The 68,412-nt window shown below is 62.9% G+C and overlaps 2 protein-coding genes across 2 annotated transcripts; one reads left to right on the forward strand and one right to left on the reverse strand.

Moving 5' to 3' along the window:
- Positions 1-11,015: 11,015 nt before the first annotated feature.
- On the reverse strand, positions 11,016-21,070 carry Pofut2 (protein O-fucosyltransferase 2). The gene is made up of 9 exons (XM_042671702.1): positions 20,921-21,070; positions 18,588-18,838; positions 17,510-17,654; positions 15,732-15,842; positions 14,865-14,931; positions 14,604-14,729; positions 13,817-13,997; positions 13,238-13,361; positions 11,016-11,813 (listed from the first exon to the last, which is right to left on the reverse strand). The coding sequence occupies exons 1-9, from the start codon at positions 21,049-21,051 to the stop codon at positions 11,660-11,662; spliced, it is 1,290 nt and encodes a 429-aa protein (XP_042527636.1). The 5' UTR covers positions 21,052-21,070; the 3' UTR covers positions 11,016-11,659.
- Positions 21,050-22,888, forward strand: LOC122101325 (spidroin-2-like). Its single transcript, XM_042671714.1, has 2 exons — positions 21,050-21,225; positions 21,655-22,888. The coding sequence occupies exons 1-2, from the start codon at positions 21,050-21,052 to the stop codon at positions 22,886-22,888; spliced, it is 1,410 nt and encodes a 469-aa protein (XP_042527648.1).
- The last annotated feature ends 45,524 nt before the right edge of the window (positions 22,889-68,412 follow it).

A 68,412-nucleotide genomic window follows, 5' to 3' on the forward strand; every position in this document is an offset into this window, starting at 1 on the left:
CAGCCCCACCGCCAACCCAGCCCGCCAGACCCTCAGTCCCCAGCCCCACCGCCAACCTAGCCCGCCAGACCCTCAGTCCACAGCCCCACCGCCAACCTAGCACCTGAGACCCTCAGTCCACAGCCCCACCGCCAACCTAGCAACTGAGACCCTCAGTCCACAGCCCCACCGCCAACCTAGCCCATCAGACCCTCAGTCCACAGCCCCACCGCCAGCCTAGCCCACCAGACCCTCAGTCCACAGCCCCACCGCCAACCCAGCCCACCAGACCCTCAGTCCACAGCCCCACCGCCAGCCTAGCCCACCAGACCCTCAGTCCACAGCCCCACCGCCAACCTAGCCCACCAGACCCTCAGTTCACAGCCCCACCGCCAACCCAGCCCACCAGACCCTCAGCCCACAGCCCCACCGCCAACCTAGCACCTGAGACCCTAAGTCCACAGCCCCACCGCCAACCTAGCACCTAAGACCCTCAGTCCACAGCCCCACCGCCAACCTAGCCCACCAGACCCTCAGTCCACAGCCCCACAGCCAACCTAGCCCACCAGACCCTCAGCCCACAGCCCCACCGCCAACCCAGCACCTGAGACCCTCAGTCCACAGCCCCACCGCCAACCAAGCCCACCAGACCCTCAGTCCACAGCCCCACCGCCAACCCAGCCCACCAGACCCTCAGTCCACAGCCCCACCGCCAACCCAGCCCACCAGACCCTCAGTCCACAGCCCCACCGCCAACCCAGCCCACCAGACCCTCAGTCCACAGCCCCACCGCCAACCCAGCCCACCAGACCCTCAGTCCACAGCCCCACCGCCAACCCAGCCCACCAGACCCTCAGTCCACAGCCCCACCGCCAACCCAGCCCACCAGACCCTCAGTCCACAGCCCCACCGCCAAACCAGCCCACCAGACCCTCAGCCCACAGCCCCACCGCCAACCCAGCACCTGAGACCCTCAGTCCACAGCCCGACCGCCAACCCAGCCCACCAGACCCTCAGTCCACAGCCCCACCGCCAACCCAGCCCACCAGACCCTCAGCCCACAGCCCCACCGCCAACCCAGCCCACCAGACCCTCAGTCCACAGCCCCACCGCCAACCCAGCACCTCAGACCCTCAGTCCACAGCCCCACCGCCAACCCAGCACCTGAGACCCTCAGTCCACAGCCCCACCGCCAACCCAGCCCACCAGACCCTCAGTCCACAGCCCCACCGCCAACCTAGCACCTGAGACCCTCAGTCCACAGCCCCACCGCCAACCCAGCCCGCCAGACCCTCAGTCCACAGCCCCACCGCCAACCCAGCCCGCCAGACCCTCAGTCCACAGCCCCACCGCCAACCCAGCCCGCCAGACCCTCAGTCCACAGCCCCACCGCCAACCCAGCCCGCCAGACCCTCAGTCCACAGCCCCACCGCCAACCCAGCCCGCCAGACCCTCAGTCCACAGCCCCACCGCCAACCCAGCCCGCCAGACCCTCAGTCCACAGCCCCACCGCCAACCCAGCCCGCCAGACCCTCAGTCCACAGCCCCACCGCCAACCCAGCCCGCCAGACCCTCAGTCCACAGCCCCACCGCCAACCCAGCCCGCCAGACCCTCAGTCCACAGCCCCACCGCCAACCTAGCACCTGAGACCCTCAGTCCACAGCCCCACCGCCAACCCAGCCCACCAGACCCTCAGTCCACAGCCCCACCGCCAACCCAGCCCGCCAGACCCTCAGTCCACAGCCCCACCGCCAACCCAGCCCGCCAGACCCTCAGTCCACAGCCCCACCGCCAGCCCAGCCCGCCAGACCCTCAGTCCACAGCCCCACCGCCAACCCAGCCCGCCAGACCCTCAGTCCACAGCCCCACCGCCAACCTAGCACCTGAGACCCTCAGTCCACAGCCCCACCGCCAACCCAGCCCACCAGACCCTCAGTCCACAGCCCCACCGCCAACCCAGCCCACCAGACCCTCAGTCCACAGCCCCACCGCCAACCTAGCACCTGAGACCCTCAGTCCACAGCCCCACCGCCAACCCAGCCCACCAGACCCTCAGTCCACAGCCCCACCGCCAACCCAGCCCACCAGACCCTCAGCCCACAGCCCCACCGCCAACCCAGCCCACCAGACCCTCAGTCCACAGCCCCACCGCCAACCCAGCACCTGAGACCCTCAGTCCACAGCCCCACCGCCAACCCAGCCCACCAGACCCTCAGTCCACAGCCCCACCGCCAACCCAGCCCACCAGACCCTCAGTCCACAGCCCCACCGCCAACCCAGCACCTGAGACCCTCAGTCCACAGCCCCACCGCCAACCCAGCCCACCAGACCCTCAGTCCACAGCCCCACCGCCAACCCAGCCCACCAGACCCTCAGTCCACAGCCCCACCGCCAACCCAGCCCGCCAGACCCTCAGTCCACAGCCCCACCGCCAACCCAGCCCGCCAGACCCTCAGTCCACAGCCCCACCGACAACCTAGCACCTGAGACCCTCAGTCCACAGCCCCACCGCCAACCCAGCCCACCAGACCCTCAGTCCACAGCCCCACCGCCAACCCAGCCCACCAGACCCTCAGTCCACAGCCCCACCGCCAACCTAGCACCTGAGACCCTCAGTCCACAGCCCCACCGCCAACCCAGCCCACCAGACCCTCAGTCCACAGCCCCACCGCCAACCCAGCCCGCCAGACCCTCAGTCCCCAGCCCCACCGCCAACCTAGCCCGCCAGACCCTCAGTCCACAGCCCCACCGCCAACCCAGCCCACCAGACCCTCAGCCCACAGCCCCACCGCCAACCTAGCACCTGAGACCCTAAGTCCACAGCCCCACCGCCAACCTAGCAACTGAGACCCTCAGACCACAGCCCCACCGCCAACCTAGCCCATCAGACCCTCAGTCCACAGCCCCACCGCCAGCCTAGCCCACCAGACCCTCAGTCCACAGCCCCACCGCCAACCCAGCCCACCAGACCCTCAGTCCATAGCCCCACCGCCAGCCTAGCCCACCAGACCCTCAGTCCACAGCCCCACCGCCAACCTAGCCCACCAGACCCTCAGTTCACAGCCCCACCGCCAACCCAGCCCACCAGACCCTCAGCCCACAGCCCCACCGCCAACCTAGCACCTGAGACCCTAAGTCCACAGCCCCACCGCCAACCTAGCACCTAAGACCCTCAGTCCACAGCCCCACCGCCAACCTAGCCCACCAGACCCTCAGTCCACAGCCCCACCGCCAACCTAGCCCACCAGACCCTCAGCCCACAGCCCCACCGCCAACCCAGCACCTGAGACCCTCAGTCCACAGCCCCACCGCCAACCCAGCCCACCAGACCCTCAGTCCACAGCCCCACCGCCAACCCAGCCCACCAGACCCTCAGTCCACAGCCCCACCGCCAACCCAGCCCACCAGACCCTCAGTCCACAGCCCCACCGCCAACCCAGCCCACCAGACCCTCAGTCCACAGCCCCACCGCCAACCCAGCCCACCAGACCCTCAGTCCACAGCCCCACCGCCAACCCAGCCCACCAGACCCTCAGTCCACAGCCCCACCGCCAACCCAGCCCACCAGACCCTCAGTCCACAGCCCCACCGCCAAACCAGCCCACCAGACCCTCAGCCCACAGCCCCACCGCCAACCCAGCACCTGAGACCCTCAGTCCACAGCCCCACCGCCAACCCAGCCCACCAGACCCTCAGTCCACAGCCCCACCGCCAACCCAGCCCACCAGACCCTCAGCCCACAGCCCCACCGCCAACCCAGCCCACCAGACCCTCAGTCCACAGCCCCACCGCCAACCCAGCACCTGAGACCCTCAGTCCACAGCCCCACCGCCAACCCAGCACCTGAGACCCTCAGTCCACAGCCCCACCGCCAACCCAGCCCACCAGACCCTCAGTCCACAGCCCCACCGCCAACCTAGCACCTGAGACCCTCAGTCCACAGCCCCACCGCCAACCCAGCCCGCCAGACCCTCAGTCCACAGCCCCACCGCCAACCCAGCCCGCCAGACCCTCAGTCCACAGCCCCACCGCCAACCCAGCCCGCCAGACCCTCAGTCCACAGCCCCACCGCCAACCCAGCCCGCCAGACCCTCAGTCCACAGCCCCACCGCCAACCCAGCCCGCCAGACCCTCAGTCCACAGCCCCACCGCCAACCCAGCCCGCCAGACCCTCAGTCCACAGCCCCACCGCCAACCCAGCCCGCCAGACCCTCAGTCCACAGCCCCACCGCCAACCCAGCCCGCCAGACCCTCAGTCCACAGCCCCACCGCCAACCCAGCCCGCCAGACCCTCAGTCCACAGCCCCACCGCCAACCTAGCACCTGAGACCCTCAGTCCACAGCCCCACCGCCAACCCAGCCCACCAGACCCTCAGTCCACAGCCCCACCGCCAACCCAGCCCGCCAGACCCTCAGTCCACAGCCCCACCGCCAACCCAGCCCGCCAGACCCTCAGTCCACAGCCCCACCGCCAACCCAGCCCGCCAGACCCTCAGTCCACAGCCCCACCGCCAACCCAGCCCGCCAGACCCTCAGTCCACAGCCCCACCGCCAACCTAGCACCTGAGACCCTCAGTCCACAGCCCCACCGCCAACCCAGCCCACCAGACCCTCAGTCCACAGCCCCACCGCCAACCCAGCCCACCAGACCCTCAGTCCACAGCCCCACCGCCAACCTAGCACCTGAGACCCTCAGTCCACAGCCCCACCGCCAACCCAGCCCACCAGACCCTCAGTCCACAGCCCCACCGCCAACCCAGCCCACCAGACCCTCAGCCCACAGCCCCACCGCCAACCCAGCCCACCAGACCCTCAGTCCACAGCCCCACCGCCAACCCAGCACCTGAGACCCTCAGTCCACAGCCCCACCGCCAACCCAGCCCACCAGACCCTCAGTCCACAGCCCCACCGCCAACCCAGCCCACCAGACCCTCAGTCCACAGCCCCACCGCCAACCCAGCACCTGAGACCCTCAGTCCACAGCCCCACCGCCAACCTAGCCCACCAGACCCTCAGTCCACAGCCCCACCGCCAACCTAGCACCTGAGACCCTCAGTCCACAGCCCCACCGCCAACCCAGCACCTGAGACCCTCAGTCCACAGCCCCACCGCCAACCTAGCCCACCAGACCCTCAGTCCACAGCCCCACCGCCAACCTAGCACCTGAGACCCTCAGTCCACAGCCCCACCGCCAACCCAGCACCTGAGACCCTCAGTCCACAGCCCCACCGCCAACCTAGCCCACCAGACCCTCAGTCCACAACCCCACCGCCAACCCAGCCCACCAGACCTTCAGTCCACAGCCCCACCGCCAACCCAGCCCACCAGACCCTCAGTCCACAGCCCCACCGCCAACCTAGCACCTGAGACCCTCAGTCCACAGCCCCACCGCCAACCTAGCACCTGAGACCCTCAGTCCACAGCCCCACCGCCAACCTAGCACCTGAGACCCTCAGTCCACAGCCCCACCGCCAACCTAGCCCACCAGACCCTCAGTCCACAGCCCCACCGCCAACCCAGCCCACCAGACCCTCAGTCCACAGCCCCACCGCCAACCCAGCACCTGAGACCCTCAGTCCACAGCCCCACCGCCAACCCAGCCCGCCAGACCCTCAGTCCACAGCCCCACCGCCAACCCAGCCCGCCAGACCCTCAGTCCACAGCCCCACCGCCAACCTAGCACCTGAGACCCTCAGTCCACAGCCCCACCGCCAACCTAGCCCACCAGACCCTCAGTCCACAGCCCCACCGCCAACCTAGCACCTGAGACCCTCAGTCCACAGCCCCACCGCCAACCCAGCACCTGAGACCCTCAGTCCACAGCCCCACCGCCAACCCAGCCCACCAGACCCTCAGTCCACAGCCCCACCGCCAACCCAGCACCTGAGACCCTCAGTCCACAGCCCCACCGCCAACCCAGCACCTGAGACCCTCAGTCCACAGCCCCACCGCCAACCCAGCCCACCAGACCCTCAGTCCACAGCCCCACCGCCAACCTAGCACCTGAGACCCTCAGTCCACAGCCCCACCGCCAACCCAGCCCGCCAGACCCTCAGTCCACAGCCCCACCGCCAACCCAGCCCGCCAGACCCTCAGTCCACAGCCCCACCGCCAACCCAGCCCGCCAGACCCTCAGTCCACAGCCCCACCGCCAACCCAGCCCGCCAGACCCTCAGTCCACAGCCCCACCGCCAACCCAGCCCGCCAGACCCTCAGTCCACAGCCCCACCGCCAACCCAGCCCGCCAGACCCTCAGTCCACAGCCCCACCGCCAACCCAGCCCGCCAGACCCTCAGTCCACAGCCCCACCGCCAACCCAGCCCGCCAGACCCTCAGTCCACAGCCCCACCGCCAACCCAGCCCGCCAGACCCTCAGTCCACAGCCCCACCGCCAACCTAGCACCTGAGACCCTCAGTCCACAGCCCCACCGCCAACCCAGCCCACCAGACCCTCAGTCCACAGCCCCACCGCCAACCCAGCCCGCCAGACCCTCAGTCCACAGCCCCACCGCCAACCCAGCCCGCCAGACCCTCAGTCCACAGCCCCACCGCCAACCTAGCACCTGAGACCCTCAGTCCACAGCCCCACCGCCAACCCAGCCCGCCAGACCCTCAGTCCACAGCCCCACCGCCAACCCAGCCCGCCAGACCCTCAGTCCACAGCCCCACCGCCAACCTAGCACCTGAGACCCTCAGTCCACAGCCCCACCGCCAACCCAGCCCACCAGACCCTCAGTCCACAGCCCCACCGCCAACCCAGCCCGCCAGACCCTCAGTCCACAGCCCCACCGCCAACCCAGCCCGCCAGACCCTCAGTCCACAGCCCCACCGCCAACCTAGCACCTGAGACCCTCAGTCCACAGCCCCACCGCCAACCCAGCCCACCAGACCCTCAGTCCACAGCCCCACCGCCAACCCAGCCCGCCAGACCCTCAGTCCACAGCCCCACCGCCAACCCAGCCCACCAGACCCTCAGTCCACAGCCTCACCGCCAACCTAGCCCACCAGACCCTCAGTCCACAGCCCCTCCGCCAACCTAGCACCTGAGACCCTCAGTCCACAGCCCCACCGCCACCCTAGCCCACCAGACCCTCAGCCCACAGCCCCACCGCCAACCTAGCACCTGAGACCCTCAGTCCACAGCCCCACCGCCAACCTAGCACCTGAGACCCTCAGTCCACAGCCCCACCGCCAACCCAGCCCACCAGACCCTCAGTCCACAGCCCCACCGCCAACCCAGCCCACCAGACCCTCAGCCCACAGCCCCACCGCCAACCCAGCCCACCAGACCCTCAGTCCACAGGCCCACCGCCAACCCAGCACCTGAGACCCTCAGTCCACAGCCCCACCGCCAACCTAGCACCTGAGACCCTCAGTCCACAGCCCCACCGCCAACCTAGCCCACCAGACCCTCAGTCCACAGCCCCACCGCCAACCTAGCACCTGAGACCCTCAGTCCACAGCCCCACCGCCAACCTAGCCCACCAGACCCTCAGTCCACAGCCCCACCGCCAACCTAGCCCACCAGACCCTCAGTCCACAGCCCCACCGCCAACCTAGCACCTGAGACCCTCAGTCCACAGCCCCACCGCCAACCTAGCCCACCAGACCCTCAGTCCACAGCCCCACCGCCAACCCAGCACCTGAGACCCTCAGTCCACAGCCCCACCGCCAACCCAGCCCACCAGACCCTCAGTCCACAGCCCCACCGCCAACCCAGCCCACCAGACCCTCAGTCCACAGCCCCACCGCCAACCCAGCCCACCAGATCCTCAGTCCACAGCCCCACCGCCAACCCAGCCCACCAGACCCTCAGTCCACAGCCCCACCGCCAAGCTAGCCCACCAGACCCTCAGTCCACAGCCCCACTGCCAACCTAGCACCTGAGACCCTCAGTCCACAGCCCCACCGCCAACCTAGCCCACCAGACCCTCAGTCCACAGCCCCACCGCCAGCCCAGCCCACCAGACCCTCAGTCCACAGCCCCACCGCCAACCCAGCCCACCAGACCCTCAGTCCACAGCCCCACCCCCAACCTAGCCCACCAGACCCTCAGTCCACAGCCCCACCGCCAGCCTAGCCCACCAGACCCTCAGTCCACAGCCCCACCGCCAACCTAGCCCACCAGACCCTCAGTCCACAGCCCCACTGCCAACCTAGCACCTGAGACCCTCAGTCCACAGCCCCACCGCCAACCTAGCCCACCAGACCCTCAGTCCACAGCCCCACCACCAACCTAGCCCACCAGACCCTCAGTCCACAGCCCCACCGCCAACCCAGCCCACCAGACCCTCAGTCCACAGCCTCACCGCCATCCTAGCCCACCAGACCCTCAGTCCACAGCCCCACCGCCAACCCAGCCCACCAGACCCTCAGTCCACAGCCCCACCGCCAACCTAGCACCTGAGACCCTCAGTCCACAGCCCCACCGCCAACCCAGCCCACCAGACCCTCAGTCCACAGCCCCACCGCCAACCCAGCCCACCAGACCCTCAGTCCACAGCCCCACCGCCAACCCAGCCCACCAGACCCTCAGTCCACAGCCCCACCGCCAACCCAGCCCACCAGACCCTCAGTCCACAGCCCCACCGCCAACCTAGCCCACCAGACCCTCAGTCCACAGCCCCACCGCCAACCTAGCACCTGAGACCCTCAGTCCACAGCCCCACCGCCAACCTAGCACCTGAGACCCTCAGTCCAGAGCCCCACCGCCAACCTAGCCCACCAAGCCCTCAGTCCACAGCCCCACCGCCAACCTAGCCCACCAGACCCTCAGTCCACAGCCCCACCGCCAACCTAGCCCACCAGACCCTCAGTCCACAGCCCCACCGCCAACCCAGCCCACCAGACCCTCAGTCCACAGCCCCACCGCCAACCTAGCCCACCAGACCCTCAGTCCACAGCCCCACCGCCAACCTAGCCCACCAGAGCCTCAGTCCACAGTCCCAGTGTCTCCCCACAAAAGACCTCACACTCAAGCCATGCTCCGGTGCCTTCTATAGGGCTTTTCAGTCTTGATGCTTTTACCCCGTGTCTCTGGGTTGGCTTTTTCTATGGACATCAGTTGAAATTTGTTTTAGTTCCTTCTGGAAGGGAGATGCTGTGGTCAGCCGGTTCTACATGGGAAAAGCAGGGCAAAGAAGAGTTCATTTTTGGCCAAAATTGAGCAACAAAAGCAGCTTAGAAGGGAAGTGGATTTTAGCAGGGCATCGCTACAGAGCTGAAACAAATTTGTGAAACAAGCCAGGTTCTGCCCGAAGGTGACATTTAAGAGTAATGTGCTAGCTGGGAGCTGGTGGGCCTCTCTGTAGTCCCAGCTGCTCAGGGCTGAGATCTCAGTTATTATCTGGGTTGTTCTCTGATAGGGATGAATCAGGCAGACTGCCCCTTACTGGCCGGGACACCTGGCTCCTGTTGTCTGAAATGGCTGTAGCCAGGTGTTAGCTGTAGGGGTCACGGTACCAATGACATCTCTTCCCAGGGGTCACGGTACCAATGGCCTGTCCTGTCCCAGGGGTCACAGTACCAAGGGCCTGTTGCTTCCTGGAGCCAGATCTCCAGGCTGCTGGCTGGAGGAGGTGGTCCCCCGGGATCCATCTCTGCTCTTTTGGGAGTTGCTCTCTCTCTCCCCTTCAGCCTTGCTTTGTGGCGGTTTCTGTAGCAGCTCAGCAGGGAGTGTCTGGGCCTTGGGGTCGGTTGTTGGGAGGCCGCCTCCGTGCTTCAGTCCTGTTCTAAGGCCGGCTATGGACACGTCCCCTCGCGCCTGTGAGCCAGGCCAGGATCGTGGCTCAGCTCAGCTCCACGGGACAGCCACGGTCCTAGGCTGCCAGCATCTCCCCGCCTCTCCAGCACGGTGCCCACACAGCGGGTCCTCCCGCCCCCTCCAGGCTGTCTTGGCTGACCCCCCTTGTCCTTCCCGAGGAAACGCCCCTGGGGTTGTCCCGCTCCTGGGCTGACACGAGCCCGCGGCTCCTGCTGCTTCCTCTAGAAACCACTGGCAGCGGCCAGTCGGGGCCGGCAGGAGCCGGCACGGGTGTGCAGCGCCGGGCAAGGTGGCTGCTGCCTGTCCTGAGCCACCCGCGGGGCTGCCTGCATCCCACTCTGAGCTGACGCCGAGCAGCCTGCTCTCCCGAGACGCCCTTGTCACAGAAGCCAGTGCTTCAGCTGCCGCAGACCATTTCCACGGTGCCGGCCGCCCACCCGCCCGCAGCGGGCAGCCAGTGATGGGCTGGATGCCTGGAGCCAGCACGAGGTGCCGGCGGCCTCTGAACGCCGCCGACCCCTCTGCTTCCCTGCTTAGCAGCCAGGCCGCGAGTTCACCACCTTGGCTGGCTTTGAAGAGCTGAGCTCTGGTTCAATCACCACGTCCTCCCGACTCCTCCACAGGCTCAAGGACCGGGCCAGGGCGGCAGCCCGGTACTACGGCCCAGCCCCGAAACAGCCAAGGCCTGGCTGCACTGCACGTCCTAGCCCTCCAGGTGCCCCAACCCCACCCGCACCCCTTGGCATAGCGCCACTGTGCGCGTGCCAGCCCCTCCCACGCGCAGCCCCCACGGTGACCGGCTGCCCGCACACACCAGCTCCGTGCACGGATGCGGTGCAGTCCGCCATCAGCCCCCACCTCCTCCCTCCCACTGTAGCCCCTGCCACTGGCACCAGGTGAGCCCAAGACGCTCTGCCACGCCCTTGGTGCTGCTCAGGTGCCCCACCACCTCCATCCAGCCCCCGGCCTCAGCCCGTAGCAGAGCAGGTGAGCGGGGGAACGAGGCTGGGGGAGGCGCAGGTGCAGCGCATGCCCTGTCCAGAAGCCTGGCTGGCGGCGGGCCGCGGTCAGCGCAAGCGCCGCCCTGCGGCCGACCTGGCTGGAGACAAGGCCACGGTGGCCAGCCCTGGCCTCCAACTTCAAGGTACGACACAGGCGCATCCTGGGACTCGTTTTCTAGAAAATGTACTTTATTGGCGGGATGGGGACGTAATCAATGGAAAAGAATAAATACACCGCCCGCCCGCCCCGCTGGCTCCGCTCGGCGCCGCCACGCGGCACCCCAGCCAGCCCGGAGGCGTCCCGCCCCACGGCGTCCCCCTCCCCACGCCTGGGCCACCCACGGGGGCCTGGAAGAGGCTGCTCCGTGCCTGGTGCTGGAGGAGTCCGAGGAGGGATGTGGCCAAGGGGCACGGCGGGGCGCGCGGGCCACACCAGCCAGGGGCAGGCCGCCCTGCCCCGCGGCACTGCTCAGACCTGCAGTCTCCGCAGAGCAGGCGTGAGTCAGTTCCTTCTCAGTGCACTCGATCCACGCAGAGGCCCAGGCTCCATCGGGGGTCACAGGAAACCACCGGCTGGGCCCACAGGCCTTCCCACCTGAACAGAGCCCACCGCCACAGGCCTGCGGTGGCGTCCCCGGACGGCAGAGCAGAGGGCTCAGCCCTGCGGCTCCGGGCAGGCGGACTCGTGGCCCTCTGGTCACCCCAGCACCTCGGGGCCTCCCGCTGCGGTCGCGGTCCGCGGGCCCTGGCTGCAGCTCCTCACGGCCGCTCCCCGCATCTAGGCCTGGGCCTGAGCCTCCACTCGAGGGGCGCTACGCAGGCCTGAGGGAGGCAGCCTCCGCCCGGGACACGCCACGGGTGGCCCCAGACGGGCCCCCGGGCCGGCAAGGCCCGCGGTGCAGACGTGCCGGCGGCTCAGTACGCAATCTTCCAGTGGGTGGGCTGTTCACAGGCTTTTTCTTGGTCTCCACAAAATCGGTTGTATGTTGTTTTGGGGTCCAACCCCAGGATTTCTCTCTCCTCGTGAATCCGAAAAGAAAACGTGGAGACAGAGGTGCCGATAAAAAACCTGCAAAGTAGCGAATGGCATGTTTGCCAGGAGCAGCCACGTGGGGCGTAGCCAGGGCTCGGCCTCCGCAGGGAGCGCTGGCCGGGGCCGGATTCCCACGCTCTGGGGTCCTGACGCCGCTGGGCGACCGTGGGAGCGACCATGGCATCCAGCTGACAGGGAGCGGGGCCTGCGTGGCGCTGGGGCAGTGCTGGTGCCACCTGCGGCCAGGCTGCCCGAGGCGGGGCTGCTCCCACCGCAGCCGGGACCACCCGAGCGGGAAACCGCCGCGCGGCCGAGGGGCCGGCCCTCAGAGCACCCCGCCCCCCCCAGGAGGCCCTCAGAGCACCCCGACCCCCCAGGAGGCCCTCAGAGCACCCCGCCCCCCCAGGAAGCCCTCAGAGCACCCCCGACCCCCCAGGAGGCCCTCAGAGCACCCCCGCCCCCCCAGGAGGCCCCCTCAGAGCACCCCCGCCCCCCCAGGGGCCCCCTCAGAGCACCCCGCCCTCTGAGGAGCCAGCTTTCAGAGCACCCCGCCCCCCCAGGAAGCCCTCAGAGCACCCCGCCCCCCCAGGAAGCCCTCAGAGCACCCCGCCCCCCCCAGGAGGCCCCCTCAGATCACTCCCGACCCCCCAGGAGGCCCTCAGATCACCCCCGCCCCCCCAGGAGGCCCTCAGATCACCCCGCCCCCCCAGGAGGCCCTCAGAGCACCCCCGACCCCCCAGGGGCCCCCTCAGAGCACCCCGCCCTCTGAGGAGCCGGCCCTCAGATCACCCCCGACTCCCCAGGAGGCCCTCAGAGCACCCCCGACCCCCCAGGAGGCCCTCAGATCACCCCCGCCCCCCCAGGAGGCCCTCAGAGCACCCCGCCCCCCCAGGAGGCCCTCAGAGCACCCCCGCACCCCCCAGGGGCCCCCTCAGAGCACCCCGCCCCCCCATTCCCCTGGAGGCCCTCAGAGCACCCTGCCCCCCGAGGAGCCAGCCCTTAGGGCACCCCCGCCACCCCAGGAGGCCCTCAGAGCACCCCCGCCACCCCAGGAGGCCCTCAGAGCACCCCCGCCACCCCCAGGGGGCCCTCTCAGAGCACCCAGCCCCCCAGGAGGCCCTCAGAGCACCCCCCCAGGCCCTCAGGGCACCCCCGCCCCCCGAGGAGCCAGCCCTCAGGGCACCCCGCCCCCCCAGGAGGCCCTCAGCACCCCTGCCCCCCCAGAGCACCCCCGCCCCCCCAGGGGGCCCCCTCAGAGCAGCCCCGTGGGCGCAGGCCTGGCCTGGCAGTGGCTTCCCCTGGAGCAGCATCAGTGCACGCCCTGCACAACCATGAGAACTGGCGCCGGCCGGGCATCGCCAGCGGCGGGAGGAGGGCGGTGACGGGGATGGCCACGGTGAGGCGCCACGCTGTGGCGTGTGGCTGGGAGGAGAACCTTCCGGCAGGGCGGACGCAGGTACCTGGCGTGGGCACAGATCCACTGGTCGATGATGGCCACGCCGCCGTCCTTGTACAGCTCCAGCTCCTCCCAGGTGGGCTCAAACCGCACCATTTCCGGCAACAGCTTCTTCAGCTCTTCCTGCTCTGCAAGGCAGAGGGCAGGCGGCGGGCCGGCGTTGGCCGTGAGCAGCATGTGCACGCGCACGCCGCCCGCAGCCCCTCAGGTCCCTCAGCCGGGCCTCCCGTGCCCAGGCTGCCCGGCATTTCATCAAGCTACAGAGAAATAAGGCCAGGTGCTGGTGGTCATATGCATAATCCTAACTACTCCGGAGGCTGCGATAGCGGTTCAAAGCCAGCCCAGGCAGGGAAGTCCGTGAGGCCCTTACCTCTAACTAACTACCAGAAAACCAGACGTGGCGCTGTGGCTAAGCGGTAGAACTCACCCAGGTGAGCCAAAGAGCTGCCTTGCCCTGAGCACTGGCCCTGAGAGCACTGGCCCCGAGTTCAAGACCCAAGACCACCAAAAACTAAGATAAAGAGAAATGAGGTTGGGGCTCAGCGCTGTGTACCCTTCCTGAGGGCGTCTGTGGGTCGCCTACCCTTCCTGATGGCGTCGGTGGCCACAAACACCCTGTCCAGCCCGTGTGTCTGCATGAGGCTCCGGATCTTCCTCACGGCCCCCTCCAGGCTGGGCACGTCCTCCCTGTGTCCCCAGATGAAGTCCTTCCTCCTCAGGTGGACGCCCAGGTACGGGCCCCCCAGCGAGGAGCCCAGCCTGACCTGTGGGGACACAGCGGTCGGGCAGGGACGCCGGCATGGGGCCTGGCACGCTCTGCAGCTCTGGTTCCGAGTGGGGAACTGGTCTTCAATCGCGGGGGACACTTTTACCGCGCGAATCAGTAAAAGAACCGTCAGCTTCCTATTTTCTTTTCACTCAGGACTGACGACCCAAGTAACTTAACCAGGGGAGCTCGAGCGCCTGCCCAGCACAGCGCCAGGCCAGTGACGGCTGTGTGGAGAGGCCTGAGCGCCCGGCACAGCGCCAGGCCCGGTGGGTCCCGGGACGGGGCGCTCACAAGGCCGAGGCCTGCTTCCTGGGAGCCAGCGTGGCGCTGTTAACATGCCTGCGACGGTGGGTCAGGAAGTGGGTGGTCTCAGGACGGCACAGCTTCTCTCTCCCTTTGCTATGAGCGGTGAAACCACGTGGGGCGCTCTTGCACCCCGCCCCCCCCCAGAAGAAACCTCACGGCGAGGTCCCTCCGCCGCTCAGGGAAGAGGCCCGAGCCGCGTCCTCCAGCCTCCTTCGCGCTGAAGCAGTGTCCACAGGAGGCCGACACGAGCCCTGAGCTGACCTGAGTGTAGAGACGACCTGGCGACCCCTCCTACCTTCATCTGCAGCCAGTCCTCCTGGAACGGGATGCGGTCCGCCGCATCTGTGGAGTTGAGGTGCTTGCTCCTGAACTCGTCCCCCACCGCCCGCAAGTGCCTGGCGAACACCATGCTCCGCCGCGTCTGCGGGAACGGGGCGGGGCTGAGCGGAGGCTGCGCCACCAGCCCCCCGTGGGCCGCACAGCAGGGCAGGGCCCGCACAGCAGGCGGTGGGCGCCACCAGCCTGAACCGTGGAGGACAGCCCCGCAAGTACTCACGTCCCAGTACTCCTTCCCCCCGTAGTGGTCGTGAAGCAGGTTTTCCGCTCGGTCCAGCATCACAGACCTGTTTTTAACCACAGAGAAGTGAGAAGGGATCTGGACCACCCAGCCCCCCGCACGACACCCCGTGCCCCCACCAAACACCAGGCTCTTCTGTGCCTTGCAGACAACAGAAAGAGATCAGATCAGGCTTAGGACCTAGATGTTCCCTTCAGAGGCCGCATGGACCCACGCCGGCCCCTCCAGGCTGGGCTCAGGCCGGTAGCCACACGGTGCTACACTCTCCAATCACCACACCCACGAGGCAGAGGCGGGACAGGGAGGGCGGCTTCTCCACCATCACGGGACCCGCCGCGCTAGACCAGGACACATCTCCAGCCCACACAGGCCGAGCCAGCCCAGCTCCCGCCACGTGCAGCAGGCTCTTCCCAGCCTCGCCCCGCCCGGCTGGACCCCACCGCACACCTGACATCCGGGTGGACAGAGCCAGGAGTGCGCCCGGCGCAGCACCCGCTGCAATCTGGGTACTGTGAGGGTGCTGGAGGATGGGGGCCACGCGCACCCGCAGCGCGGGAGCCCTGGGCTGTCCACACTGGCGGTCCCTGGGCTCCCAGGACACCTGCAACCTCCCCGTCCTCCCGCAAGGCCCACACCGGCGGTCCCTGGGCTCCCAGGACACCTGCAACCTCCCCGTCCTCCCGCAAGGCCCACACCGGCGGTCCCTGGGCTCCCAGGACACCTGCAACCTCCCCGTCCTCCCGCAAGGCCCTTGTCCTGTAAGGGGCCGTGGGCGTCTGATGCCCCCCTCCGTGCCCGGTCCAGGTCCCCTCGCTAGCTGACCTGAGCGGAGTGCCCCACACTCACCGAGCAGAAGTGTTTTCCAGAAGCACAGGCGCTATGACAGAGGCCGACCCCTGGACGGACAGACAGGAGACGTTGAGGCCTCTGGTTTCTTCATAGCCCCAAAACCAGCCCCTGGAAAATAAGGCCACCACGTCAGCGGCCAGCTCCCACCGGGCGAGAGGTCGTGCGCACACGCGAGCTCCCACCGGGCGAGAGGTCGTGCGCACACGCGTGCTCCCACCGGGCGAGAGGTCGTGCGCACACGCGTGCTCCCACCGGGCGAGAGGTCGTGCGCACACGCGTGCTCCCATCCGGACGAGAGGTCGTGCGCACACGCGTGCTCCCACCGGACGAGAGGTCGTGCGCACACGCGTGCTCCCACCGGACGAGAGGTCGTGCGCACACGCGTGCTCCCACCGGGCGAGAGGTCGTGCGCACACGCGTGCTCCCACCGGGCGAGAGGTCGTGCGCACACGCGTGCTCCCACCGGGCGAGAGGTCGTGCGCACACGCGTGCTCCCACCGGGCGAGAGGTCGTGCGCACACGCGTGCTCCCACCGGGCGAGAGGTCGTGCGCACACGCGTGCTCCCACCGGGCGAGAGGTCGTGCGCACACGCGTGCTCCCATCCGGGTGAGAGGTCGTGCGCACACGCGTGTTCCCATCCGGGTGAGAGGTCGTGCGCACACGCGTGCTCCCACCGGACGAGAGGTCGTGCGCACACGCGTGCTCCCACCGGACGAGAGGTCGTGCGCACACGCGTGCTCCCATCCAGGCGAGAGGTCGTGCGCACACGCGTGCTCTATCCGGGTGAGAGGTGTGCACACGTGTGCTCTATCTGGGTGAGAGGTCGTGCGCACACGCGTGCTCCCATCCGGATGAGGTCGTGCGCACACGCGTGCTCTATCCGGGTGAGAGATCGTGCGCACACGCATGCTCCCATCCAGATGAGGTCGTGTGCACACGCATGCTCCCATCCAGATGAGGTCGTGTGCACACGCGTGCTCCCATCCGGATGAGAGGTCATGTGTACACGCGTGCTCCCATGTGGGTGAGAGGTCGTGCGCACACGCGTGCTCCCATCCGGGTGAGAGGTCGTGTGCACACACATGTTCTCATCCGGATGAGAGGTCGTGTGCACACGTGTGTTTCCATCCGGGTGAGAGGTCGTGTGCACACGTGTGTTCCCATCCGGGCGAGAGGTCGTGCGCACACGCGTGTTCCCATCCAGGTGAGAGGTCGTGCGCACACGCGTGCTCCCATCTGGGTGAGAGGTCGTGTGCACACGCGTGCTCCCATCCGGGTGAGAGGTCATGTGCACACGTGCTCCTATCTGGGTAAGAGGCCATCATGGGCATGCACACACGTGCTCTTACCCAGGTAAGAGTTGTGACATTATGTGCACACGTGTGCAAGTATGGTCCTGATAAAAACCAAGTGCTCAGGACCAGGGTGGCAGGCAGTGGCTCCAGTGAGTGGGGGCCTCAAGTAAAAGGAACCACAAGAACCGAGACAGGTCTCTAAGGGAGGAGCGGGCAGACCAGAGGAGGACGGAGCTTTCCACGGCCCTGGTTCAGCGCACAGGCAGCAGCCTGCACTCTATGGTCAGGCTCTTCCTTCCCTCTCGAGGCCAGTCCCGGCTGTGCGCAGGGAGGTGCTCTAGCACCTGAGCCGTCGCTGGCTCGCCCGCCGTCCCCGCACCAGAGGCAGGCAGGGGACCGTGAGGCCACCAGGGCCAGGTGTCTCCAGACAGTGCAGAGTACCAGGGGGCCCTCGCCCTGCTCAGATGGGTCTCCTATACCTGTAGTACTCGTGCTTGTCCTGGGAGTACAGCAGCGGATCAATGCACGGTCGTCCATCCACCTTCTCCTCCCAAGTGCCCTCTTTCCAGCCTTCTGCGTAACCTTGCAGGACGTACACCTGGTCAATGAAGGGCCCACCAGACTCTGAAAAACAAGGAAGCACAGGGAAACCATGGCCCCAGGTACGCTCACAGACATACCCCGGGCCACGGGTGCGGCTGTGACTTTTCCTATTCTCAGAGGCCTGGTGGAAGCAGACAATATAGAAGACAGGCTCGGCGTCATCGGCACAGAGGGCCTGGAGGCAGGCGGGGCCTGGCCTCTCCACGGGCTCCCTGGGCCATCTTCTTGCTCCTGCTGCCCGGACAGGCCAGGAGGCCTGGCTTCACCAGAGGGCGCCTGCGCCTGCACCCCGCCCCGGCTGACCTGCCGGAGCCACTCCTTCCTCTGGCTGGCTCTGCCCCACGAGACTGCCTCACTGCTACCCCGCTCCCCACCACCATCCAAGAGCCTCCTACCACAGAGCGCTCCTGCTGAGGATTTGCCCAAAGGCAGGACACTGTCTTCACATGGCTCACAATCAGGGGCTCAAAGCTCGGGCCTGAGCCCCTCTTCCACCACCGGTGGAGGCGGAGTCACTGCCCACTGAGCGCTGTGCAGCACCAGCAGCGCCCCATCCACGGGAAGGAAGCAAGTCAGCCCACACCTGCCCGGCCAGTGTCTCCAGGAAGCCCAGCGCCCCGCAGGGCTCCCGCGCGCCCGGAACAGCAGAGGGACCCTTTACCAAAGCCAGCCGGAGGTTAAGTCCTCCAAAGAACCCCCTCACAACAAGGCCGGAGAAGGCAGCAGGGTGACCGGGTGCCTTGGGGACCCTGGGAGCCCACGCAGGGGCAGCACCAGCCGCCTACTTCCCCGCAGGAGCTCTGACCGCACCCACCTTCTCAGCAAGCCGTGGGGGAGGAGGGAAGGGGTGTGGCAGGTGGGCGCGCGCGGGCAGCTGGCCGGAGGGAGAGCGGGCAAGGTGGGCGCAGCGGTGAGGAAGGACTGGCCTGATCAGCGCCCTCCCCGCAGCCTCACCTGCGATGAACTGCTCGTACTCGATGACAGGGATGTTCTTGTTCAGACTCGGGAGGTCAAAGAACTCCGCCCAGGGGATGCGGACCTGGTGAATGTCGGGGCTCTGCCAGTGGTAGAGGCGACCCCACGGGGGCAGCACGAGCACCCACTCCTCCGTCTTCAGCAGCGTCTTCAGCAGTGAGGCCACGCGGATGTAGACATCCCTGCGGAGGTTGAAGCCTTCGGGGGGATTGACGTCGTACAGCAGGTAGCTGACAGGCGGGGAGCAGCACGCGGCTCTCGTGAGGCCATGCACACGCGCCTGCCGCCAACACCACGCCTCCCACTACGGCACCCACCCTCCTGGTTCCGGGACAGTCGCCTCCAAAGCCACTGGTATGAGCAGTGGCCATCCCAGGGCACTCAACACCTCGCCTGGCCAGTAGCTGGGCCTGGGAAGCAGTGCACGTTTCTCATGGTGGTCTAACGAGAGCTGGGAGATCTACTGATTGCCAGGAATGCGGAATCTACCCCCGTGTTGGAGCTGAAGCTGGAAGTGCCCGCTAGCTTACTCCAAGTAACAAGCATCTCATTACATGTCAAAACCTTCAAAATAAAACCAGTAAAATGAACAGCCATGCTTTTAATTCCTGCAATCTTACTTGGGGTCTGGCATGGCTATCTCTTGTATCTCTGCTTCCAGCTCATGGCACGGGCCAGGGGAACGCTGGAAAACTCCACAGTGCGTTTATGAGAAGGAAGAAAGGCGAGCAGCATCTGGACTCCATAGGAGAGCCATTCAGAAACCACCGTCCTCTCTGGGCTCCCGACTCCCAGGAGGCTGTCAGGGCTCTCAGTGTCAGTCTCACCTGCTCCACCACTCTCCAGCAGACAGCCCAGAGCAAGGGCGCGGGCTGGTTGGGATCTGCTTGAGCAGGGTGCCCACTGCTGGGCAAGGCAGCCTGCCTCTGGATTCTATCCACCAGTGCCCACCATGGCCCGGGACATTGACCCAGGCTCTGCCCACCCAGCCTTGCCCAGGTCCTTCCTGGCCAAGGTCTCCTTGGGATGCAGATGAATGAGGACAATCAGAGCAAGCCTGAGTGGGGACGACCCTTCAGGGGGCAGCGGACCCCCGAACCCTGGCCTGTCCCGACCCCTCGATCCAAACCTTGACTAGTCTCGGGACCCCTCCCTAGACCCCCTCCCCAGACGAGATCCCAGAGCCCTCCCTGAACCCCAGGTCCCCCCTCACCTCCTCCCCCAGTACTGTGGACACCCCCAAACCAGGTCCCAGAGCCCTCCCTGAACCCTAGGTCCCCCCCTCCCCCAGTCCTGTGCACCCCCCAGACTAGGTCCCAGAGTCCTCCCTGAACCCCAGGCCCCCCTCCTCCCCGAGTCCTGTGGACCCCGCAGACCAGGTCCCAGAGCCCTCCCTGAACCCCAGGTCCCCCTCCTCCCCAAGTCCTGTGGACCCCCCAGACTAGGTCCCAGAGCCCTCCCTGAACCCCAGGCCCCCCTCACCTCCTCCCCCAGTCCTGTGGACCCCCCAGACCAGGTCCCAGAGCCCTCCCTGAACCCCAGGCCCCCCTCCTCCCCGAGTCCTGTGGACCCCCCAGACCAGGTCCCAGAGCCCTCCCTGAACCCCAGGCCCCCCTCCTCCCCGAGTCCTGTGGACCCCCCAGACCAGGTCCCAGAGCCCTCCCTGAACCCCAGGCCCCCCTCCTCCCCGAGTCCTGTGGACGCCCCAGACCAGGTCCCAGAGCCCTCCCTGAACCCCAGGCCCCCCTCCTCCCCGAGTCCTGTGGACCCCCCAGACCAGGTCCCAGAGCCCTCCCTGAACCCCAGGCCCCCCTCCTCCCCGAGTCCTGTGGACCCCCCAGACCAGGTCCCAGAGCCCTCCCTGAACCCCAGGCCCCCCTCCTCCCCGAGTCCTGTGGACCCCCCAGACCAGGTCCCAGAGCCCTCCCTGAACCCCAGGCCCCCCTCCTCCCCGAGTCCTGTGGACCCCCCAGACCAGGTCCCAGAGTAATCCCTGAACCCCAGGCCCCCCTCACCTCCTCCCCGAGTCCTGTGGACCCCCCAGACCAGGTCCCAGAGTAATCCCTGAACCCCAGGCCCCCCTCCTCCCCAAGTCCTGTGGACCCCCCAGACTAGGTCCCAGAGCCCTCCCTGAACCCCAGGCCCCCCCACCCGAGCCCAGCCCGTGCTGACCCGGTCCGTAGGCCCCGCGGCGGCCCCTGGTCTCCACCCCGTCCGCGGGCCCTCTGACCCCTCTGACCCCTCTGACCCCGCCCGCGGCCCCGCCGCCCCGCCCATGCGCCGACCCCGCCGCGGACGCCGGGCGCGCTCACCGCCTGCGGGACGCCGCCGCGGACAGGATGTCGGCCGCCGACTGTCCGGGCCAGAACTCCTCACCCGAGGCCGCGGCCGGCCGCCAGGACGCCAGCCCGAGCAGCAGGCAGACGACGCCGAGAGCCGCCATGGCCCCGGCGGCCACGCACTTCCGGCGCCTCCGCCCCACCCCGGAAGCTCGTTTTCCCGCCCCCGCGGAATGCGTCTCCGTAACCGTGGCAACACGGGGAAGGCCGCCCAGCCTGCGATTTCGTCGCCTAGAGGCGAAGGCGCCTTTTCCCGGGCGGGGCGTGTCCCGAGAGGGGCGTGTCCCGGGGCGGGGCGTGTCACGAGAGGGGCGTGTTCTGGGCGGTGCCTGGTCTGGGGGCGGGGCGTGTCCCGGGGCGGGGCGTGTCCCGGGCGCGGGGCGTGTCCCGGGAGGGGCGTGTTCTGGGCGGTGCCCTGTCTGAGGCGGTGCCTTGTCTGGGGGCGTGCCCTGTTCTGGGGGCGGGGCCTCCCTGGGGCGGGGCGTGTCCCGGGAGGGGCGTGTTCTGGGCGGTGCCTGGTCTGGGGGCGGGGCGTGTCCCGGGCGCGGGGCGTGTCCCGGGAGGGGCGTGTTCTGGGCGGTGCCCTGTCTGAGGCGGTGCCTTGTCTGGGGGCGTGCCCTGTTCTGGGGGCGTGGCTTCCTGGGGCGGGGCGTGTCCGGGGGCGGGGCGAGTCCCGGGCCGGGCGGAGGGCGCCACCCCCGCTTCAGCGCCGGCGGAGCCCTGGGGCTCGTGGCCGGTGCCGGCCTCGGGGAGGCGGCCTCTCCTCCGGCTCTGCGGGGCGCGGCCTCGGGGACCGCGCTCCGCCGGGCAGGCCGGGGACGGCGCCGGCCCCGCGGGAAGCGGAGCGCGGGGTCCGCGCGGTCCGGGGCCGCGAGAGGGCAGCCGAGCGCCGGGCCGGCGCGGTTCCGCCGCTGCTGGGTCCGCCGGCCCGCGCGCTGCGGGGCTCGTGTCGGCGGCCCGGCCCGGCCCTGCCCGCGGCCGAGCGGAGCGGCGCCCGGGCCGCCGGGCTCCTGGGGACGGTCCCGCCGAGCGCGCGGCCCCGCGGCCCGCATCGCGCCCGCGCCCGCCCCGCGTCGGGCCGCCGCTCGCGGCCGGGTCTCCGGCCGGGTCGCAGCCAGGACGAGGGACAGTCACGCGCGCTCTGGTCGTGTTAGCTGCGGTGACCGCGCTTGCGCGCCCCGAGGCCCACGCGCCCCGAGATCCACGCGGCCGGGACCCACGGGGCCCAAGATCCACGGGGCCCGAGATCCACGGGGCCCAAGATCCACGGGGCCCGAGATCCACGGGGCCCGAGATCCACGGGGCCCGGGATCCACGGGGCCCGAGATCCACGGGGCCCGGGATCCACGGGGCCCGGGATCCACGGGGCCCGGGATCCACGCGGCCGGGACCCACGCGGCCCGAGATCCACGGGGCCCGGGATCCACGGGGCCCGGGATCCACGCGGCCCGGGATCCACGGGGCCCGGGATCCACGCGGCCCGAGATCCACGGGGTCCGGGATCTACGCGGCCCGGGATCCACGCGGCCCGAGATCCACGCGGCCCGAGATCCACGCGGCCCGAGATCCACGCGGCCGGGACCCACGCGGCCCGAGATCCACGGGGCCCGCGATCCACGGGGTCCGGGATCTACGCGGCCCGGGACCCACGCGGCCGGAGATCCACGGGGCCCAAGATCCACGGGGCCCGCGATCCACGTGGCCGGGGCCCACGCGGCCCGGGATCCACGCGGCCCGAGATCCACGGGGCCCGGGATCCATGCGGCCGGGACCCATGCGGCCCGGGACCCACGCGGCCAGTACCCACGCGGCCCAAAATCCGCAGGGCCCGGGATCCAAGCAGCCAGGACCCACGGGGTCCAAGATCCACGGGGCCCGGGACCCACGCAGCCCGGACCCACGGGGCCCAGAGCCACGAAGCCTGAGATCCACGCAGCCTGAGATCCACGCGGCCGGGACCCATGGGGCCTGGGATCCACGCGGCCGGGGCCCACCGGGCCCGAGATCCACGTGGCCTGGAGCCAGTGGAGCCCTGCTGGGCTTGAGTAAGGGCCTCAGTGGCGCCCTGGAGCAGAAGACCTGGGAGCTGGTGCTGGGAAGGGGGTGGCAGCCACATGGTCATTGTGTGGTGCTCTGACACGTGGTCAGTGTGTGGTGCTCTGTCCCTGTGGGGACACGCTGTGCTGGCACGCCCCGTGTGTCCCTGTGGCTGTGGGGACACGCTGTGCTGGGACGCCCCGTGTGTCCCTGTCCCTGTGGGGACACGCTGTGCTGGGACGCCCCGTGTGTCCCTGTGGGGACACGCTGTGCTGGCACGCCCCGTGTGTCCCTGTGGCTGTGGGGACACGCTGTGCTGGCACGCCCCGTGTGTCCCTGTGGCTGTGGGGACACGCTGTGCTGGCACGCCCCGTGTGTCCCTGTGGCTGTGGGGACACGCTGTGCTGGGACGCCCCGTGTGTCCCTGTCCCTGTGGGGACACGCTGTGCTGGGACGCCCCGTGTGTCCCTGTGGGGACACGCTGTGCTGGCACGCCCCGTGTGTCCCTGTGGCTGTGGGGACACGCTGTGCTGGCACGCCCCGTGTGTCCCTGTGGCTGTGGGGACACGCTGTGCTGGCACGCCCCGTGTGTCCCTGTGGCTGTGGGGACACGCTGTGCTGGGACGTCCCGTGTGTCCCTGTGGGGACACGCTGTGCTGGCACGCCCCGTGTGTCCCTGTCCCTGTGGGGACACGCTGTGCTGGCACGCCCCGTGTGTCCCTGTCCCTGTGGGGACACGCTGTGCTGGGACACCCCGTGTGTCCCTGTCCCTGTGGGGACACGCTGTGCTGGCACGCCCCGTGTGTCCCTGTGGCTGTGGGGACACGCTGTGCTGGCACGCCCCGTGTGTCCCTGTGGGGACACGCTGTGCTGGCACGCCCCGTGTGTCCCTGTGGGGACACGCTGTGCTGGGACGCCCCGTGTGTCCCTGTCCCTGTGGGGACACGCTGTGCTGGCACGCCCCGTGTGTCCCTGTCCCTGTGGGGACACGCTGTGCTGGGACGTCCCGTGTGTCCCTGTGGCTGTGGGGACACGCTGTGCTGGCACGCCCCGTGTGTCCCTGTGGCTGTGGGGACACGCTGTGCTGGCACGCCCCGTGTGTCCCTGTGGCTGTGGGGACACGCTGTGCTGGCACGTCCCGTGTGTCCCTGTCCCTGTGGGGACACGCTGTGCTGGCACGCCCCGTGTGTCCCTGTGGCTGTGGGGACACGCTGTGCTGGGACGCCCCATGTGTCCCTGTCCCTGTGGGGACACGCTGTGCTGGCACGCCCCGTGTGTCCCTGTGGCTGTGGGGACACGCTGTGCTGGGACGCCCCGTGTGTCCCTGTGGCTGTGGGGACACGCTGTGCTGGGACGTCCCGTGTGTCCCTGTCCCTGTGGGGACACGCTGTGCTGGGACGCCCCGTGTGTCCCTGTCCCTGTGGGGACACGCTGTGCTGGCACGCCCCGTGTGTCCCTGTGGCTGTGGGGACACGCTGTGCTGGGACAGCCCGTGTGTCCCTGTGGGGACACGCTGTGCTGGCACGCCCCGTGTGTCCCTGTGGCTGTGGGGACACGCTGTGCTGGGACGCCCCGTGTGTCCCTGTGGGGACACGCTGTGCTGGGACGCCCCGTGTGTCCCTGTGGGGACACGCTGTGCTGGCACGCCCCGTGTGTCCCTGTGGGGACACGCTGTGCTGGGACGCCCCGTGTGTCCCTGTGGCTGTGGGGACACGCTGTGCTGGCACGCCCCGTGTGTCCCTGTCCCTGTGGGGACACGCTGTGCTGGCACGCCCCGTGTGTCCCTGTGGCTGTGGGGACACGCTGTGCTGGGACGCCCCGTGTGTCCCTGTGGCTGTGGGGACACGCTGTGCTGGGACGCCCCGTGTGTCCCTGTGGCTGTGGGGACACGCTGTGCTGGCACGCCCCGTGTGTCCCTGTGGCTGCAGGCTATTCTCTGTGCCAGTCATGGCGTCCTGCATGCAAAAGCTGTGTTCTCCACGGACCGTGCAGCCGCTGGCCAGCGTGGGGCTCCTGGCCGGTCCTCCATCCCAACCTGCAGGGACACTGCGCGGAGCTACGCCGCCGCCTGCCAAGCCCCCTGTTTATTACTTTTATTTCTGTTGCCTCTAAGTAGCTGTACAAGGAAGTTCCGGGTCTGCAGCAGAGTGCGGGAGGCCAGGGTCTGACAGCGCCGCCCTCCCTCCTCTCCCTGCTTTCTGTCACTGATTAGGTCACAGTAGTGTGGAACAGTGATGTGTCCTTAGCGTCACACGCACAGTTAACCCTCTTAGTCTCTATTTCCTCATTCTCCTCTCAGTCCCAGCAAGCCCAGCCCGCGGTCCCTGCAGGAGGGTTGGAGAATCTGTTGTTTGCAAACCAGTTCCGGTGGGAATCTTTGGGGCCTGCATGAGTTTTGAGGACAGTTTGGAAAGTCGGCCTTGGTGTGCTGTGGCGTTCTAACAGAAGCGGGCTCCACCCCGCCCTCGTTAGCCCTCCGTGAGGTTTTAGGTTTCTTTCACATACCTTGGCCCCTGCATCTCTGTCTAGGAGATGACTCCTAAGAATTGCTTATGTAGAACCACCTGAGCCCGGTAACGATTTTTCTTTTGTTTTTGTTTTTCTGTCCTCCTTGCCATTGGACAGAGTGCCTGTGGACACTTTTATTGTTGTTAGCCTATCAATTTTAAATTTTAAGTTTTTAAATAAGGTTTCGTGGTGACATTTCCACACATGCGTGTACTCTCCCTTACCCCGTCCTCCTTTTGAAAAACAATTCTAATAGGTTTCATGTTCCATTTTCATGCGTGAACATGAACTACTGTGACAATGTTTATCCTCATTCACCCTCTCCCCTCTAGCTAATACCTCCCTCCTCCTCCAACAGAGACTCTTTTACTTTCCTGTCATTTTCTTTTTAGTCTGTAGTAATGGACCAGAGGTTTCCCCACAGCAATTGAGACATGCATATATTGTATTCTGATTAGAATAACCCTGTCTATTGTTTTCTCTTTCCTTCTCCCCTCCTCCCCCCCCCCCCCGCCCCCGCCCCGTGGTTCGGAATCCTTTAGTATCTGCCACAGTGGAGGTTTGTAATGAAGTTGTGTGGTTTTGCTGTATTTGGAAGGTGTGAAGGGTCGTTCAGCTGGTCCACTAGCCTAGGCTGTGACCTTCTAGGCTTGGATCATGTCCTTCCACTCTCTCCTTGCACTTAGCGTTTGTGGTGAGAAGTCTGCTGCTATTCTAATGGCCTGGTGTGGTCAAATATTGAGCAGCAGAGTACCACAGTCCCATCTGTGAGCACGCAGCCGTGCCCGGGCCGGGCAGCCGGTCCTTGCTGCACCATGGTGGCCAGTCCTGGGGAGCTGACCCTGGGCGGGCTCAGAGAAGGCTGGAGTTAGAGGGAACAAGCCAGAGGGGGCAGATGAAATCGGCCAGGGTCCAACCTGGACACTCACTGCTTCTCGGGTCTCTGGCTTTGTCTCTGCTTCTGTCCCCAGTGCACAGTCTCCCCTCCCGCTCCCTCTGGCTTGGTACTTTGTCTGTCTGTCTGTCTGTACCTGTTTGGCTGTCACTGTGCGCATGGGCATTCTTTGGGCAGGGAGGCAGCACGTTCTAGACGTACGCTAGGCACAGTGCAGGTGGGGCTGCATGGACTGCAAGCAGGAGCTGGACAGCCCTGTGGCCTGCTCTTCCCAGCTGCAGAAACATAAAAGGATCAGACACCTGTGTGTGTGTACATGCGTGTGTGCGTATGCACACGTGCATGTGTGTCTGTGTTGATACTGGGTCTTCAACTCAGGGCCTAAACTTTTGCTTAGCTTTTTTAGCTTATAACACGTGCTTCCCCTCCAGCTGGTTAATTGGAGAGGAGCATCTCAAGAATTTACCCGCCAGGGCTGGCTCAGAGCCACGGTCCCTGCGTCTCAGGCCCCCCTGGGGTTTCAGGCATGAGTTACCAGCACCATGAGGCCCTTCTGCCCCAGGCAGTAGCGCGTCCAGGCGGCCGCCGGCTGAGGGCCACGCAGGCCGTGCTGGACCCGGGAGGACTCGCGGGAGAGGGGACACCAGCATCCCCAGAGCAGGGCTGGGGCTCTGTCCACATAGCCACACACTCGCCAGGGATCCTCCCCAGCCCTCAGTGCCCCTGAGTCTCAGAGAGACCCCCCCCTCCCCCCACCGGCTGCGCCCTGAGCTGAGCTCGCTTCCTGGAGCTGGAATGTTGTTCGTCATCTGAACATTTCCACAAACCACAGATTTCCATCTTTATAAGGGCCAGGAGAAAATGACTTGAGTTCGGCAAGCACCAGGGACGAGCTGGCCAGGGCCCGGGCCTCGCTGCCCTGCGCGGTCCCCTCCCTCACCCCAGACCTATTTCTGCCGACCATCTCCCCTCTGCCTTCCTCCTGCTCCGACGCCCCGGAGGCCAGGAGCCCCCCCCCTGCTCTCCCTCCACGATGGTGATAAGCAGGTGGCCACACAGGACCACGCAGGGGTGTGCAAGGCCCCCTCACGGGCCCCTGCCCTGTCCCGCAGTGGCCCCGGGACACTCAGGGGCCAGTAATGGACGCAGGTCACAGCGCCCCGGGTCAGTGCATTTAGCCCGCTCTACTGTTGGAAGCCCTGAGCCAATGGTGCTGTGTGCATTTGTAGAGACGGGGCTCTGGCTCCGGCTGGCGTACAGGCGTCAGGAAGTGCCGGTGGTGCCAGTCTCCATGTGTGGTGGCGACCGGGCTGAATGGACGGCTCAGAGGGTGGCCTTGGGATGAAAGGACCCCGAGCTCAGCTCCACTCTGACACACCATGTCTGCGTGCGCTCCTGGACTTCAAGGCTCATGTGGGGAGAATGGCCCTGATGTCCACATCGGGCGGTGCCACTCCTGCTCAGTTCTGCACACAGTCCGTCACGGGCCGCCTGGCTGGCTGCGCGTCCCTCTTTTCCTTCTCTGGTAATGCTTCTGCGCCTCTCCTCCTGCGGGTGGCAGGGTGGAGGAGCGTGGTCACGTCCAGATGTCCACTCTGAGGGTGGCCGTGGCCTGCGGGTCCCCACAGTGACCATCTGCTCTATGGGGCCACCAGTGGGCACAATGAGCACACATAACTGTGTACACACACATGAACAGTGAGCAGAGCTGAGCACACACAACGGTGCACACACACAACCAGTGAGCAGAGCTGAGCACACATAACTATGTACACACACATGAACAGTGAGCAGAGCTGAGCACACATAACTGTGCACACACATGAACAGTGAGCAGAGCTGAGCACACATAACTGTGTACACACACATGAACAGTGAGCAGAGCTGAGCACACATAACTGTGCATACACACACATGACCAGTGAGCAGAGCTGAGCACACATAACTGTGTACACACACACATGACCCGTGAGCAGAGCTGAGCACACACAACTGTGCACACACACACACATGACCAGTGAGCAGAGCTGAGCACACATAACTGCACACAAACATGACTAGTGAGCAGAGCTGAGCACACATAACTGTGTACACACATGAACAGTGAGCAGAGCTGAGCACACATAACTGTGCACACACACATGAACAGTGAGCAGAGCTGAGCACACATAACTGTGCACACACATGAACAGTGAGCAGAGCTGAGCACACATAGCTGCACACACATGACCAGTGAGCAGAGCTGAGCACACATAACTGTGTATACACACATGACCAGTGAGCAGAGCTGAGCACAGATAACTGTGTACACACACATGAACAGTGAGCAGAGCTGAGCACACACAACGGTGCACACACACACATAACCAGTTAGCAGAGCTGAGCACACATAACTGTGTACACACACATAACCAGTGAGCAGAGCTGAGCACATATAACTGTGTACACACACATGACCAGTGAGCAGAGCTGAGCACACATAACTGCACACACATGAACAGTGAGCAGAGCTGAGCACACATAACTGTGCACACACATGAACAGTGAGCAGAGCTGAGCACACAACTGTGCACACACACACATGACCAGTGAGCAGAGCTTAGCAAACATAACTGTGCACACACACACATGACCCGTGAGCAGAGCTGAGCACACATAACTGTGTACACACATGACCAGTGAGCAGAGCTGAGCACACATAACTGTGTACACACACATGACCAGTGAGCAGAGCTGAGCACACATAACTGTGCACATACATGACCAGTGAGCAGAGCTGAGCACACATAACTGTGCACACACACATGACTAGTGAGCAGAGCTGAGCACACATAACTGTGCACATACATGACCCGTGAGCAGAGCTGAGCACACATAACTGAACACACATGACCAGTGAGCAGAGCTTAGCACACACAACTGTGCACACACATGACCAGTGAGCAGAGCTGAGCACACACAACTGTGCACACACATGACCAGTGAGCAGAGCTGAGCACACAACTGTGCACACACACACATGACCAGTGAGCAGAGCTGAGCACACATAACTGTGCACACACACACATGACCAGTGAGCAGAGCTGAGCACACATAACTGTGCACACACATGACCAGTGAGCAGAGCTGAGCACACATAACTGTGCACACACATGACCAGTGAGCAGAGCTGAGCACACACAACTGTGCACACACACACATGACCAGTGAGCAGAGCTGAGCACACATAACTGTGCACACACACACATGACCAGTGAGCAGAGCTGAGCACACATAACTGTGCACACACATGACCAGTGAGCAGAGCTGAGCACACACAACTGTGCACACACACACATGACCAGTGAGCAGAGCTGAGCACACATAACTGTGCATATACACACATGACCAGTGAGCAGAGCTTAGCACACACAACTGTGCACACACATGACCAGTGAGCAGAGCTTAGCACACATAACTGTGCACACACATGACCAGTGAGCAGAGCTGAGCACACATAACTGTGCACACACACACATGACCAGTGAGCAGAGCTGAGCACACATAACTGTGCACACACATGACCAGTGAGCACAGCTGAACACACATAACTGCACACACACACATGACCAGTGAGCAGAGCTGAGCACACACAACTGTGCACACACACACACATGACCAGTGAGCAGAGCTGAGCACACATAACTGGGCACACACACATGACTAGTGAGCAGAGCTAAGCACACATAACTGTGCACACACAGACCAGTGAGCAGAGCTGAGCACACACAACGGTGCACACACACACATGACCAGTGAGCAGAGCTGAGCACACATAACTGTGCACACACACACATGACCAGTGAGCAGAGCTGAGCACACACAACTGTGCACACACACACATGACCAGTGAGCAGAGCTGAGCACACACAACTGTGTACACACATGACCAGTGAGCAGAGCTTAGCAGACATAACTATGCACACACACACATGACCAGTGAGCAGAGCTGAGCACACACAACTGTGCACACACATGACCAGTGAGCAGAGCTGAGCACACACAACTGTGCACACACATGACCAGTGGGCAGAGCTTAGCACACATAACTGTGCACACACACACATGACCAGTGAGCAGAGCTGAGCACACATAACTGTGCACACACACATGACTAGTGAGCAGAGCTGAGCACACATAACTGCACACACACATGACCAGTGAGCAGAGCTGAGCACACACAACTGTGCACACACACACACACATGATTAGTGAGCAGAGCTTAGCACACATAACTGTGCACGCACACATGACCAGTGAGCAGAGCTGAGCACACACAACTGTGCACACACACACATGACCAGTGAGCAGAGCTGAGCATACACAACTGTGCACACACATGACCAGTGAGCAGAGCTGAGCACACACAACTGTGCACACACACACATGACCAGTGAGCAGAGCTGAGCACACACAACTGTGCACACACACACATGACTAGTGAGCAGAGCTGAGCACACATAACTGTGCACACACATGACCAGTGAGCAGAGCTGAGCACACACAACTGTGCACACACATGACCAGTGAGCAGAGCTGAGCACACACAACTGTGCACACACACATGACTAGTGAGCAGAGCTGAGCACAGATAACTGTGCACACACATGACCAGTGAGCAGAGCTGAGCACACACAACTGTGCACACACACACACATGACTAGTGAGCAGAGCTTAGCACACATAACTCTGCACACACACACGACCAGTGAGCAGAGCTGAGCACACAACTGTGCACACACACACATGACCAGTGAGCAGAGCTTAGCACACATAACTGTGCACACACACATGACCAGTGAGCAGAGCTTAGCACACATAACTGTGCACACACACACATGACCAGTGAGCAGAGCTGGACACACACAACTGTGCACACACACACATGACCAGTGGGCAGAGCTGAGCACACACAACTGTGCACACACACACATGACCAGTGAGCAGAGCTGGACACACACAACTGTGCACACACACACATGACTAGTGGGCAGAGCTGAGCACACATAACTGCACACACACACATGTCCAGTGAGCAGAGCTGAGCACACAACTGTGCACACACATGAACAGTGAGCAGAGCTGAGCACACACAACTGTGCATACACACACATGACCAGTGAGCAGAGCTGAGCACACATAACTGTGCACACACATGACCAGTGAGCAGAGCTGAGCACACACAACTGTGCACACACATGACCAGTGAGCAGAGCTGAGCACACACAACTGTGCACACACACACATGACTAGTGAGCAGAGCTGAGCACACATAACTGTGCACACACACACATGTCCAGTGAGCAGAGCTGAGCACACACAACTATGGGCACACACACACACACACACACACACACACACACACACACACAGGACCAGCTCAGACGTTGCAGGGCTGTGGCAGGAAGAAGGGGGTCGCAGGGCTGTGGTGGGGGTTAGGGGGGCTCGGATGACCTGAAGGCCTGGCTGGGTGGGACTCTGCGGCCCCACTCAGGCCCCGCGGGGTCTCTTGGCCGCTGTTGCTCCTCGGGCTTCAGAGCCCAGAGTCCTCTGCGTGACCCACTTCCCAGGCTGGCTGCGCTGAGCGCTGGTTAGTGTCCTGCAGAGAGAGGGTCGGGCAGCCCGCCCTGCCTCTGCCCCGCACAGCCCAGCTCCAGGCAGGGCCGGGAGGCTGGGGCTGGGGCGCAGAGCGGACGACCGGGCGGCGGCGGCCTGCTCATCAGCCTCAGCCACCAAGCACGCAGAGGCTCTCGCCCGGCAATCTTATGCCCTGGCTGCTGCTCGGCCTCTCAGTCAGGACGAGGTCTGGGAGCCTCCTCGCTTGGCAGCAGCTGGCGTGTGCCTTTATTCAGGAGGAGCCTGCCCCGTCCCCAGCCCAGCCACTGCCTGGGACCCAGCATCGGACAGACAGATCTGTGACCCTCGGGCTGCGTCCACCGTGACCTTTACTGCCCTGGGCACAGGAGGGCCAGAGAAGACCGAAGAAGGACCGTCAGAGCACAGAAATACATGCCGGGCCGGGCGCTGGTGGCTCACACCTGTAATCCTAGCTACTCAGGAGGCTGAGATCTGAGGATCGAGGTTCAAAGCCAGCCCGGGCAGGAGAGACCGTGAGACCCCTATCTCCAATAAACCACCAGAAAACCGGAAGTGGTGCTGTAGCTCAAGTGGTCGAGCGCTCGCCTTGAGCTGAAGAGCTGAGGGACAGCGCCCAGGCCCAGAGTTCAAGCCCCACGACCGACAAAAAAAAAAAAAAAAAGAAATACATGCCGGGGCACACACGAGTCCCCAGCCACCCCAGGAACACACACACACACACTCCAGAAATGCACACACACAGTGTTCTGTAGAGAGCAGAGAGGCTGGCAAAGGCACCCTGGGAACATTTGCACACACCTGCACACCCGCACGAGCACACACACACACATGTCCATGGCCCAGCCAGGCCCTCAGAGCTCCTGTCTTCAGCGTGAGGTGGCGAGGATGAGACCCAGGGCTGCCCTGCCCCGCCAGGCTCCGGCTGCCAGGGTCTGCGGTGATGGCCCGGCAGGGTGGGGCCGCCCGTGCTCTGGAGAGCCGGGTCTGTCTTTCCAAACCGCAGTTACGTAGCGGGGGCCAGGCGGCATGTTTACAGTGCGGGGCGGCGGAAGAGAGCCTGTAAACACTGAAGAATTGCAAAATCGGTGCCTGGCATCCAAGACATCAGAGCACCCCGAGTTCTGGAGGGCCGAGTCTCTGCGCAGAACGCCACCCCCCCCGCCCGCACCCTGGGGCCAGGAGCCAGGCAGAGTGGACGGGGCCAGAGGGCCACTCTCCCTGGGAGTTCCCTGATGTCCAGGAGCCCTGCACAGATGGCAGCCCCACCCTCCTGCCAGGCCCTCCTCGAGTCCCCGGCCTGCAGCCTGGCCTTGCTTCCTCACATGGCTGTGCTCCTGGGGACAGAGGGAGCTCTCTGCCCAGGGTCCCGGGAGGACTTGCCATGTGGTGGCCCTGGGTGGCATGGGGGGCAGGGAGCCCCAGGCCCCGCACCTGGTAGTGGGGACGGAGGTGAGGCCCTATGACTCCCGAGGCAGAGACTGCAAGGGCCCTGTGGCCGCCTGCTGTGGGGAGAGGCAGGACTCCCACGCCTTGGGCAGAGGGCGGCTCTGCGGCCCCGAGTGAGGCCCGGTATCCAATTCCTTTTGTGGTGTTATACTGCCAGAGGATGGCGCTCTGTCTCGTGGTCAGTGTGTGGTGCTGTCATGTGGTCAGTGTGTGATGCTCTGTCATGTGGTCAGTGTGTGGTGGTCTGTCATGTGGTTAGTGTGTGGTGCTGTCATGTGGTTACTGTGTGGTGCTCTGTCATGTGGTCAGTGTGTGGTCTGTCATGTGGTCAGTGTGTGGTGCTCTGTCTCGTGGTCAGTGTGTGGTGCTGTCATGTGGTCAGTGTGTGATGCTCTGTCATGTGGTCAGTGTGTGGTGGTCTGTCATGTGGTTAGTGTGTGGTGCTGTCATGTGGTTACTGTGTGGTGCTCTGTCATGTGGTCAGTGTGTGGTCTGTCATGTGGTCAGTGTGTGGTGCTCTGTCATGTGGTCAGTGTGTGGTCTGTCATGTGGTTAGTGTGTGGTGCTGTCATGTGGTCAGTGTGTGGTGGTCTGTCATGTGGTCAGTGTGTGGTGCTCTGTCATGTGGTCAGTGTGTGGTGCTCTGTCATGTGGTCAGTGTGTGGTGGTCTGTCATGTGGTCAGTGTGTGGTGCTGTCATGTGGTCAGTGTGTGATGCTCTGTCATGTGGTCAGTGTGTGGTGCTCTGTCATGTGGTCAGTGTGTGGTGCTGTCATGTGGTCAGTGTGTGGTGCTGTCATGTGGTCAGTGTGTGGTGGTCTGTCATGTGGTTAGTGTGTGGTGCTCTGTCATGTGGTCAGTGTGTGGTGCTGTCATGTGGTCAGTGTGTGGTGCTGTCATGTGGTCAGTGTGTGGTGCTGTCATGTGGTCAGTGTGTGGTGCTGTCATGTGGTCAGTGTGTGGTGCTCTGTCATGTGGTCAGCGTGTGGTACTCTGTCATGTGGTCAGCGTGTGGTACTCTGTCATGTGGTCAGTGTGTGGTGCTGTCATGTGGTCAGTGTGTGATGCTGTCATGTGGTCAGTGTGTGGTGCTCTGTCATGTGGTCAGTGTGTGGTGGTCTGTCATGTGGTCAGTGTGTGGTGGTCTGTCATGTGGTCAGTGTGTGGTGCTCTGTCATGTGGTCAGTGTGTGGTGCTCTGTCATGTGGTCAGTGTGTGGTGCTGTCATGTGGTCAGTGTGTGGTCTGTCATGTGGTCAGTGTGTGGTGCTCTGTCATGTGGTCAGTGTGTGGTGCTGTCATGTGGTCAGTGTGTGGTGCTCTGTCATGTGGTCAGTGTGTGGTCTGTCATGTGGTCAGTGTGTGGTGCTCTGTCATGTGGTTAGTGTGTGGTGGTCTGTCATGTGGTCAGTGTGTGGTGGTCTGTCATGTGGTCAATGTGTGGTGCTGTCATGTGGTCAGTGTGTGGTGCTCTGTCATGTGGTCAGTGTGTGGTGCTCTGTCATGTGGTCAGTGTGTGATGCTCTGTCTCGTGGTCAGTGTGTGGTGCTCTGTCATGTGGTCAGTGTGTGGTGCTGTCATGTGGTCAGTGTGTGGTGCTCTGTCATGTGGTCAGTGTGTGGTGCTCTGTCATGTGGTCAGTGTGTGGTGCTCTGTCATGTGGTTAGTGTGTGGTGCTGTCATGTGGTCAGTGTGTGGTGCTCTGTCATGTGGTCAGTGTGTGGTCTGTCATGTGGTCAGTGTGTGGTGCTGTCATGTGGTCAGTGTGTGGTGGTCTGTCATGTGGTCAGTGTGTGGTGCTGTCTTGTGGTCAGTGTGTGATGCTCTGTCATGTGGTCAGTGTGTGGCGCTGTCATGTGGTCAGTGTATGGTGCTGTCATGTGGTCAGTGTTTGATGCTCTGTCATGTGGTCAGTGTGTGGTGGTCTGTCATGTGGTTAGTGTGTGGTGGTCTGTCATGTGGTCAGTGTGTGGTGCTCTGTCTCGTGGTCAGTGTGTGATGCTCTGTCATGTGGTCAGTGTGTGGTGGTCTGTCATGTGGTCAGTGTGTGGTGCTCTGTCATGTGGTCAGTGTGTGGTGCTGTGATGTGGTCAGTGTTGGTGCTGTCATGTGGTCAGTGTGTGGTGCTGTCATGTGATCAGTGTGTGGTGCTCTGTCATGTGGTCAGTGTGTGGTGCTGTCATGTGGTCAGTGTGTGGTGCTGTCATGTGGTCAGTGTGTGGTGGTCTGTCACATGGTCAGTGTGTGATGCTCTGTCATGTGGTCAGTGTGTGGTGCTCTGTCATGTGGTTAGTGTGTGGTGGTCTGTCATGTGGTCAGTGTGTGGTGATCTGTCATGTGGTTAGTGTGTGGTACTCTGTCATGTGGTCAGTGTGTGGTGCTCTGTCATGTGGTCAGTGTGTGGTGCTCTGTCATGTGGTCAGTGTGTGATGCTCTGTCTCGTGGTCAGTGTGTGGTGCTCTGTCATGTGGTCAGTGTGTGGTGCTGTCATGTGGTCAGTGTGTGGTGCTCTGTCATGTGGTCAGTGTGTGGTGCTCTGTCATGTGGTCAGTGTGTGGTGCTCTGTCATGTGGTTAGTGTGTGGTGCTGTCATGTGGTCAGTGTGTGGTGCTCTGTCATGTGGTCAGTGTGTGGTCTGTCATGTGGTCAGTGTGTGGTGCTGTCATGTGGTCAGTGTGTGGTGGTCTGTCATGTGGTCAGTGTGTGGTGCTGTCATGTGGTCAGTGTGTGATGCTCTGTCATGTGGTCAGTGTGTGGCGCTGTCATGTGGTCAGTGTGTGGTGCTGTCATGTGGTCAGTGTTTGATGCTCTGTCATGTGGTCAGTGTGTGGTGGTCTGTCATGTGGTTAGTGTGTGGTGGTCTGTCATGTGGTCAGTGTGTGGTGCTCTGTCTCGTGGTCAGTGTGTGATGCTCTGTCATGTGGTCAGTGTGTGGTGGTCTGTCATGTGGTCAGTGTGTGGTGCTGTGTTATGTGGTCAGTGTGTGGTGCTCTGTCATGTGGTTAGTGTGTGGTGCTGTCATGTGGTTAGTGTGTGGTGCTGTCATGTGGTCAGTGTGTGGTGCTGTCATGTGGTCAGTGTGTGGTGCTCTGTCATGTGGTCAGTGTGTGGTGATCTGTCATGTGGTCAGTGTGTGGTGCTGTGTTATGTGGTCAGTGTGTGGTGCTCTGTCATGTGGTCAGTGTGTGGTGCTGTCATGTGGTCAGTGTTGGTGCTGTCATGTGGTCAGTGTGTGGTGCTGTCATGTGGTCAGTGTGTGGTGCTCTGTCATGTGGTTAGTGTGTGGTGGTCTGTCTCGTGGTCAGTGTGTGGTGCTCTGTCATGTGGTCAGTGTGTGGTGCTGTCATGTGGTCAGTGTGTGGTGCTGTCATGTGGTCAGTGTGTGGTGCTCTGTCATGTGGTCAGTGTGTGGTGCTGTCATGTGGTCAGTGTGTGGTGCTCTGTCATGTGGTCAGTGTGTGGTGCTGTCATGTGGTCAGTGTGTGGTCTGTTATGTGGTCAGTGTGTGGTGCTCTGTCATGTGGTTAGTGTGTGGTGGTGTGTCATGTGGTCAGTGTGTGGTGGTCTGTCATGTGGTCAGTGTGTGGTGCTGTCATGTGGTCAGTGTGTGGTGCTGTCATGTGGTTAGTGTGTGGTGGTCTGTCATGTGGTCAGTGTGTGGTGCTGTCATGTGGTCAGTGTGTGGTGCTGTCATGTGGTCAGTGTGTGGTGCTGTCATGTGGTCAGTGTATGGTGCTCTGTCATGTGGTTAGTGTGTGCTCTGTCATGTGGTCAGTGTGTGGTGCTGTCATGTGGTCAGTGTGTGGTCTGTCATGTGGTCAGTGTGTGGTGCTCTGTCATGTGGTCAGTGTGTGGTGGTCTGTCATGTGGTCAGTGTGTGGTGCTCTGTCATGTGGTCAGTGTGTGGTGCTCTGTCATGTGGTCAGTGTGTGGTGCTCTGTCATGTGGTCAGTGTGTGATGCTCTGTCATGTGGTCAGTGTGTGGTGGTCTGTTATGTGGTCAGTGTGTGGTGCTGTCATGTGGTCAGTGTGTGGTGGTCTGTCATGTGGTCAGTGTGTGGTGCTCTGTCTCGTGGTCAGTGTGTGGTGGTCTGTCATGTGGTCAGTGTGTGATGCTCTGTCATGTGGTCAGTGTGTGGTGGTCTGTTATGTGGTCAGTGTGTGGTGCTGTCATGTGGTCAGTGTGTGGTGCTGTCATGTGGTCAGTGTGTGGTGCTCTGTCATGTGGTCAGTGTGTGGTCTGTCATGTGGTCAGTGTGTGGTGCTCTGTCATGTGGTCAGTGTGTGGTGCTCTGTCATGTGGTCAGTGTGTGGTGGTCTGTCATGTGGTCAGTGTGTGGTGCTCTGTCATGTGGTCAGTGTGTGATGCTGTCATGTGGTCAGTGTGTGGTGCTCTGTCATGTGGTTAGTGTGTGGTGCTGTCATGTGGTCAGTGTTTGATGCTTTCATGTGGTCAGTGTGTGGTGCTCTGTCATGTGGTTAGTGTGTGGTGGTCTGTCATGTGGTCAGTGTGTGGTGCTCTGTCATGTGGTTAGTGTGTGGTGCTGTCATGTGGTCAGTGTGTGGTGATCTGTCATGTGGTTAGTGTGTGGTGCTCTGTCATGTGGTCAGTGTGTGGTGCTGTCATGTGGTCAGTGTGTGGTGCTGTCATGTGGTCAGTGTGTGGTGCTGTCATGTGGTCAGTGTGTGGTGCTCTGTCATGTGGTCAGTGTGTGGTGCTGTCATGTGGTCAGTGTGTGGTCTGTCATGTGGTCAGTGTGTGGTGGTCTGTCATGTGGTCAGTGTGTGGTGGTCTGTCATGTGGTTAGTGTGTGGTGCTCTGTCATGTGGTCAGTGTGTGGTGCTCTGTCATGTGGTGAGTGTGTGGTGCTGTCATGTGGTCAGTGTGTGATGCTCTGTCATGTGGTCAGTGTGTGATGCTCTGTTTCGTGGTCAGTGTGTGATGCTGTCATGTGGTCAGTGTGTGGTGCTGTCATGTGGTCAGTGTGTGGTGCTCTGTCATGTGGTCAGTGTGTGATGCTCTGTTTCGTGGTCAGTGTGTGGTGCTGTCATGTGGTCAGTGTGTGGTGCTCTGTCATGTGGTCAGTGTGTGCTCTGTCATGTGGTCAGTGTGTGGTCTGTCATGTGGTCAGTGTGTGGTGGTCTGTCATGTGGTCAGTGTGTGGTGCTCTGTCATGTGGTCAGTGTGTGGTGCTGTCATGTGGTCAGTGTGTGGTGCTCTGTCATGTGGTCAGTGTGTGGTGCTCTGTCATGTGGTTAGTGTGTGGTGCTCTATCATGTGGTCAGTGTGTGGTGCTCTGTCATGTGGTTAGTGTGTGGTGCTCTATCATGTGGTTAGTGTGTGGTGCTCTGTCATGTGGTCAGTGTGTGATGCTCTGTTTCGTGATCAGTGTGTGATGCTGTCATGTGGTCAGTGTGTGGTGCTGTCATGTGGTCAGTGTGTGGTGCTCTGTCATGTGGTCAGTGTGTGGTGCTCTGTCATGTGGTCAGTGTGTGGTGGTCTGTCATGTGGTCAGTGTGTGGTGCTGTCATGTGGTTAGTGTGTGGTGCTCTGTCATGTGGTCAGTGTGTGGTGCTCTGTCATGTGGTCAGTGTGTGGTGCTGTCATGTGGTCAGTGTGTGGTGATCTGTCATGTGGTCAGTGTGTGGTGCTCTGTCATGTGGTCAGTGTGTGGTGCTCTGTCATGTGGTCAGTGTGTGGTGATCTGTCATGTGGTCAGTGTGTGGTGCTCTGTCATGTGGTCAGTGTGTGGTGCTCTGTCATGTGGTCAGTGTGTGGTGCTGTCATGTGGTTAGTGTGTGGTGCTGTCATGTGGTCAGTGTGTGGTGCTCTGTCATGTGGTCAGTGTGTGGTGCTGTCATGTGGTCAGTGTGTGGTGGTCTGTCATGTGGTCAGTGTGTGGTGGTCTGTCATGTGGTCAGTGTGTGGTCTGTCATGTGGTCAGTGTGTGGTGCTGTCATGTGGTCAGTGTGTGGTGGTCTGTCACGTGGTCAGTGTGTGGTGCTCTCTTTGCTGAAAAACAAAGCAACCTCGCTGCTGTGAGTCTGCCTTGTGCTGGGCTGTTTCCACTGGGCCAGAGCCCACCTGGGAGCTCCCTCCCTGCGGGACGCTGCGGGCAGCACCAGGAGGGCCTGGCTTTGCTGCCCAGTGTGATTGCACTGAGCTGAGTGTGGGGTCTGCCTGTGAGCCAAATGTGTGAGCCCTGTGTGTCACGCCATGCGTCCTTGAGGCGGGGACCCGGCAGGGCCCGAACGTGGACCCAAGCTGCTCCTTCTCCCCTTGGCCACCCTGCTTGGAGTGTTCAGGAGCCCAGACACCTGCAGGAGAGGCTGAGGGCCTGCAAAGCAAGTCAGCGTCCAGAAGAGCTGCCCGGCTCAGGACGGGGCCGGATGCCCACCAGGAGCCTTCCTGAGGGTGCTGGATGCTCCAGCGCACACGTGCATGCCCACACTGCAACCCAGGTCTGTGCTACATGAGTGCACACAAGGCACACCTCGTGAGTTTGCAGTCCCACACACTTTCATGTCCACAGGCAGGCCGGAGCGCGTCCAGGCCAGGAGACGGCCCGGGGGCGCCGTGCCGGGGGCGCTGGCCAGGAGCCCCGGGAGAGGACCGAAGGTCCAGACGCAGGGCTCCTGCAGACGCCGACCCAGCTCATGGCTCAGCACCCTGGCCTCTCCCAGAGCCAACAGACGGATGGAAGACTAAACAATTTCGTCCACTTCTCATTTCCCGAAAAATCCTCTCTGCCCAAATAAATAGATGCGTTCCGCTGCCTGGAGGACTGGTCATGCTGGCCTCGCTCGGGGGGCTGGGGAGCCCGGGAGCAGCCGCGCTCCGCCCCGCCCCACACACAGCCGGCGTGCCCCTGCTCTGAGAATTGTCCTTCCTGGGGCCCAGGCACCCCTGAGACCGAGTCCCCTGGAAGTGGAGGGGATACGGGCAGGGCTGAGGCTCACGGTCCTCATGCCGCTGAGGCCCCAGATGGGCGGCCGTGCGTGCGTGGTGGAAGCGTGGCGGAGGCCCGCTTCATCTGCTTCCCAGAGGCTTTTGGTGGAACCAACGATGCAGCGAGTGCGTGAAGTAGAGCAAGGCAGGTGTGCACGCAGCCGAGCCCAGCATGCTCCGAGACCTCGGAGGGCAGCACTGCACTGTGGCTGACCTCCACTGGCCCGGTCAGTGCTACTACACACAGAGAGGAGAAGCGGACGAGGATAGGAAACCCAGAAAGCGGCACCTGCCCGCCCCCACTGAGCCCCGAGGCTCCAGAGAATGGGTCAGTTATGGTTTCTAGCTGTTTCTAGAAGACACCATGTTTGAATCACTGGTCCTTGCCAACCATGGGCTCCGTAAGCATGGCAGGATCATTATCTCAAGTGGCAGGCAGACGTTCATGTGCAGGAAATGCAGGGAAAGCAAAGCAACCAAACTCCTCGGAGGTAATTCGGGAGAAAAGCATAGATGGCCTGGAGTATGGAGACCGGAGGACACGGAGCAGGTCATGTGGACCTCATGGGTATGGAGAATGGAGGACCCAGTGATGGTCATGTGGACCTCATGGTGTTGGAGACCGTAGGACACGGAGCAGGTCATGCAGTCTGTGTGGGGGTGGAGACCGGAGGACCCAGAGCAGGAAGTGGCAATAAATCCACAGGATGGACAGAGGGCAGTACCGGCTGGTCCCCCAGGGGCTAGGCGGGGTCTCCGGATAGCATGAGGAAAGGAAACGCCCCTGAGTTTCCTTTGTAACAGATTCGGAGATGGTGAGCCGTGAGCTGAGCAGAGAGCCCCCTCTGCAGCAGCTCAGTAGAGAGCCAGAGCCCCTGCTCTGCCCTGGGTGTGGGTCACAAACTCCGCCCCAGCTGGAGAGAGGCGATGGAGCCTCTGCAGCGCGTGGGCCCTGGGGACGGCCGTGTGCAAAAGCACCCAACACGTGCAAGAATCACAATGGCCTCATTTGTGGGTTTGAGGTCGCCCCACTGGAGGGAACAGAGGGGGCGGGGCTCAAAAGTGGCCCAAGGCTGGGCTCAGGGCAGTCTCGTGAAATGTCACACGTGGGTCCGGCGTGCAAGCCTGGGCCACAGCCCCTCTGCTCTGCCTCCTCCCGCTGGGAAACGCGGCCGCTCCTGGGGGCTCCAAACCTCTTGTCGGGGAGCCAGCAGCAAGTCTGCATGGCATTGCCTGGTGGGTGCCGGTCTCCCCGTCCTGGACCGCTCCTGTCCGTGTCCATGGCTGGCCCTGGGCCTGCCCCTGGAGGGCGTGCAGGGTGCTCTGTGGGCTCTGATCCCCTGCCTCTCGGCCCGGGCACTGGGGGCTGCGGACTGGCGTGCTCTCCAGGCCCCGGCAGCAAGACCTGACTGAGGTAGAGTCCCTGCCCGTGGTCTCCAGTGGCCACCCAGATGGAAAGTAGCCAGCAGTCTGCAGACTCCGGTCTCTGGAGACCCCAAGGCCATCGTCTAGCCAGTGCAGTGTCCACTGCTTACTGTGGAGCTGGGCCGGGGTCATGGGGGACAGATGCCTGCCCTTTCTGGGCATAAGAGGGACAGGAAGGGGGTGGCGTGAGCGGGCGAGGGGGCAGGGGGAGGGCGCCTCCCGGGACCGGGAGGGAGCAGCGGGGCAGTGGGTGATGAGGGGAGAGTGTGCACATGGGTCAGTGGCTGGCATGGCTCTGCCCCGTGGCCATCTCCAGCCTCGGGACACACACTGGCGCTGGGCAGCAAGGGCCAGGTCGGACCTAGCCCGGCAGTCCCAGCCGTCTCCTCCAAGCCCTGGTGCGTCCAAGGTGGAGCCCTGGCCGTTCTTGGCATTGGTGCCACAGCCCAGGAGCCCCTTATAAGGCCGAGCTGCCCGGGTGCCTGGTGGCCTTGGGACCAGGGACGAGGGCAGCCGGTCCCGTGGGCGCCCCTCCCCTGCTCTTCCCACAGGTCCCTCGGAGCCCAGTGAGTCCCCAACTACCTTCATGCCACAGCCCCGCTGTGACCCCACAGCCAGGGTCTGGGCTGGTGTGTGCACACTCTGACCCCAGCACCCGGGTAGAGCCAGATCACGCTGTGTGTGCATACTCACAAATACAGCTCTAATGTGCCTCAGCCAGTGGCCAGCAAGCGTGGGGCGGCCAGCTGCTCCGGCTCTTCCTCCCTGCCCCAGGGTCTCAGTACTCCCGCCTCACCCAGTACTTCCTCTCTGGTCTAGGTCCTCCCGCCTACGGCTCTGGCTTTGGGTAGCTGTTGAGTGACCCCCAGGCCCTGCCATGCAGACCTGCTGCTCCCTCAGGAGGGCCGGCCGCTGCTGCCCTCCCCCACTCCCTAAGGCCAGCCTGCTCCTTGGGGGTCACCGGTCCCTCCCTCCCACCTGCCCTCTGCATTCCACACATTTTTCCCAGGCCTGGGCAGGCCTCTGGGCTGGGGGAGGGAGTGGCGGGCCACCTCCTCCCACCCCTGGGGAGGCCCGCCGGCCTCACCTACTCCTGCCCAGAATGGCTGCTCCAGAGCAGGCCTGGGGCAGGCCTGCGCCCGCTCGCCAGGGCACAGTCCACACACGGCCCGCCCCCAGACCCAGGCAACACCTGCCAGGCGGCAGGGGCGGCAGCAGGCGCCGGCTGCGGGGAGCGGCCATGCAGGAGCAGACAGGGGGCCAAGGAGCAGCTCGCTGGACAGGCCGGCAGGACAGGGCCTGCCCGGGCAGCTGGGCCTCCGCTCAGCTCCGTGCTCCCCCAGGCGTCCTCCTGTACCCAGCCTACGTCCTAACCCCCCTCCCCCGGCCTCTGCTCAGCTCCGTGCTCCCCCAGGCGTCCTGTTCCCAGCCTGCGTCCTAACCCCCCCTGGGCCGCAGCTCCAGCCGCCCTGAGCCCACACGGTCCTGTTAGCCTGCTGGACTGTGGCACCGCTGGCCGAGGGGTGGACGGTGGTGCTCACAGGCCTTCCAAATCTGCACGAGGCAGAAGCCTGCCATCCTGAGATGCACTATTGGTCTCAATACATGGATACTTGGTGGAGACCCACAGGGAACTGTGTGAGGTGCCACGCGACTGACACTGTGTGGAGAGCTGTCACGCGACAGCGCGTGTAGGGAGTCACGTGAGAGCGTGTGCAGGGTGTCACGTGACAGCGCGTGCAGGGAGTCAGATGACAGCGTGTGCAGGGAGTCAGATGACAGCGCGTGCAGGGAGTCACGTGAGAGCGCGTGCAGGGAGTCACGTGAGAGCGCGTGCAGGGTGTCAGGTGACAGTGTGTGCAGGGAGTCACGTGAGAGCGTGTGCAGGGAGTCACGTGAGAGCGTGTGCAGGGCGTCACGTGAGAGCGCGTGCAGGGAGTCACGTGAGAGCGTGTGCAGGGAGTCACGTGAGAGCGTGTGCAGGGTGTCACGTGAGAGCGCGTGCAGGGTGTCAGGTGACAGTGTGTGCAGGGTGTCAGATGACAGCGTGTGCAGGGAGTCACGTGAGAGCGTGTGCAGGGAGTCACGTGAGAGCGTGTGCAGGGTGTCACGTGAGAGCGTGTGCAGGGAGTCACGTGAGAGCGTGTGCAGGGAGTCACGTGAGAGCGTGTGCAGGGTGTCACGTGAGAGCGCGTGCAGGGTGTCAGGTGACAGTGTGTGCAGGGTGTCAGATGACAGCGTGTGCAGGGAGTCACGTGAGAGCGTGTGCAGGGAGTCACGTGAGAGCGTGTGCAGGGTGTCACGTGAGAGCGTGTGCAGGGAGTCACGTGAGAGCGTGTGCAGGAGTCACGTGAGAGCGCGTGCAGGGAGTCACGTGAGAGCGTGTGCAGGGAGTCACGTGAGAGCGTGTGCAGGGAGTCACGTGAGAGCGTGTGCAGGGAGTCACGTGACAGCGCGTGCAGGGTGTCAGGTGGCAGCGTGTGCAGGGAGTCACGTGAGAGCATGTGCAGGGAGTCACGTGGCAGCGCGTGCAGGGAGTCACGTGAGAGCGTGTGCAGGGTGTCAGGTGACAGCGCGTGCAGGGTGCTGACTGTGTTCCAGGACTGGAGTAGATGATGCAGTCTGGCTACAGCGGGATCCACCTGGCTGTAGAGACTAACTTTCCTCTGTGGGCTGTGGGCCTCATGGGCTGTGGGCCTCATGGGCTGTGGGCTCCCCGTGGGCTGTGGGCTCCCCGTGGGCTGTGGGCCCTCCTGTGGGCTGTGATCCTCCCCGTGGGCTGTGGGCTCCCTGTGGGCTGTGGGCTCTGCGTGGGCTGTGGGCTCCCCGTGTGTTGTGGGCTCCCCGTGGGCTGTGGGCTCCCCATGGGCTGTGGGCTCCCTGTGGGCTGTGATCCTCCCCGTGGGCTGTGATCCTCCCCGTGGGCTGTGATTCTCCCCGTGGGCTGTGATCCTCCTCATGGGCTATGGGCTCCCCGTGGGCTGTGGGCTCCCCATGGGCTGTGGGCTCCCCGTGGGCTGTGGGCTCCCTGTGGGCTGTGGGCCCTCCCGTGGGCTGTGGGCTCCCCGTGGGCTGTGGGCCTCATGGGCTATGATCCTCCCCGTGGGCTGTGGGCTCCTCATGGGCTATGGGCTCCCCGTGGGCTGTGGGCTCCCCATGGGCTGTGGGCTCCCCGTGGGCTGTGGGCTCCCTGTGGGCTGTGGGCCCTCCCGTGGGCTGTGGGCTCCCTGTGGGCTGTGGGCCTCATGGGCTATGATCCTCCCCGTGGGCTGTGGGCTCCCCGTGGGCTGTGGGCTCCCCGTGGGCTGTGGGCTCCCTGTGGGCTCTGATCCTCCTCATGGGCTGTGGGCTCCCCGTGGGCTGTGGGCTGTGATCCTCCTCATGGGCTGTGGGCTCCCCGTGGGCTGTGGGCTCCCCGTGGGCTGTGGGCTCCCCGTGGGCTGTGATCCTCCCCGTGGGCTGTGGGCTCCCCGTGGGCTGTGGGCTCCCCGTGGGCTGTGATCCTCCCTGTGGGCTGTGGGCTCCCTGTGGGCTGTGATCCTCCCCGTGGGCTGTGTGCTCCCCGTGGGCTGTGGGCTCCCCGTGGGCTGTGATCCTCCCCGTGTGTTGTGGGCTCCCCGTGGGCTGTGGGCTCCCCGTGGGCTGTGATCCTCCCCGTGGGCTGTGTGCTCCCCGTGTGTTGTGGGCTCCCCGTGGGCTGTGGGCTCCCCGTGGGCTGTGGGCTCCCCGTGGGCTGTGATCCTCCCCGTGGGCTGTGGGCCCCCCGTGGGCTGTGGGCCCCCCGTGGGCTGTGGACTCCCCGTGGGCTGTGATCCTCCCCGTGGGCTGTGGGCTTTGTGCTCCCCGTGGGCTGTGGGTTCCCCGTGGGCTGTGATCCTCCCCGTGGGCTGTGTGCTCCCCGTGGGCTGTGGGCTCCCCGTGGGCTGTGATCCTCCCCGTGGGCTGTGATCCTCCCCGTGTGTTGTGGGCTCCCCGTGGGCTGTGGGCTCCCGTGGGCTGTGATCCTCCCCGTGGGCTGTGTGCTCCCCGTGTGTTGTGGGCTCCCCGTGGGCTGTGGGCTCCCCGTGGGCTGTGGGCTCCCCGTGGGCTGTGATCCTCCCCGTGGGCTGTGGGCCCCCCCGTGGGCTGTGATCCTCCCCGTGGGCTGTGTGCTCCCCGTGGGCTGTGGGCTCCCCGTGGGCTGTGATCCTCCCCGTGGGCTGTGATCCTCCCCGTGTGTTGTGGGCTCCCCGTGGGCTGTGGGCTCCCCGTGGACTGTGATCCTCCCCGTGGGCTGTGGGCCCCCCGTGGGCTGTGGGCCCCCCGTGGGCTGTGGACTCCCCGTGGGCTGTGATCCTCCCCGTGGGCTGTGGGCTGTGTGCTCCCCGTGGGCTGTGGGCTCCCCATGGGCTGTGATCCTCCCCGTGGGCTGTGTGCTCCCCGTGGGCTGTGGGCTCCCCGTGGGCTGTGATCCTCCCCGTGGGCTGTGATCCTCCCCGTGTGTTGTGGGCTCCCCGTGGGCTGTGGGCTCCCCGTGGGCTGTGATCCTCCCCGTGGGCTGTGTGCTCCCCGTGTGTTGTGGGCTCCCCGTGGGCTGTGGGCTCCCCGTGGGCTGTGGGCTCCCCGTGGGCTGTGATCCTCCCCGTGGGCTGTGGGCCCCCCGTGGGCTGTGGGCCCCCCGTGGGCTGTGGACTCCCCGTGGGCTGTGATCCTCCCCGTGGGCTGTGGGCTGTGTGCTCCCCGTGGGCTGTGGGCTCCCCGTGGGCTGTGATCCTCCCCATGGGCTGTGTGCTCCCCGTGGGCTGTGGGCTCCCCGTGGGCTGTGATCCTCCCCGTGGGCTGTGATCCTCCCCGTGGGCTGTGGGCTCTGCGTGGGCTGTGATCCTCCCCGTGGGCTGTGGGCTCCCCGTGGGCTGTGAGCCTCACATGGTCACTGTTTCAGCCTCCATTTGTCCTTCAGAGGTACTGCTGGCCCCACCTGTCTCCCCTGATGGCCCTGACTCCGTGGGAGCCTCACGTGGGCCTCTCTGGAGCCGGCCTGCCTGGGTGACATCTTTGGGCAAGGTTGGCACAGCCCCAGTCCACCCTTGGGTTCCAACCCGTCGTCCCCGGGGCCGGGCTGGTCTGTCTGGAGCCCGAGCTGGGATGGCAGGCTGACCTCTCTCAGGCCCCGCGGCCCGGCCCCCGTCTGGGCATGTTGAGTCACTCTCCGCGTCAGCTGAGGCAGGGTTACCGGCACCCCGGAGGCCAGGGCAGTCTGGACTGTGAGCGCGCGGCGGGTGTTGAAAGGGGCTCTGTGCTCCACGGGGCCCGCCGGGCCGTACACAGGGCCTTTGTTCTCCTGCGGGGCCTCCTCGCCGTGGCCGCTCCGGCTTATCTGGCTCATTTAGGAGCCGCGTCCCAGGCTGCAGCCCAGCCCGGCGCCTCCTCCCCTGCCTGACCTGCTGACCCTGGCGCCGGACGCAGCCAGGACCCACACAGAAAGCCAGTGGCACACAGAGAACCTTCTGGAAGAAAGCACCACGGAGACCGCAGGGGTTCGGGCATTGCTGGGCTTCTGTCTGCTGCCTCCACGGCCGCTTCCCCAGCTGCAGGGCAGGCTGTGCAGTGACATGCTCACCCCCTCTGTCTGGTCTCGGCCTGCACGGTGTTTGGGGCCCAGGACCCCGTCCCTGCCTCCCTGCCACAAGAAGTCCTTCCCCAGACAGAGGCCTGGCTGGGCACTGCTGGGACACTGTGCTGACAGGACTGTGTCTGCCCAGCCGCCCTGAGGAACACTGAATGCCTGTCCCCTGCCCTCTGCCCCGGCTGCTCCCCATCAAATACCTCCCGGCCATGTGGGGTGTGGGGGCTCGCTCCTGAGCGGGCAGGGTCTGTGGGGCTGTGGGGAAGGAGGGGGCTCACTCCTGAGCGGGCGGGGTCTGTGGGGCTGTGGGGTGTGGGGGGATCACTCCTGAGCGGGCGGGGTCTGTGGGGAAGGGGGGTGTGGGGGGCTCACTCCTGAGCGGGCGGGGTCTATGGGGCTGTGGGGAAGGAGGGGGCTCGCTCCTGAGCAGGCGGGGGCTGTGGGGAAGGGGGGTGTGGGGGCTCACTCCTGAGCGGGCGGGGTCTGTGGGGTGTGGGGGCTCACTCCTGAGCGGGCAGGGTCTGTGGGGCTGTGGGGAAGGAGGGGGCTCACTCCTGAGCGGGCGGGGTCTGTGGGGAAGGGGATGTGGGGGGCTCACTCCTGAGCGGGCGGGGTCTGTGGGGCTGTGGGGTGGGGGGGGCTCACTCCTGAGCGGGCGGGGGTCTGTGGGAAGGAGGGTGTGGGGGGCTCACTCCTGAGCGGGCGGGGTCTGTGGGGCTGTGGGGTGGGGGGGGGGGCTCACTCCTGAGCGGGCGGGGTCTGTGGGAAGGAGGGTGTGGGGGGCTCACTCCTGAGCGGCGCGGGGTCTGTGGGGAAGGGGGGTGTGGGGGGCTCACTCCTGAGCGGGCGGGGTCTGTGGGGAAGGGGGGTGTGGGGGGCTCACTCCTGAGCAGGGACTCCGGCCTCCTGGCAGCCCAGGATCCGGCACCACACAGTAATGCGGCCCGGCGTGGTCCAGGTGCGCTTGGCCAATGGTGGCTAGAGGCTCTTGGACTAGGAAATGGGCTCCATCCACAGCGGGGTACACCAGCCCAGCCCCCAAGCACGCTGTCCGGAAGGCTTCGCAAACACAACCTGGGGAATAATCTCAGGCTGGCAGAGGAGCTGTGAATAGGACAGAGCAGCCTTCCCCGGCCTCGCCCACCGCTGCGCCCCACGAAGCCGCAGCTCCTGGGTCGAAGTCAGGAGGTGATGGTCGACCACCCCATTAACCTGCTTGTCCCGCAGCTGCTCTCTGAACAGACCTCAGCTGGGATTTTTCAGACATCTGCACACACACCTGGGCATCCGGGACGAACTCAGCCTGAGTCACGCAGGGATGTTTGCGGAGGAAATCATTAAACAGGAGCCGGGAGCCCATAAACTCCCAGCATACCCTGCTCTGCAGGAGGCTGGGTCAGCCGGGGCCTCGGCCCAGAGCCCCGTGGGGCCCTTGGGGACCACACGGCCACACAGCGCCTCACAAAACAAACCAAAACTCTCTGCAGCACTGGCACCTGGTCCACTTCGGGTCTCCAGTGGCTGCCTCTCGGAGCAGAGGCTGGGGATGAAGCACACAGGACGCAGCGCACAGGACCCTGGTCAGGGCCCGGGGGGGGCTCTTCAGGACTGGGGGTGGCCTGGCCACAGAATGGGGTCTCCAGCATGGGAGGAAGGGGCAGGGGCAAGGCGGCGCCAGGGCCCCAGGGAAGGGCCGCTTCCAGGCTGGCAGGCCCCAAGCTTGGCATGAGGCCTCGGCCCGTGGCCAGGAGCAGAGGACGAGAGAAAGCCAATGGCAAGCAAGACACACAACGCAACACTGGGAACGCCTCAGAAAGAGTAAGCCTTCTTTTGGAAAGAATATCTTTTAAAGTATAAGGGTTTTGCATAATTAAAAAATGCAAATATAAGTGGAAAACTGAAAACCACCCCCTGCCCCTCCTCCCCCCCTCCCCCTCCACCCCGCTCCTCCCCGCTCCCCTCCTCCCCCTCCTCCCCCTCCTCCCTCCTGCCTCCCGTCTTCCCCCTCCCCCTCCTCCCTGCTCCCCTCCTCCCCCTCCTCCCTCCTCCCTCCTGCCTCCCGTCTTCCCCCTCCCCCTCCTCCCTGCTCCCCTCCTCCCCCTCCTCCCTCCTGCCTCCTGCCTCCCGTCTTCCCCCTCCCCCTCCTCCCTGCTCCCCTCCTCCCCCCCCTCCCCCTCCTCCCTCCTGCCTCCCCTCTTCCCCCTCCCCCTCCTCCCTGCTCCCCTCCTCCCCCTCCTCCCTCCTGCCTCCCGTCTTCCCCCCTCCCCCTCCTCCCTGCTCTCCTCCTCCCCCTCCGCCCCCTCCTCCCTCCTCCCCCTCCCCCTCCTCCCTGCTCCCCTCCTCCCCCTCCTCCCTCCTGCCCTCCCGTCTTCCCCCTCCCCCTCCTCCCTGCTCCCCTCCTCCCCCTCCTCCCTCCTGCCTCCTGCCTCCCGTCTTCCCCCTCCCCCTCCTCCCTGCTCCCCTCCTCCCCCTCCTCCCTCCTGCCTCCCGCTCCCTTCCCCCTCCCCCTCCTCCCTGCTCCCCTCCTCCCCCCTCCTCCCTCCTGCCTCCCGTCTTCCCCCCTCCCCCTCCTCCCTGCTCCCCCTCCCCTCCCCCTCCTCCCTCCTGCCTCCCGTCTTCCCCCTCCCCTCCTCCCTGCTCCCCTCCTCCCCCTCCTCCCTCCTGCCTCCCGTCTTCCCCCTCCCCCTCCTCCCTGCTCCCCTCCTCCCCCTCCTCCCTCCTGCCTCCCGTCTTCCCCCTCCCCCTCCTCCCTGCTCCCCTCCTCCCCCTCCTCCCCCTCCTCCCTCCTGCCTCCCGTCTTCCCCCCTCCCCCTCCTCCCTGCTCCCCTCCTGCCCCTCCTCCCCCTCCTCCCTCCTGCCTCCCGTCTTCCCCCCCTCCCCCTCCTCCCTGCTCCCCTCCTCCCCTCCTCCTCCTCCTCCCCCTCCTCCCCCTCCTGTCTTCCCCCTCCCCCTCCTCCCTGCTCCCCTCCTCCCCTCCTCCTCCTCCTCCCCCCTCCTCCCCCTCCTGTCTTCCCCCTCCCCCTCCTCCCTGCTCCCCTCCTCCCCCTCCTCCCCCTCCTCCCTCCTGCCTCCCGTCTTCCCCCCCTCCTCCCCCCTCCCCCTCCTCCCTGCTCCCCTCCTCCCCCTCCTCCCCCTCCTCCCCCTCCTCCCTCCTGCCTCCCGTCTTCCCCCCACCCCCTCCTCCCCCTCCCCCTCCTCCCTGCTCCCCTCCTCCCCCTCCTCCCCCTCCTCCCTCCTGCCTCCCGTCTTCCCCCCTCCCCCTCCTCCCTGCTCCCCTCCTCCCTGCTCCCCTCCTCCCTGCTCCCCTCCTCCCCCTCCTCCCCCTCCTCCCTCCTGCCTCCCGTCTTCCCCCCCTCCTCCCCCTCCCCCTCCTCCCCCTCCCCCTCCTCCCTGCTCCCCTCCTCCCCCTCCTCCCCCTCCTCCCTCCTGCCTCCCGTCTTCCCCCCACCCCCTCCTCCCCCTCCCCCTCCTCCCTGCTCCCCTCCTCCCCCTCCTCCCCTCCTCCCTCCTGCCTCCCGTCTTCCCCCCACCCCCTCCTCCCCCTCCCCTCCTCCCTGCTCCCCTCCTCCCCCTCCTCCCCCTCCTCCCTCCTGCCTCCCGTCTTCCCCCCACCCCCTCCTCCCCCTCCCCCTCCTCCCTGCTCCCCTCCTCCCCCTCCTCCCCCTCCTCCCTCCTGCCTCCCGTCTTCCCCCCTCCCCCCTCCCCGGCAGCCCAGGGTCAGCACCAGCCTGCACCCCCGCTCCCAGGGCAGGTGATAGGCAGAAATGAAATGATCAGGAGTGTGGCCCGTGGGTGAGAAGACTCCGTGGTGCCCCTGCCGGGGGCTGGGCTGGGCAGCACACCAGCCCGGGCACAAGCCCGCCAGTGGCGTTTGAGTCTGCACCGCCACCTGCCACGCGCCTGTCCATGCGTCAGGCAGAGCCCCGGGGCCTCCGGCTGCCCCAGGCCCTGGTTCTATCAGCCCCACCTCGGGGGAGGCCGGGTGCTCAGACCCCGCCATCCGCGGCTGGTGGGAGCGGGGTGGAGGCCCGGCCTCGTGAGAGGAGGAGAGCTGTGTGGTAAACAAATGACCCTGATTTCTGGCAAAAAGCAGGGCCTGTTGAGCCAACCGACCTGTCATGAAATCAGCCAGAATCAAACAGGGTCTCCACAGTCATATTTTCAGATGCATCCACCTCAAACCCCACCCTGCAAGTCCAGGACGAGAGCAATTCAGGTCTTTACAGCATGACGACGTCATCCACGGGCCACCAACGCCCGGCTTCAAACAAAGAACCAGGGGCAGTTATGTGTGTCAAAGGCCACGCACCACGTGCTTAGTGAGGGTATCAGGAAAGGAAATGCCCAGCCTAACAGAGACTGCATCAGGAAATCTCCCACGAATTACGCTGTAAACGATTGAGTTATAATTGGGAAGAAGATGTAACGTTTATGGAAGAAGGGGCTGTGTGTTGTCTCCTTTAATGATTTTTTCTAAATTCAGTAGATTCTATTTCTTTGGAGTGCTTTTAGTGTACAGAAAGCCTGAGCAGAAGACAGTTTCCCCTCCCCCTCCCCCACCTCTGCGCCCCCCACCACACCCTGCGTCGAGCCCTTCACAGGGAGCTGTGTGTTTGCCGTGTCTGCTGAGCACTGTCAGCACGCTTGCTGCACGCTTGCTGTGTGTCTGTGTGTGTGCTGCACGCTTGCTGTGTGTCTGTGTGTGCTGCACGCTTGCTGTGTGTCTGTGTGTGTACTGCACACTTGCTGTGTGTCTGTGTGCGTGTGCTGCATGCTTGCTGTGTGTGTGAGTGTGCTGCACGCTTGCTGTGTGTGAGTGTGCTGCATGCTTGCTGTGTGTGTGAGTGTGTTGCACGCTTGCTATGTGTGTGAGTGTGCTGCATGCTTGCTGTGTGTCTGTGTGTGTGCTGAACGCTTGCTGTGTCTTTGAGTGTGCTGCACGCTTGCTGTGTGTCTGTGCGTGTGCTGCATGCTTGCTGTGTGTGTGAGTGTGCTGCATGCTTGCTGTGTGTCTGTGCGTGTGCTGCACGCTTGCTGTGTGTCTGTGAGTGTGCTGCACGCTTGCTGTGTGTGTGTGCTGCACGCTTGCTGTGTGTCTGTGCGTGTGCTGCACGCTTGCTGTGTGTCTGTGTGCTGCACGGTTGCTGTGTGTCTGTGTGTGCTGCACGGTTGCTGTGTGTCTGTGTGTGCTGCACGGTTGCTGTGTGTGAGTGTGCTGCACGCTTGCTGTGTGTCTGTGCGTGTGCTGCATGCTTGCTGTGTGTCTGCGTGTGCTGCACGCTTGCTGTGTGTCTGCATGTGCTGCACGCTTGCTGTGTGTGTGCTGCATGCTTGCTGTGTGTCTGTGAGTGTGCTGCACGCTTGCTGTGTGTGAGTGTGCTGCATGCTTGCTGTGTGTCTGTGCGTGTGCTGCACGGTTGCTGTGTGTATGAGTGTGCTGCATGCTTGCTGTGTGTCTGTGCGTCTGCTGCACGCTTGCTCTGTCTTTGAGTGTGCTGCACGCTTGCCGTGTGTCTGTGCGTGTGCTGCACGCTTGCCGTGTGTCTGTGCGTGTGCTGCACGCTTGCTGTGTGTCTGTGCGTGTGCTGCACGCTTGCTGTGTGTGTGAGTGTGCTGCACGCTTGCTGTGTGTGTGCGTGTGCTGCACGCTTGCTGTGTGTCTGTGCATGTGCTGCACACTTGCTGTGTGTCTGTGAGTGTGCTGCACGCTTGCTGTGTGTCTGTGCGTCTGCTGCACGCTTGCTGTGTGTCTGTGAGTGTGCTGCACGGTTGCTGTGTGTGTGCATGTGCTGCACGCTTGCTGTGTGTCTGTGAGTGTGCTGCACGCTTGCTGTGTGTGTGAGTGTGCTGCACGCTTGCTGTGTGTGTTAGTGTGCTGCACGCTTGCTGTGTGTGTGAGTGTGCTGCACGCTTGCTGTGTGTGCATGTGCTGCACTGTTGCTGTGTGTCTGTGCGTGTGCTGCACGCTTGCTGTGTGTGTGTGCTGCACACTTGCTGTGTGTCTGTACGTGTGCTGCACGCTTGCTGTGTGTCTGTGCGTGTGCTGCACGCTTGCTGTGTGTGTGCTGCACGCTTGCTGTGTGTGTGAGTGTGCTGCACGGTTGCTGTGTGTGCGTGTGCTGCACGGTTGCTGTGTGTCTGTGCGTGTGCTGCACAGTTGCTGTGTGTCTGTGCGTCTGCTGCACGGTTGCTGTGTGTGTGCGTGTGCTGCACGGTTGCTGTGTCTGTGCGTGTGCTGCACGCTTGCTGTGTGTCTGTGCGTGTGCTGCACGCTTGCTGTGTGTCTGTGCGTGTGCTGCACGCTTGCTGTGTGTGTGAGTGTGCTGCACGCTTGCTGTGTGTGTCTGAGTGTGCTGCACGCTTGCTGTGTGTCTGTGAGTGTGCTGCACGCTTGCCGTGTGTGTGCGTGTGCTGCACGGTTGCTGTGTCTGTGCGTGTGCTGCACGCTTGCTGTGTGTCTGTGCGTGTGCTGTACGCTTGCTGTGTGTCTGCGTGTGCTGCACGCTTGCTGTGTGTGTGAGTGTGCTGCACGCTTGCTGTGTGTCTGTGCGTGTGCTGCACGCTTGCTGTGTGTGTGCGTGTGCTGCACGCTTGCTGTGTGTGTGAGTGTGCTGCATGCTTGCTGTGTGTCTGTGTGTGTGCTGCACGTTTGCTGTGTGTCTGTGCGTCTGCTGCACACTTGCTGTGTGTCTGTGAGTATGCTAACCACCGCCATGTTCACGCCCGCGTTCCCTCTTTCTGCCCAGCGCTGCTGATTTGGACAAGGCACAATGATGCCTCGGCACTCATTATTTGGTGAAAATAAAAACGAGGCTTTGCTGAGATTTCAAGGTGACAATAATAACCTTTGTTATTTTTTTTCCTTCGAAAGTATCAGCCTTGGAAGGAAGTGCTTTAACAACCAGCTACTGTTCCACGTCCGGGCACCGGCCCATCATCGCAGTGTCTTATCTCCTGGGGGCTGAGCTGCCAAATTACAGGCGCGTAGCTGGGAGCCGCTTCCCTTCCCGGGGGAGCGGAAGCCACAGCAGAATCTTTGACTCCAAATGCAGCTCATTTCCTCCCAGCGTCCTGGCTGGACGGCTGGAATTCCCGCAGAGGTCCCACTGCGGGCCGGGCTCCTCTGCTGGCCGGGCTCCTCTGCACGCCGCTCATTCACGCTTCCCTCACTCACGCATTCATGGGCAGGGCTGCCGTCTTCCAGAGGTTTCCACGTGCCCTCCTCCTCGGAGCGGTGAGCGCTGTGGGGGCCGCAGGGCTGCCGGGCATGGCAGGCACAGCTCAGCCTCGCCTCCACGGGAGCAGAGGTGAGAGGAAGCCCGCCCACGGGACCCCACTCTGGGGCCCCCCCCAGGGGGAAAGCGTGCAGCCTGGTCTGTGATGCGTCCGTGCCCCACTGCCGGACCAGCCCTGTGCAAGAGGTCACCTTTCTTATGCAGCGATTCCCAGCCCGCACGGAAGGACGGGCACACAGGCCCTGCGGTCTGGAGGCAGCCGGGAAGGCCAGCCAGGCGGCTGTGTGCTGCCACCGGCAGGCGCTGACGCCCCTCCCGCGTCCCCTCCCAGGCCCAGCGCGTGCCCGTGGTGGGGATCTGGTAGTGGGGACGGTGGCGGTGAGCCGGCATGGGCCGGCTAGCTGGCAGGCTCCCTTGCAGACCACTCTTTAGAGAGAGCAAGGACGTCCCCAGGGACGAGGCCTGCCCAGGCCGTGAGCGTGTGCTGAGCTGCCCACCCTGCCGGTCAGCTCGAGTCTCAAACCACAGTCACGCTTCAGGACAGACCGCAACCAGCCACTCTGGAAAACACATGCACTTGCCTTTGCTCAACTGGGCCTGGTGTGAATCCCCACATTTATAGATGTGGTTGTCCTTCCTTCCTTCCTTCCTTCCTTCCTTCCTTCCTTCCTTCCTTCCTTCCTTCCTTCCTTCCTTCCTTTCTTTCCTTCTTTCTTTCTTTCTTGGGTCCGGTCATGGGGCCTGAACTCTGGGCCTGGGCGCTGTCCCTCAGCTCTTCAGCTCAAGGCTAGCGCTCTACCACTTGAGCCACAGCGCCACTTCCGGCTTTTTTCTTTTTGCTTATGTGGTGCTGAGGAATCAAACCCAGGGCCTCATGCATGCAAGGCAAGTGCTCTACCACAGCCCTTCTCCAGAGCGGCCATCTAGCCCGGCCACGCCTCCTCAATGGCCAGCCTCCATGGGAGGGCAGAGGTGACAGGGACTCAGTTTCCCTTTGTGTCCCAGCACTGTGTGCTCCAGAAATCCTGTTTCCCAGCCAGCTCTGCGACACCTGCCGGCAGACGTGCGGGGCTTGGTAACTGGAAGAGTCAGGCCATCAGGCCAACAGCTCCCAGGAAAGCATGAGATGGGGCAGGGAAGAAGGAGGGCAAGGCTGGGCCAGGGCCTGCATTCAGCTGCTGACCTGTCTCTACTCTTTCCTACCCTGCAGCCTTTGGGTGAGTTACCTCTCCCAGGCCACCAGGGCAGCTGCAGGAGGAGGGCGCAGCCACGGCCAGGCCTGGCTGGGGGGTGGCCTCTCAGTCCTCATCTGTACCCTGAGCGTCTGACAGCTCCGGGACCCTCTCCAGCCCTTTGCTGCACTCACCAGGACTCTGGCAGGCCGGCCACAGGTCTCAGCAGACTGGCTGGCCACCAGCAGGCCAGGGCCGGCCCTACCGGGCGGACGCCTGGAAGGTTCAGGTCAGCATGCAGCACCCGGGGACCCCTGCCACCCACCTTCCAGCCACAGCTAGCTGGTGGGGGGGGAAGATCCCACCCAGCCGTTTCACGATCGGCTCTGCATGACCCGGCACCAGAGTGACTGCTCACTATGATTCACCAACGTCTTCACACTACCAGCACCGGGCATGAGATCCAGGCGACCCTGCAGGCTCCAGCCTCCCAGCACAGGAGCGGAGGTGGCCGTGTTCAGGGCCCGGTGCGCCCACCCCAAGGACACGTCAGCTCACCCACTCCGGCCGCGCTGCCGAGACCCTCTGCCTAGGAGGCACCTGTGTGTAATTGCTGGCCTGAGATTGGCAGGGCCTGAGCCTGTGCGTGCACACACGTGGCTCTGGGGCCTTCACGCTGCCACATTTCATCCATCCTCTCTAATGAGCCCCTGGGAACCCCACAGCCCTGGAGGGAAGAGAGAGGGCGGCCATTCCCGCTGGCTTCGCTTCCGCCAGTGGGTCAGGGCTGCCAGTGTGAGGAAAGCTCGGAACTCACCTGTGCTCACGTCTACACCGCTGACATCTAAAAATGCACCTGCACACGTGTGCACCGGCACACATGCATGCATGCCATGCACGTGTACATGTAGACATGCCATGTGCACATATGCACACATGTTCCCACACATAACCACCACACATTGTTCGTGTGCATACATCCATGCACACACCCCCAGGTCCCAGTACACACATACACGCATATTGTGTGTGCACCTGTGCACCTTCACATGCATGCCCGTAAATGTTTATACCAGGGGCGCTGTGGTCAGCGGGGCTGGCCTGTCTGGGAGCTCACGGCTGTGGCGTGTGGAGCCGGCCGGTCTGGCCTGTCTGGGAGCTCATGGCTGTGGCGTGGGGAGCTGGGGCACCTCACCCTGTTCTGGACAGAGGTGGCATGCTCCTCACACTCACAGCACGCCTTGCTTTCTTCCCCGCTCCTGTGTGGAGTTGCGGGTGGAACCATGGCCATTTGGGGAGGTTGGCTGTTTCAACGACTCACTTTCCCTGGGCTTTGGGGGTTGGAGGCAGGGCCACACACAACTCAGAGGCCCCTTCCTCCAGGAAGCCATCTGGGCAGAGCTTTGGAGCTCTAAGTCCCTGAACACATGGGGCTTCTGAGACAGAAGTGGCTGCCACGGCCCAGGCTGCCCTGGGCCGTCCGGGCCTCCAGCCTCCTGGGCTTCGGCATAGCTGTGGCTGGTGAACGGTTGCCAGGTCCATCCTCCCAGCCTCAGCGTGGCCGGGGGCAGTCTGAGCGCTGGAGGCCGCTGGCCGGGCCTCCAGACCTGTCCCACAGAGCCCAAGTCCAGGCCGAGCCTCCACCAGGCCCGGTGGTCACTGACTCCCCGGGCATGTCTCCAGCGTGGCAGACCAGGACAATTGCAATTATGAATGAACAGGTAACTTGCGTAGGAATGTCACCGGATTTGGGGACAGGCCTTTCTTAAACGTGCGGATAACTAGAAGCTGGGAGAGTAGGTGGGGCCTGGAGGCAGGAGGCAGCCGCGGGGTGGGCTGGGGCCCCCTGCTCCACGTCGGAACTGCGGGTGGCCGAGGGGCGAGGCCGGGCCGGGAGCTGGTGTTGCTGCCTCCCCAGGGCGCCCTCCAGCCCCACGGAGCCGCACCACACACCCACGGCTACGGGGACAGAAATGTGTTCCAGATGCCGGGTCCTCCCCAAGACAAGGCCCAGCAGTGGCTGCGGGAGGCCTCAGGACAGCTGGACAGCTGGAGTTCAGAGGCACCAGGCCACGGTCCCTCTCACCAAAACAATGCTGGACAGAAAGGGCCGGCGTGGCCGGACCCAGCCCAGCCCTCGGTGCAACAGGGATAGGGCTCTGAAAAAAGCAAATGAACTTTGGGGAAGGACCCTGGAGGGCCTGGGCCTGCCGTCAGCATCGGCCGGCCCTGCCGCGAGCACGCCTGCCCGCAGACCAGCCCGCACCCCGGGAACAAGACCGTTTCCCACTTCCCCACTCCCTCCTTGTTTCCTCCTTCAGGAGGGCACTCACCCCTCTGGGGTCCTGGCAGGCTCTCCTTCAGCCCTGCCTCCATACCCCCCAGACCTCTAGGAGAACCCCAGGAGTTCACCCTCACCCATGAATTGTGGGGAAAGAAGGGTCAGACCGAGCATGCACGGTCCACCCTTCCCAAGGGGGCAGAGGGCCTATCTGCCCCTCCCAGGACCACTTCCTTCTTCCCACACAGATGTCCGGGGACCCACGCTGGAAAGCCTCACAGCCTGCCCGTGGCCTGGCCGCCTTTTTCCGTAGGTTAGGAGTTTGCATACCCTGGCCCTGGGCCTGCATCTGGCTGGCGGCTGGCCACGTCCGCCTGGAGGCAGCAGCCTGCACGAAGCCTAGCCGAGGCCCAGAGCACCTCTGGGCACCAGCTCAGTCACCAGCTGCTGGGAACAGAGCGGCCCTGGAGGCCGAGTCAGGCAAGAGGCTAGAAAAGGACAGGCAACTCAAACCCCCCAAATCAGAAGAAAAGAACTGAGCATGGTGGTGCATAAGCCCTGGGTTCAATCCCAGGCTGTCAACAAGACCCTTCAGAGAATAAAAGGATGATACAATGTCACAAATGCCTATATTAAGATACCTAGCAACATACAGGACACAAGTCCTCAAAGACACAGACTATCAAAGCTAGCATGACTCCGGTGTGGAGGCCCAGCCTGCGGTGCTCCCTACGTGGGAGGTGAAGATGGGGAGGCGCCTGGGCCCGGAGAGCCGACTCCGGGAATGGCAGCGAGGCCTGGCTGCACAGGGAGCGTGAATGGCCTGGTCCGGGCCAGCAGGGGAAAATGAGGCACATCTCAAAACTAACCCGAGCAAAAAGTATCTGAGCACGAATTCCCGAGCACCGACACAACAACAACAAAGCAAAAGACTGAATGGACCTTGTGGTATCTTAAATTCAACTCAGGATTAAAACTCTATATCCTAAGGATTTCACTGTCAGTTTCACCAAAACCTTTGGAAAGAAATATTCCCAACCTTTCCATTTCCTAACAAATGGGCAATGTCATTCTTTCTGATGGAGGCATAGAATTCCATTGTGTATATATACCACATTTTCTTGATCCATTCATCTACCGAGGGGCATCTGGGTTGGTTCCATATGTTAGCTATGGTAAATAATACTGCAATAAACATAGTCGTGCTGGTAGCTTTAGTGTGGTCTTTTTTGTGATCATTTGGGTAAATGCCCCAAAGTGGGGTTGCTGGTCACAGGGGAGCTCTATGTGGAGTCTTTTGAGGAACCTCCATACTGCTTTCCAAAGTGGTTGAACAAGTTTACACTCCCACCAACAATAAGTGAAGTAAACCAGGCCCAAGGAAGCATAGGCCCATGGTTTCCCTTATTTGCGATAACTAGTATATGTCTGAGACAAGCAGAAATGGTCAGATAAGTTGATGTTAGGTGAAATGAACCCCAAGATAAGGACAAATGATTTTTCTTTCTTGCTATTGTTTCTAACATTTTCATAAGAAGATTTCTTTGTTGCTTTCTTTCTTTTTTTTTTTTTTTTTGGTCCGGTCGTGGGGCCTGAACTCTGGGCCTGGGCGCTGTCCCTCAGCTCTTCAGCTCAAGGCTAGCGCTCTATCACTTGAGCCACAGCGCCACTTCCGGCTTTTTTCTTTTTGCTTATGTGGTGCTGAGGAATCGAACCCAGGGCCTCATGCATGCAAGGCAAGCGCTCTACCACTGAGCCACCTTCCCAGCCCTTCTTTGTTGCTTTCTATGTCCCTCCCCCATGGCATAACCCCTGCTTTCACTGTATTTGATGTTGGTATAATTTGTGGAGGGGAAGGGAAAAAACAAATTGTTTAACTAGGAATACAGGAGGACCCATTGCAACAATGAGATGTACAAGACGTTATGTTGAAAAACGAACTTTACAACTGTGGGGGGGGGGGGGGAAGGGGGAAGAGGGAGGGGACGGAGGAGACTGCAATGCTTTGCCCATGTAATTGTAACCGCTCTATATGGTATTTTCACAATAAAAAGCAAGAAAGAAAGAAAGGAAGAAAGAAAGAAAGAAAGAAACATTCCCAACTTTTTACAAACTCTCTTGCACAAGAGAAAAAGGGGAAAGATTGCCTGCTTCGGGCATAGGAATCATTGCTCCACCCCATGCCAGCACCTGACTCCCGGCCTCCCTGCTAGTTACGGGTGGAAGGCAGCGGTGATGCTCTAAAGTGGAGTAGGAATGGAACCACGGGGCTCCTGGCAGGAAGAGGATGTCAGCACACAGACACACAGGGAAGGACCGCCACGCGAGGCCACAGGAGACACTGGCTACCAGCCATTGAGTCGGCCTCAGGAAGACCCCGCCTGGCCACGCCTCCATCTTACACCAATTCTGAATTTCACTCCCACTGGTGGCTGTCAGAACCTCCCTGAGCACTCACCCATGTCTGCCTCATTTTCCACGCAGACATCACCCCATATCACACCTGACAGAAGCACTGCAAGAAGAGAAAGTTAGGTGGTGATTTCCTGCAGCACTCAGCACAAAGCACCCCACAAAGTGATAGAGAACCACATCCAGTCACAGGTACATAGGAAAAATTGGCCAAACCTGGTTTAACCCAGGAATGCTTGGAAATCAGTGTAACTCACTTCGTTTGCAGAATAAAGAACCGAGGAATAAGACCTTCCTGCACTCACTAAATGCAGAAAAGAATCACTTAACAAAGTTGAGTCTCACCACATCATAGATACAAATAATACCTGAGCCCAGGGTAAAACGGAGCTTGCTCAATTCTAGACAGAACTTCCTCGATGCCAGAGGGACTGCCGGGTACCTCCTCCAGACCTGATAGACTGCCCACAGCCCAGCCCAGCTATGACGGTGGACTACAGAGCACTTACTCGCCGGGCAAGCTGCCTGCTCGGACGCTGGCTGCCGTCAGTGCACTAGAGATGATAGCCAATGCAATACAGGAGGACGAAGGATCGGGGGCCTCAGACACAGGCAGCCTGGCCCCTTACTGAGGTCTGGCCTCCTCCCCAAACGCATTTCTCTCCCCAGCACTGGCTGTGGGGGCTGAGGCTCCATGAGCCACATGTCTGCCCTGTCCGAAGTGGCTGCTAGAGAGACTGCCAAGGTCAAAAGACAAGCAAGCACTGTAGATTCAAGAAGCCTGGAGATGCCTTGCCAGCCACGGCTCACGTGTGGCCCTGCCAGGCACGTGTGGCACTGGCTTGCATCCCGAGTAGGCCCAGCGCTGGCAGCACAGCCGGCTTTGTAGAACATCCACCTCCTGGAGAGCTGGGGAGAGCGGACGTGGTGATGGCCACTGACCTTTCCTTTGACTCTAAGAATCCTCTAGAGAGAAACAGGAAGTGTGTATGAAGGAAGTGGGAAAAAGAATGATCAAACCAGGGCTAGGAGCACCCCGAAAGCCCCCTCTCTGTTCTTGTAACTGTGATGCTCCTCTTCTAAGGTCTAAGTTATTTCAAAATAAAGCACTGTACAATAAGACAACCACGTTGGGAAATAAACAGCTCTCTCTCTAGCGGCCCTATGTTCCTGGCCACCACAGTGTGTCAAGTTCGCGGGCTGCTTGCTGTCCACCGGCGGAGGCTGCACATTTCCAAGGCTGACCTCGGCTGCTGCGGGGGAAGGGCACTGCAGCACCGCGCTGCTCCGTCAGATGCGCCGTACAATGAAGCATGCTCGCGTCTTACTCCAGGTCTCCCGTTGGCCTGGTTGTGTCTCTACCGGTGGCATCCCTCATTTCTTCCTCTGTGCCAGAGTGCATGGTCACGCAGTCACTGGCGTGTCCATGAGCCCTGGTCACACAGGTGTGACAGGGGGTGGAACCAGACCACGTGCCAGGCAGGGCTGGCTTTCCGGTCCCGGGACACTTGGGTGTGACCAGGCTCATGGACGCACCATGTTTCTGGTCACCTGTATGAAACACTCCAGAGGGTGGCTGAATAGGAGCCAGGGGGCCTGGCCACAAGGCTCTAGCCCACCAGGAGGGAGAATCATGCTGACCACTGCGGATAAAGATGTCACCAGACTCAGCGCCACGGCTCACACCGTCATCCTAGCTACTCAGGGGGCTGCTGAGGATCGCCGCTCAAAGCCAGCCTGGGCAAGAAGGTCTTGAGCCTCTTGCCTCCAAAAACCTGGAAGTGGAGATGTGGCTCAAGTAGCAGTGCACTAGTCTTGAACAAAAAAGTGAAGGAATAGTTCCCAGGTCCAGAGTTCAAGCCCCAGGACTGGCACATGCAGAAAAAGAAAATCAAAACACAAAGATGTCATCAGGAAACCACGGGGTGGGGGTGTCTCTGGGGGCCTCTGGCCGCCAGGGCTGAGGATGCCACTGTTGGAGCAGCAAGCTCTTCATCAGTGCGTGAACACTGGGCACGTGGGCTCCGGATGTGGAGGTCACCCTGTGAATTCACAGCAGCAACTCCTGGCACGCAAACTGCACATGCGTCCCCTCTCTCTACAAGTAGAGCTTTAGCTTTTGTCAACCAAATTCTTTCCTTGATCTGATTTCTGAAGCAGGGAGGAGACGCTGGGCCCTGGGCTCCTTCCAGCCGCTGTGCTTCTCCGGTCCGAGGAACTCTCCAAAGCGTTTCTTTTGTTTCAGAAATCTTCTCAGTGGCCCCCAGACTGGGCCCGATGCCAGACCCAGGAGTCTGGACCAACGCTGGGCACCGTCCTCCTGTGCTTGGCCCGGTGGGGGCCCTGTGGGTCCAGAGGTGCACGGCTACCCACAGCCCACACATGCCAGTCTCGGGGAGGTGTGGCTTTGAGCGGGACAAGATCCAAGTCTGCTGGGCCGTGGGCTCCGACTCCTGGAGTGGGCTCGGTGTCCAGGTTTATGTCTGTGTGGGCGGCCTCCACCAGGCTGTGATTTCAGGAAATGTCTGTTGTTGTTAACCCTGCGCTGTTTCAGAGGAGCCTCGGGGCCCTGGATTTCCCACAGGAAACTCAGCTCAGCCCCCCACGGTGAACGGCAGCAGCCAGAGCGCCGGCTCCCGGCGGGCCCAGCCCCGCTGCGCCGTCTGACAGGCATGGTCTCTCTGCTGGACACGTTATCTGCCGTGGACGTTGAGAGGAAGACCCCGTTCTCCTCGCTGCTCCTTGGGGCTCTGTCCCGGCTCTCTCAGGCACGTGTGATCTTGCCTGGTTAGTGATGGCCTGACTCACGGACACGCAGGGTGGGGGAGACGCCGGCCTGGGAGAGAGCCCCCTGCCGGGGCCGCTGGCTTCACCATTGCCCACTGCAGAGCACCGGTGCCTCCCGCATCCCTGCAGAGGCCTCCCGGGCTGCACCGACCAGCTGGAGCCGCACAGCACGTGGCCGTGGCTGAGGAGAGGCGGCCACGCTTTCTGTTAGTTGTGGCTAACCCTCAGAGGACCGGGCTCTGGCCTCACCCAGGAAGGGGTGCTGCCTCATCGGACCTGGCGCTGCCCCGGCTGCCCTGGGCCCCGGGACCAGCGGGCACCGGGGTCCAGGCGTGCAGTCAGTGGAGGGCTGGGCCCCGCTCCCGGGACGGCCGAGGGCCCCGTGCCCCCCCCCCTCCCACCCTCAGAGGCTTGTCCTCAGCACGTCGCAGTGAGCGATTTGGACCTGCTGTCCTGTCCCTACTGTGGGCACTGTCCAGGCACAGCAGTCCCCCACCGGACCCTCACAACACCGGCAGGCAGACACCGGAGCCAGGCTCTGGCCTCCAGGGAGTGCACACCCTGACACAGACACCTCACCCACTCCGGACGCGCTCACGCTATCCACAGTGGCCTGGGCGAGCCGAGGAGGGCAGAGGCGGGGCACCGCGGGGGCGGGGGCGGGGCGGAAGGCCCCGGAGGTCTCACAGATGCCGGGGTGGGCACGCCATTCCCACAGAGCGGCCGTGACCTGGCAGGGAGCCAGACTGGCTCCTGGTCTCCAAGGCCATCTGGCCCCCGCCCGCCGCCCAGCTGCGCCAGGCCTTGCGGCCCCCTCCCCCACGGCAGGCTGAGTCACCCCCAGGCCGCCCGGTTCCCAGGCCCTGCTGACCGGCCGCCGGGGCTGGAGGCCCGCCAGCAGCCTCCAGCCTCCTCCCATGGCCCCCAGCACGCGGGGTACCCAGGGAGGGCAGAGGGGGCCTGGCTTCCTCCCTCCTCCCCACACGCGTGGGGAGTGCTCCCCGTGTCAGAGGCCGCGGGCTTCCCACCACCTTCCACCTGAGCCCTCCCACCGGAACCGGCCTCTGCTGGAGGTGGCCGGGCAGCTTCACCCCTCACTCCTGCAGGTCCCACAGGGGCTGTGCTGCCAAGAGCGGACCAGGCAGACTGCGGTGACAGCGCTGGTGGTCCTGGGCTGTCCCTGTCCCCAGGACAGCGCCTTGAGCTTTAACAAACCCAGGTCACAGATACAGGAAGGCTGGAGAAGGAGTGGAGAAGACAGGCTCTGGGGCCTGTGGGGAGTGAAGCCCGCTAGCAAAAAGATGCAGCGCGGAGTGCAGACTGGGTTTAGCACAAGGAAGAAGAGATCCCACGCCTCTGTGGGCTGCAGGACTCCAGGAGTCAACCTCGAGGAGAGGGCATCGAGAAAGTGGCCCTGTGCCCGCTCCCAATCCTCCAGGGCAGATGCAGAGTGCTCCCTCCTCCACGGCAGATGCAGAGTGCTCCCTCCTCCAGGCAGATGCAGAGTGCTCCCTCCTCCAGGGCAGATGCACAGTGCTCCCTCCTCCAGGGCAGATGCACAGTGCTCCCTTCTCCAGGCAGATGCACAGTGCTCCCTCCTCCAGGGCAGATGCAGAGTGCTCCCTCCTCCACGGTAGATGCAGAATGCTCCCTCCTCCAAGGTAGATGCACAGTGCTCCCTCCTCCACGGCAGATGATGCAGAGTGCTCCCTCCTCCAGGCAGATGCACAGTGCTCCCTCCTCCAGGCAGATGCACAGTGCTCCCTCCTCCATGGTAGATGCACAGTGCTCCCTCCTCCAGGCAGATGCAGAGTGCTCCCTCCTCCATGGTAGATGCAGAGTGCTCCCTCTTCCACGGTAGATGCACAGTGCTCCCTCCTCCAGGCAGATGCAGAGTGCTCCCTCCTCCACGGCAGATGATGCACAGTGCTCCCTCCTCCAGGCAGATGCACAGTGCTCCCTCCTCCAGGGCAGATGCACAGTGCTCCCTCCTCCAGGGCAGATGCACAGTGCTCCCTCCTCCAGGCAGATGCACAGTGCTCCCTCCTCCAGGGCAGATGCACAATGCTCCCTCCTCCAGGCAGATGCACAGTGCTCCCTCCTTCAGGCAGATGCAGAGTGCTCCCTCCTCCATGCAGATGCAGAGTGCCGTGTCACGGGCAGAGGGGGCCACCCGCTGGGCGATAGAGCATGACAGCATCACACTGTCCGTGCTTCCAGACAGGGCAGCAAGTGTGTCACACACACGGTGGTGATTTGGTCAGTCTCTCATGCACACACAGTGGTGATTTGGTCAGTCCCTCATGCACACACAGTGGTGATTTGGTCAGTCTCTGCACACACGGTGGTGATTTGGTCAGTCCTTCATGCACACACGGTGGTGATTTGGTCAGTCCCTCATGCACACACGGTGGTGATTTGGTCAGTCTCTGCACACACAGTGGTGATTTGGTCAGTCCCTCATGCACACACGGTGGTGATTTGGTCAGTTCATCTGCACACACGGTGGTGATTTGGTCAGTCTCTGCACACACGGTGGTGATTTGGTCAGTCTCTGCACACACGGTGGTGATTTGGTCAGTCTCTGCACACACGGTGGTGATTTGGTCAGTCTCTGCACACACGGTGGTGATTTGGTCAGTCTCTGCACACACGGTGGTGATTTGGTCAGTCTCATGCACACACGGTGGTGATTTGGTCAGTCTCTGCATACACGGTGGTGATTTGGTCAGTCTCATGCACACTCGGTGGTGATTTGGTCAGTCCCTCATGCACACACGGTGGTGATTTGGTCAGTCTCTGAACACACAGTGGTGATTTGGTCAGTTCATCCGCACACACAGTGGTGATTTGGTCAGTCTCTGCACACACAGTGGTGCTTGGTCAGTCTCTGCACACACGGTGGTGATTTGGTCAGTCTCTACACACACAGTGGTGCTTGGTCAGTCTCTGCACACACGGTGGTGATTTGGTCAGTCTCTGCACACACAGTGGTGATTTGGTCAGTTCATCTGCACACACGGTGGTGATTTGGTCAGTCCCTCATGCACACACGGTGGTGATTTGGTCAGTCTCTGTGCACACGGTGGTGATTTGGTCAGTCTCTGCACGCACAGTGGTGATTTGGTCAGTCTCTGCACACACAGTGGTGATTTGGTCAGTTCATCTGCACACACAGTGGTGATTTGGTCAGTTCATCTGCACACACGGTGGTGATTTGGTCAGTCCCTCATGCACACACGGTGGTGATTTGGTCAGTCTCTCATGCACACACGGTGGTGATTTGGTCAGTCTCTCATGCACACACGGTGGTGATTTGGTCAGTCTCTCATGCACACACGGTGGTGATTTGGTCAGTCTCTTTGCACACACGGTGGTGATTTGGTCAGTCTCTCTGCACACACGGTGGTGATTTGGTCAGTCTCTGCACACACGGTGGTGATTTGGTCAGTCCCTCATGCACACACGGTGGTGATTTGGTCAGTCTCTCATGCACACACTGTGGTGATTTGGTCAGTCTCTCATGCACACACGGTGGTGATTTGGTCAGTCTCTGCACACACAGTGGTGATTTGGTCAGTCTCTTTGCACACACAGTGGTGATTTGGTCAGTCTCTCTGCACACACGGTAGTGATTTGGTCAGTCTCTGCACACACGGTGGTGATTTGGTCAGTCCCTCTGCACACAGAGTGGTGATTTGGTCAGTCTCTGCACACACAGTGGTGATTTGGTCAGTTCATCCGCACACACAGTGGTGATTTGGTCAGTCCCTCATGCACACACAGTGGTGCTTGGTCAGTCTCTGCACACACAGTGGTGCTTGGTCAGTCTCTGCACACACGGTGGTGCTTGGTCAGTCTCTGCACACACGGTGGTGATTTGGTCAGTCTCTGCACACACGGTGGTGATTTGGTCAGTCTCTGCACACACGGTGGTGATTTGGTCAGTCTCTCATGCACACACGGTGGTGATTTGGTCAGTCTCTGCACACACGGTGGTGGTTTGGTCAGTCCCTCATGCACACACAGTGGTGCTTGGTCAGTCTCTGCACACACAGTGGTGCTTGGTCAGCCTCTGCACACACAGTGGTGATTTGGTAAGTCTCTGCACACACGCTGGTGATTTGGTCAGTCTCTGCACACACGGTGGTGATTTGGTAAGTCTCTGCACACACGGTGGTGATTTGGTCAGTCCCTCATGCACACACAGTGGTGATTTGGTCAGTCCCTCTGCACACACGGTGGTGATATGGTCAGTCTCTGCACACACGGTGGTGATTTGGTCAGTCCCTCTGCACACACAGTGGTGATTTGGTTAGTCTCTGCACACACAGTGGTGATTTGGTCAGTCCCTCATGCACACACGGTGGTGATTTGGTCAGTTCATCCGCACACACAGTGGTGATTTGGTCAGTCTCTGCACACATGGTGGTGATTTGGTCAGTTCATCTGCACACACAGTGGTGATTTGGTCAGTCCCTCATGCACAAATGGTGGTGATTTGGTCAGTCTCTGCACACACAGTGGTGATTTGGTCAGTCCCTCATGCACAAATGGTGGTGATTTGGTCAGTCTCTGCACACACGGTGGTGATTTGGTCAGTCTCTTCACACACGGTGGTGATTTGGTCAGTCTCTGCACACACGGTGGTGATTTGGTCAGTCCCTCTGCACACACGGTGGTGATTTGGTCAGTTCATCCGCACACACAGTGGTGATTTGGTCAGTCCCTCATGCACACACGGTGGTGCTTGGTCAGCCCGCCTGGACACTTGACTGTGAGTCCAGGGACCTTGCCAGCGTCACTGGTCCACGTAGAACAGAACTGAACTGGAGCTGCCACTGAGTCTGGGCAGCCACAGCGCAGTGCTGGGCTTGGCCCTGGCTTCCGTGGCTGCAGGCAGGCAGGAATTGTGGGAGCCTGTTCGCCCCCGCAGGGTTCCAACGGCCGCATGAGTCACATCCCGACCACTTCCTGCTGGACTCATTTCCCAGATATCCACAGTTTCACTGCCAGCGGCCAAGAATTTTCCTCTGCTCAAAACATGCGATGAAAATACATCAGACCCAGAGGCAGT

Source organism: Dipodomys spectabilis, unplaced genomic scaffold, assembly GCF_019054845.1.
Source record: "Dipodomys spectabilis isolate Male_0828 unplaced genomic scaffold, ASM1905484v1 ptg000652l, whole genome shotgun sequence".
Taxonomy (NCBI): domain Eukaryota; kingdom Metazoa; phylum Chordata; class Mammalia; order Rodentia; family Heteromyidae; genus Dipodomys; species Dipodomys spectabilis.

Bases quoted from the DNA above. Each gene is read 5' to 3' on its own strand.
- Pofut2 (XM_042671702.1), bottom strand. From the start codon at position 21,051: ATGGCGGCTCTCGGCGTCGTCTGCCTGCTGCTCGGGCTGGCGTCCTGG. The intron at 18,839-20,920 runs GTGAGCGCGCCC...CCCGCCTGTCAG, and splicing joins GCGGCGGCGTCCCGCAGGCG to CTACCTGCTGTACGACGTCA. The intron at 13,362-13,816 runs GTAGGCGACCCA...TCTGCCTTGCAG, and splicing joins CACCGACGCCATCAGGAAGG to AGCAGGAAGAGCTGAAGAAG.
- LOC122101325 (XM_042671714.1), top strand. From the start codon at position 21,050: ATGGCCCCGGCGGCCACGCACTTCCGGCGCCTCCGCCCCACCCCGGAA. The intron at 21,226-21,654 runs GCGTGTCCCGGG...CCCCCGCTTCAG, and splicing joins CGGGGCGTGTCCCGAGAGGG to CGCCGGCGGAGCCCTGGGGC.